This window comes from Trichosurus vulpecula, chromosome 8 (assembly GCF_011100635.1).
Source record: "Trichosurus vulpecula isolate mTriVul1 chromosome 8, mTriVul1.pri, whole genome shotgun sequence".
In the NCBI taxonomy this organism is placed as follows: domain Eukaryota; kingdom Metazoa; phylum Chordata; class Mammalia; order Diprotodontia; family Phalangeridae; genus Trichosurus; species Trichosurus vulpecula.
The window spans coordinates 92,994,033-93,055,218 of NC_050580.1; the positions used below are offsets into that span (position 1 = coordinate 92,994,033).

The 61,186-nt window shown below is 37.5% G+C and overlaps 1 protein-coding gene and 1 pseudogene across 10 annotated transcripts; one reads left to right on the top strand and one right to left on the bottom strand.

The window, feature by feature from the left end:
* Window positions 1-5,270: 5,270 nt before the first annotated feature.
* On the bottom strand, window positions 5,271-5,579 carry LOC118829307 (annotated as a pseudogene).
* A 9,704-nt stretch (window positions 5,580-15,283) lies between these two features.
* TIAL1 (TIA1 cytotoxic granule associated RNA binding protein like 1) lies at window positions 15,284-36,089 on the top strand. 10 transcript variants are annotated; one of them, XM_036736315.1, is made up of 14 exons: window positions 15,750-15,786; window positions 16,940-17,044; window positions 18,403-18,463; window positions 22,584-22,680; window positions 25,610-25,759; window positions 25,996-26,050; window positions 26,197-26,284; window positions 28,167-28,242; window positions 29,506-29,614; window positions 30,130-30,225; window positions 30,374-30,458; window positions 30,794-30,917; window positions 31,239-31,378; window positions 33,174-36,089. In XM_036736315.1, exons 3-14 carry the CDS (start codon window positions 18,423-18,425, stop codon window positions 33,289-33,291), a joined length of 1,179 nt encoding a protein of 392 aa, XP_036592210.1. In that variant the 5' UTR covers window positions 15,750-15,786; window positions 16,940-17,044; window positions 18,403-18,422; the 3' UTR covers window positions 33,292-36,089. The 10 variants fall into 10 exon arrangements, with proteins under 10 accessions (XP_036592211.1, XP_036592213.1, XP_036592216.1 ...); XM_036736317.1 differs by having other exon boundaries at window positions 15,770-15,786; window positions 25,661-25,759; XM_036736322.1 differs by lacking the exons at window positions 15,750-15,786; window positions 18,403-18,463 and adding exons at window positions 27,325-27,393; window positions 27,636-27,703.
* Window positions 36,090-61,186: the final 25,097 nt, after the last annotated feature.

Consider the following 61,186-nt stretch of genomic DNA (forward strand, 5'->3'; position numbering starts at 1 on the left):
ATTATATAACCTTAGAAGACCTGCAGTGAAGGAAAACTTATCAACTTCCATTCCACTTTTGGATAATTCTAATTACTAAGATAGGCAGCTAGGTGGCACAGCGGATCAAGCACTGGACTGGAAATCAGAAAGATATCTTCCTGAATTCAAATCTGGCCTTACTACTCTTGTAACCTTGGGTAAGTCACTTAACCCTGCAGGCCTCAGTTCCTCCTCTATAAAACAAACTGGAGAAGGAAATGGCAAACCCCTCCATTATCTTTGCCAAGAAAACTCCAAATGGGGTCAGACAAGACTGAAATGACTGAACAACAACAATTATTAGAAAGTGTTTCCTTAAATCAAATCTAAATTCACCTCTTTGAAACATCTAACAATTGCTACTAATTGTATTCCCTGGAGTAAATAACAAGCACTTATTAAATGCATACTCCTAGGTGCCAAGGACTGCACTAGGTACTGGTGACACAGATTAAAAAAGCCCCAAGGAGCTTATATCCTATAAGGGGAAAAGCATGCACATATACAATAAGTATGCACAGATTTAAATACAAGGTAGTCTGGGGCAGAGGAACAAGCTTACATGCTTGCATGTGTGCATGGTTGTGTGTGTGTGTGTGTGTGTGTGTGTGTGTGTAAAGGTTTCATAGTGTAGGAAGGTGAAATGGGCTGAATCTTAAAGGAGGTAAAGGATTCGATGAGGCAGAAAGAAGGAGGAATTCCATTCTAGGTGCAAAGGATAATTAATGCAAAAACACAGAAACAGGAAATGGAGTGTGTCACATGTAAAGAACAAGAAGGCCAGTGTGGGAAGGTAGAATGTGACAATGAGAGTAATGTATATATAACAAAGTGAGAAAGACAGGGTTGATAGCAAGTTGAGAAGAGTTTTAAAAACCAAATAGTTTATTTTTTTCCAGAGGCAACAGAGAGCTTCTGGAATTGTATTCAGTAGGCAGTAACAAGGTCAGACCCTGACTTAAGGAAAATCACTTTGGCAGCTGTGTCTAGGATGGATTGGAGGGGAAGAGACCTCAGGGAGGGAAACAAACCAACCAGAAGGCCACTGCAATAGTCCAGCAGAGGTGATAACGGCCTGAACTAAAGTGTTAAATGTGTGATTAGTGAGGAGACAGATGTTGGGGAAAGAGAAATGACAGGATCTGGCAAAGCAAAAGAAGCCTAACCCCTCCTTCCACATCAGAGCCCTTCAAATCTTTGAAGACAACTATCATGTATCCTTTATCATGCATCTTCTTAACCTCAGTCTTCTCAACACTGAGTTCTTTAACTGATCTTTGGTATGATATCAAGGTCTTTCACCATCCTAGATGCCCGTCTCTTGACTTTCTTTAGCTTCTCAATGTCCTTCCTAAAATACGATGCTGAAGAGAATACAACAAAGGCAGAGTGATGCAGTACTATCATCTCTGTGGTCCTGGATATTATGTTTCTCATTAGCGACAAGGATGCATTAGTTTTCTTGGCTGTCATATCATATTATTCAGATACTGAACTTGTAAGTTTACTAAAACTTGAGATCGTTTTCAGACAAACTGCCATGTAGCCTTTCCTCCTCCATCTTGTGCTTGTGAAATTGACTTTTTGATCCCAACTTTAAGATTTTAAGTTTATTTCTCTCAAATTTCATCATATGTATACACACACATATGTGTATGTACACACACACTTCTCTCCCCTTCTCACTAATTACACAGCCATCCTCTTAGTTCAGGTCCTAATCACCTCTCACCTGGACTATTGCAGTAGCCTCCTAGTTGGTTTCTCTGCCTTAAGTTTCTTCCCACTCCAATCCAATGTGCTGACCTGTCAAGATCTTTATCACAGTGTTTTAGCTATTTCTCTTAATTTTATGCCACCTGAAAGTTTAACAAACATGTAATCCTTTAACCAAGTCCCTGTTAAAACACTGAATAACACAGGGCCAGGCACAGATCACTGGAGCACTCCAACAGAAAACTTCCAAGATGACAAACCCACTAATCTTTAGTTCTAATTGTTCACCTAATCCTGAATCCATCTAACTGGATTACTGTCTAGCGCATACCTTTCCATCTTTTCTATAAGAATAGCAAGACAGTCTTTGTCAAATATTATGTTAAAATTTAGGTAAGCTATATCTACAGCATCATCCCCCAGATCTAGTAACTATCAACAGAAGAAAATGAAGTCAATTTGCTATGACCAATTCTCGAGGCTTTTTGTGACCCATCTGTTCTAGATGTTCACGAACTATACACATTCTAGAATTGTGCCTAGAATCTAAGTCAAATATGCTGGCTTTTACCTCCTGCATTTCTACTTTGCAGATTCTATTCCCATCTCTTTTTTGAAAATTGGGACATCTGCCTTTCAATTTTGCTGTACTTCTCCTATACTATAAGATCTTTCAAAGATTATGAACCATGGCCTAACAATCTCTTATGCCTACTCTTTCAATACCCAAGTATAATTCAGTTGAGCTAGGTGATCTTTTAGTATCTCAGGCAGCAAACACTATAACAGCCAGGAAACATATGGTGATACCTAACTCTGACTAGGATCACAGGATTTTAGACTGAGAAAGGATCTTAACTAAGGGTCATCTTGACCAATTCCCTCACTTTATATATTAAGAAATTAAATTTCAAGGTTAAGTAATGACTTACTCAAAGTCACATGGCTGAGATCTGAACCCCTAGGTATTCTTCCAGATTCTAAGTACCTTCTACTGGGTCAGGCTGCCTTAGCGTAGGAGTTTAAAGCTGAAAGTGACCTTAGAGATATAATTAATTGCATGATTTATTTTCCCCAAACCTACTACTCTGAACCTCAAGAATTTATCTGTAAAATGATGGATTCAAACAATTTATATCATCTGTGGCACTTTTTCTGAGTAGAACCAGTAAATTTGGATTTGGAAGGAATATCAGTGGCCATCTAGTCCAACCCATACCTGAATAAGAATTCTCTCTACAATACACCTAAAGAGCAAAGCTTGCATATCTTTCTTGTGACAGGCACTTTTTTCAGTTATTCAAATAGTTCTCCTTTACCAAAATTGGGGTATTTAAAGGATCTGTGGGTTTAAAGGCATGTTTTAAAGAAAGATCCAATTAACCTTCTAATCCAGTTCAACTACATTATCAGTGTTTATAGTTTTTAAGTGGGTGTCTACCCTATCACAGGGAGACATAAAGAAGATGAACATGATGTAGTCCAGCAAATACATCCATTTGCATTTAGCATGGAAAAATTACAGTTTCTTGCCATCAATGTGAACAATTCAGAGTGCAACCTTGGAAATTAAATTCTGGAAATGATTTCTTCATCCTGGAAACAGTTTCAGTTACACTCACTGAAAATTTACATCAGATAAGAAAAACACACCAAGCCCTAGCATGTATAAATCAAGTGTTGCTGTACTACGTGGTGCTGTCATGACATGACAATAGGAGCTAGCTGGGAGCTGAGACAAAGTGCCCTTTCCCATCACTAAAATCTTCAACATGAAAAAACTCTCAGAGACTTCCAATTGTACTAGGGATTTCCCCCACTCCCTTTTCCCAGTTTTGACCTTAGAAAACTGAATGTATAAGGTTTCCAGTATAGGTATGGAAAAGGCCCTCAATCAGGGATCTAAATAATTTTTCTAACGCACAGTTCTAATCACAAGCTCTTCACTGTACAAAAATCTTCAATGGTTTTCCCTTGTCTATAAATCAAGGTCTGTACTACTTAGTTTGGAATGTAAGATCCTCCATAATCTGACTCAATGTACTTCTCCAGTTTTATCTCATACTATGGCATTAAATTTGGGGTCAAGCCTCTATTTCTAAGTTCAAATCCAATCTCTGACCATAGGCAAGTCACTTAAACTAAATCTCAATTAATCTTCAGGAGGGCAATAATACCTGTAATACTGCCCTCACAGGGGTTTTTGAGGATCAAATGAGGCAATTCATATAAGGTGCTTTATAAACCCTAAGGTGCTATCTAAACATCAACTATTATAATTTAATTTTTGCATCATTTAAACTATACTACTCAGTATCCCTAAACCTGTTCATACAGTTCTTTCTGCATAGAATCCTTCCCTTTCTCATTTCTGTCTGTTTGCATCCTACCTATCTTTTATCCTACCCAAGTCACATACTACCACTTTTGTGGAGCCTACCCTGATGATGAGAGGGCACAGCATATGCTTAGAAAGAATTTTAGATGAAGGCTAGGTGTTTGAATCTTGCCTCTGCTCCTTACTACCTACATAACCTTGCACAAGTGACTTCAACCTTCTTAGCCTTAAGGAGCTGGATTTTTAATGTCCCTTCTGGTTCTGAAACCTATGATGACAAATCACTGTTGTAGAACATACTTTCATTACATGCTAATTTGTATTACATTTTATCTACGTACATCCTTTATGAAGAAAATAAGGGGGCTGATCAGGATGTATCCCTGTATCCTTTCCATTAAATCATGCTAGCTTTGATCAAGAGGGTGGTTTCAGAAAAGAAACTGAAACCAACTGAGGAGTCTACTTTGATGAGTCTATCTGTTTTTGTTTGGAACCTTGGGTCCGTCATACCCCTTCCCATAGAGGCCACTGGTATCTGTTAGGAGGATAAAAGTCACAAAAGTAACCTTTTCATCAATCCTCCATGGCTTCTGACATTGTTAACCACCTCCTCCTGGATACTCTCCTTCATGACACTAGATAGACCTGTCTCCTAGAATCCTTCACTTAGCTCCTACACAAGGCCTACACTGATTCGCAATCCCCTCCCCCCTGCCTTACTAGTGCTCCCTAATCCCAATTACTTTGTATCTATCCATTTATTTATTTATTTATTCATTCATTCATTTATTTATTTTGCACATGTTGGCATTTATTATTTAAGTTCAAGAACACGTTATGAAAGGGGTGGGTGTGGGAGGGCCTAGGGGAGAGGGAGGGAGGAGACAGGGAGACGAGAGTCTCTCATCTGTGTCTGCTCTAGATGGGGTTGATCCTGATTTCTGAGCCTTGGTCCAGGGCATACAAGGAAGCACTCGATAAGATGAGGTTGGGGGGTACAGGTTTAGGAAAACATGGTGGGGGTGGGGTGGTCAGAGTTACCCATCCAACCAGAGGTGGGGGCTGGGATTCTCCTTGGATCAGCAGCACTGCTCCTTTTTAGGAATTGAAGCATAGTGATAAGTTCCATCCCACTTATTTCAGCTCTTATAAAACATTCTTGTATTAAAAGTTTTTGTGCTCAAGAATGCTTTCATCGCCTCTCTAACTTCTTGTACTTTGCTTCTAGTTTCTTTGAATATGCATCCAACTTGTAAGCTGCCTGCTCAAGAGCTGCTACTTGCTACTCAATTAGAGTGACCTGATCCAGATAAGGCTGAAGTGCTGCATATTTCTGGTTTAAGTCCTTTAGGTTTCTACTTATGTTTACTGCAATATCTTTCATTTCTAGATACTTCAAGCTAGTCAGTTTGTTCATATTTTCCAGAAGTTTATAGTCTTCACTGGTAGCTGTCAGCTCACCCGTCAGGTACGTGGCCATTTTGGAGAACATGTCCTGGCACAGCCCCGTGATGTTGTGGCCTCCTCCATGGTATTGTCTAGGCCGGGGAAGGGAGGTGAGAGAAAGGATGAAGGGAAGGGTGGGATGGGGAAGAAGGGGGAAAGGGAGGGGGATGGAGGGGAAGGGAGAGGGGCAAGAGTGGAGAGGAAGGGAGAAAAGGGGACTTTGTATTTATTTATCTGTGTAGATATAGTTCTTGTGCCAGACCTCCAATGGAATGTGATCTCTTTGATGGCAAGGGCTATTTTTTGTCTTTATAGCCACAGTGTCTGGCACATAGTGGGTATTAATACATGCTTGGTGACTGAATTACCACTAAGAGATCCTCTCTATCTGTTACTATCTGCCAGAAGTTCCCACCACCTCCATCCTCACCTGGTTTCAGTTTCTTTTTTGGAACCACCTTCCTGATGAAAGCTAACATGATTTAATGGAAAGGGTACAAGGCTTTTAGTCTGAGAAGGTAAATTCTAGCCCTAACTCTGCCACCAACTAGCTATGTGACCTTGGGCAAGTCACTTTGAAAATGATAACAAAGGGCATTCATATCGTGTACTGACCAAAAGAAGAAAATTCTTACCCAAATCCTTGTATTCTCAAATAAATGTTGGAAACTGATATGGTGTTTTTAATGAAAATGACACTAAAGATGCTTTATCACCTGCTCTGCTGTTGTACTCTAAAGACCATGGTGATTTTCCATCTGACTTGGAGTGGAAACTTGTATGTTTTGTCTCCCCCAGTCAGAAGATAAGTTCTTTGAGAACAGGGGCTATCCGAGAGTTACTTCCAGATTCTCTATTTAAGGAAAGGGCCCAGAGCAGATAATTCATCATTTCCCAAAAGATTGCAGGACTTCTTCATGTCCTCCATACTGGGTACCCCCTCAACTTTAGAGTTTCTTTTTATCTGTTGTCTTCCACCATTAGATTGTGGGCTTGAGGGTGGAGGCTGTCTTTGGTTTTTCTTTGAATATCTAGCACTTAACAAAGTACCGGGAACATAATTGGTAATTACTAAATGTTTATTGACTGAAGGCAGGGGCTGTCTTACTTCTCTACTTGTAACCCACAGTACTCAGTACATTGTCTTACACATAAGTTTTTTCATTCATTCATTTATAGCCCTTTACAAACATTATCTCATTTGATCTTCACAATAATTCTGAGATATCATCATTCCCATTTTGCAGATAAAAAAACAAGGCTCAGAGAAGTCAAATGATTTGTCTATGGTCAATATATTAAGGACTTCTGTGGGAAGGGCTGTTATGAAATCTTACATGGTTACGAAACTAGTAAGCATCAGAAAGGTAGGATCTGGATGTACATCTCTCTTGATTCTGTGCTTAATGTGCTTTCTACTAGATCATACTGGATCTGTGGGTCTCAATTCCTAACTTTAACCCAATTCTATTGTAACATCTTTAATGGCCCTTTATGGCTCTAATATTCTATAACACAGGTCTGCAGAATTCAGCAAGGTATCTGATTTTGGTAAAGAAGGCAACTACACTAATTTCCAACTGCACATATTGGAAATGAAATGTCAAAGGACATTAGAGACCATACATCTAGTTCTAAACCTCAACCTACAGATGAGGAAGAAGAGGCCCAGAGATGGAAAGTGACTTTGCTCAAGTTACAGACAGTGACAGGTTCAACAAGCATTAAACATCTACCATTTGCAAAGTACTATAGATACAAAGCTGAAAAATAAAATAAAAAATTTCTGCCATAAAATAGTAATGGACATATTCATAGACCTTATAAATAAAAATATGAATTATTTTAATAACTCAAGCTTTATTTTCATCATTAACAAGTCTAACTTGATCCATATTATAAATAAAGAGTGCAGATTTTCAAAACTCAAACATCACAATTAAGTACCACATGGACTATAACATTTACATGCAATGGAGAAGATTAAAAGGAGCTTGTTCCTTTGCATTTTCAAATCAAGTCAGAAACTGAACAGAATTTTCAAGTAGATTTATTAGTTATTTGCTCAGTTTTTTAATGACAGTACAAAAAAACCATAACCTCTTCAATCTTCCAACTGGCTACTAGGTACTTTCAAGTAAGTACCTTGCTAGTAGAAGGCATCTCAAAACTTGGCAAGTCTAATTGAAGAGGAAGTGCCCAAAGGCAACATAAGAACAGTGATCAACAAGAAATTGAATTAACCAAGACCTGTTGTAGACCTTGTTCCACATTACCTCCTAATCTACTCCTAATCATCTTCGAAGAATTTCAGTTTGGGAAGCAGAAAGATAGGAATAGACTTCCAGTTCAAGGATGAACAATGACTGGCTTGGTCTCCCTATATCAAAAAGTTAGATTTTCTGTAAGAACACAACTATCCTAGCCTTCACCTTCAGTTGGCCAGGAACCTCCTGGTACAGACAAGGTTTTCTAAGAAGTTAGGCCACAAAATATCTATCCAGCTCCTGCTATGGTCCCAGCACTATACTAGTAGGTACTGTGCTGAATACAAAAGTATTATGGCCTGGTCCCTGGCTTACAATATCACTTGGGAGACAACACACATACACTTTAAAAATGAAGAACAGGGCTACACATTATGCATAGACAACACAAAGTACCCAGGCTAAGGGAATTATGTACCCCAACAATATGGCAATGTAGATGAAACCTGTCCTTCACACCTCCCCACCTCCCTTTTTTCATCCCCTTCCCATCTCTCTCTCTTTTTTTTTTGTTTACTGTGTGGGGAAAGCACTTTTCACAAGTTAATTCACTATACAAAAGCTAGGCCAAGCTGTTACTTATATGTCCCTTAGACTGAAAATTCTATTTTTATGAATTTATCCATTTTAATGCAATTCTACTGCAACAAAGTAATCCCGGTATCTTGTGAATTAAGCCCCAAAGGGCCCTTTCTATAGCTGGTACTTGGGAGTCAAAAGGAAAAAACATTTCATTTCACCATCAACCTTCATAGAAAGTCAGGAAAATGGAATTCTAGTTCCATGTTTACTCTGAATTTGTGAATACTGCTTTACTTCTCTGGACTTCAGGTTTTGATTTTTAAAGCATTTTTGAAGTCTTTTGTCTTCCTATCACAGTCATTTTCCACTTTATCTTGTAACAACAAGAACAAAGCAAAAAACATTCCATACAAACTTTGTCTGACAATATATACAATTTCTGCTCAAACTCTCTGCCATGAGAGGGAAACAGTCTGTTTCAGTGGGCCTCAGTTTCCCCATCTGTAAAATGAGGAGGTTGAATTATATGATCTCTAAGGTCCCTTCCTGGTTACAGAACAATATTTACCTCAGCAATAACTGACCTAAACAATTAAACATACTTTAGTACTTCCAGGACTCATGATTTCATCAGTGTGTTCCTAATGCAGGTTATATAATACCCCTACACCTCTGTAGGTACTCTTTGTGAATTGCTGAGCCTGAGAAATTCAACATTTTGGAGATGAGTCTTTTCTAGCTTAGCTCTGTCTTTGAATAACTGGCATAGTCATTGGTTGGGTCTGTACTTGAAGGCCTTTCCAGTTTGGTAAAACCTAGTATAGCCTTTGAGAACATAAAGTCACCTCTACTCAGAGCAAGGCACTGGAGTAGGATATTTTATATAGCAATATGATATTTTATATTTGCTGTTGTTTGGTTGTTCAATTGTGTCTGATTCTTTGTGACTCCATTTGGCATTTTATTGGCAAAGATACTGGAGTGCTTTACCATTTCCTTCTTCAGCACATGTGGACAACTAGGTGGTGCAGTGGATAGATAGAGCACTGGGCTTGGAATCAGGAAGACTCATCTTCTTGAATTCAAATCCAGCCTCAGACACTGCTGTGTGACCCTGGGCAAGTCATTTAACCCTTTTTACCTCAGTTCCTTATCTGTAAAATGAGTTGAAGATTTTTGTTGTTATTGAATCACACAGGACACAGCTAATAAGTGACTGAGGCCTGATTTGAACTCAGGAGGAAAAGACTTCCTGACTCCATGCCTGGCACTATATCCATTATGTCACCTAGCTGCTCATCATTTTACATGGCAATCAATATGTTAAAAAGCTATTTTATATATCCCTAGATCTTTATGATAACCTTGTGAGATCAGCAGAACAGATACTACCTCTGTTTTACAGATGCAAAAACTGAAGTCTGGCAGATAACTTTCAAGGCTAACTGGTAGCTGAGCCTCAGGGTCCCTAATTATCTCCAGAGAAAGGTGCTAAAACTCCCTCTAATGGTACAGTTACAATTTTCTGAGGACACAAAGTTTTTTAGGTTTTTCTAAAGAGAGAGCCTTTTTCAATAATATTACCAACTTCAAATTCTCATGTTAATCTAACTACATTTTAGGAAGAGAATAATCTGAAATCACCAATAATCTGCAGTAACACTAAAACATATTAAATGAATGAAAAACAGCATTTGACAGAACCACCTACTTTTTACAAATATAAGGTACAATAAGCAGCCATACAACTCCACCTAGGTTGTGTTTTACCTGAAATTAAAACACACCCATACATACTTACCCAAGCATATTTTGTGTTTAGAAAAAAAGGCAAAACAATGGAAGTCAGCCCCTACTTCCACAAGCAAAAATGTTTTTGTGAAAAAAAAATCCATAAGGTTACATCTTGTGGCAACTTCTGGGATATCTATCAATCAGTAGCTGACATCCATGTAACACTTTGCATACACTAACCATACTTCATCCTTACAACAACTTTATGAGTTAGGTAGTGCAGGAACCATGCCCATTTTACAGATAAAGAAAATCAGGTTTAGAGGTTTAATGATTGTGAAAAGTTATACTGCCAGGAGGTGGAAGGATTAAGATTCTGAGGATCATTTAATACCATTTTATATCATTTTTGTAATTTCAATAACACCCAGAGCCTTTTCAACTAGAAGAAGAGCTGAACCCAAGCTTCTTTGTTCTCTGAGTTTACCCAGAAAATGCCTCTTCTTATGTCAACAAGCCCAGATGGGGCTGATTTAAGAGCATTCTTTCCTCCTCTGTCCATGGCCATTAAGGGTGAGAACCCTGACCCCAGACACTATCTTGAATTATGTGACTTTTTCTTATCTTAATATTTTATGGGCATATACTATGTTATGGAATGTTAATAGTAAATTAAACACAGAGATCCTGGGTTGTAATTCCAATTGACACTTTGTCAACTATCCTGACTTATTGTATTTACAACCTATTCCATTAAGGAAAATCCTTGTCTTGTATCATGGTTAAACATACATGGGGATCATAAAAGTGAAGTAATACAGATATGCTGAGTCTGTTAAAGAAAAATGTATTTAAACCTCCTCATTTCCTTTGTTCAGGCATGTATGTCTGTCCGCTATGCTTAAGGGAATAAATGAATAAGTAATATGAATTTTCATATCACCTAGCTTGTTTGCCTCCTTTAACCAAACTTTCACGTTAACAATTCAAACACAAGTCTCCTAACTCCATTTCCAGCATTCCTTCCACCCCACCATCCTGGTGTGAAAGAAGGTTCCTACTGTCAAGTAACTTACTTAAGAAGTTAAATAATAAGGCAAAAGACAAATAGCTTCCTAAAACAAGTCACAAAGCAGTCTAACCCTAGGACTACAAAATACCATTTCTCCCCCTAAACCCATTAAATTCACATCCTAAAAAGGTACCCTTTGAGCATAAGATAATGGTCCTCTTTGAAAGAATGAAAAAATTTAAGTGCTTACTATGTACCCCCACTGGGCTAAGCATGGAGATACAAATATAGACGTCAGTTCTTGACCTTGGGGAACTTACATACACGTCCATGGGGACACCAGGCAAAAGTATTCCAGTTTGAAATCACTGGGATTGTTTAGGGAGTCGATTTATACACCCTTTCTAGCAGCAGCAATGACAGCACTGATTTATGGTTACAAAACTAGAAGAGGAGGAGGGGCAGATATGGAAACAGACACATAGAGAGGCCCAAGAGGCATTCATCAATTGGGACAAAGTGCTATGCTTACTATGTTTTTTCATAGAGCTGGAAGAGACCGCATGATCTTTTCATTCTATAGAGGGGTAAACTGAGCCCTAGAGAGATAAAGTGAATTGTCAACAGCTAATAAATGGCAGAGCCAGTACTCAAATCTACATCTAATTTTCTTTTGTGTCTTCTGACTTTAGAGGTCACACATAGACCATGCATTTGAGAACTGAATAGTTCCCACAAAACATCAATTTTTCCTATCATATAATAATTTCAGATACTAGTTTCTGAAAACAATATAGAGGTTAAGGTACAATAGGTCATTTTCCAGTAATACTTAGTTCCTTCTTATTTTCTATGTATAATTTGTTGGTTGGTTATGTACCAGTTGCTCACACTGAATTGGTTTTGCTTCAAACGGAGACTTATTTCAATAATTTAAATTGCATTCGAGTTGTTAAATGGTTGAGGGCTAATTTTCTTATCTCTGAGTTCCATCTATTTGGTATTATAGAAAGAGCCTTATCCTGGGAGACAGAGGATCTCAGTTTGAAATGAGTTTCTGCTATCTGGTACCTGCATTACCTGTACCAAGGTTTAGCCTGTTTAGTTCCTACCTCTGTAAAATGAGGGGGTTGGATTGGAAGAAATTCCAATTTTAGACCTTTGATCTTATTCATACCATGTTGAACTAGATGATCTCTAAGTCTTTTCTAGTTCTAAATCCTCCTATCCAAAAAAAAAACCATAAGGATCTTTAAGCTGGCACTTAGAGTGATTAGGAATATGAAAAGTTCCTACAATGTAGACAGCATGACAGACACTAACAGAGAAACAAATTTTCTAGAGTGGGGGAACCAATTTGATCATGAACTAGAGTTCTCCAGTGGCTTACAATAGTCGGCTCTTGGTGTTTGTTGTCTGCAAGCACAATCTAAAGTTGCGTGTACTTTCACAAATTAGTGACTTAGAGGAAGATGTGGTTCCCTACTGCCAACCAAATAAAGTCCAAATTGCTTATCTTGACATTGGAGACCCTCTACAACCTGGCACCCCCCTACCTTTCTGGTCTTAATTCCCTTCCAACTATACTATTAGCCAAAGAAAGACAACGTATTGTCCTCATACTTACCTTGGGCTCTCTTCCATTTGTGCCTTTGCTCAAGCTATTTCTCACACCTGAAATGCTGTCCTTCCTCTCTTCCTGCTGAAATTCCTCCTATCCTTAAAGCCCAACTGAAATGTCAACTTCTCCAAAGAGTCTTCTTTGATAATACCGATTGTTCTTGACCTTTCTCCCTAGGACTTCATATAGAACTCTGTTCTTACCTTTCTTATGCCCTTAGCATATGTATTAGTTATTTGTAGAAAAAACATTGATGATCATCTTCACTTAAGTCCTCATTATGACATGAAGGCATTCTAAAAGCTATACCAAACTCTGGCAAGCCCTACCAAGCTAAAAAGGTTTTGAATACAGGTGATGAACTTTATCTGTCATCCAAAGACCCACCTAGCTAAGTCTGAAGAGACTAATCAACAAGTTGGCCACAGGATAGTTTTTTTGGCCCTGGCAGCTCTTGAAGACCACTTACTAAATCACTGAGGGGTTGTGAGCTGAACTGGTGAAAAGATTATCTATACTGACAAAATTCACAGATCCTGCCTTATTCCTCCACTAATCTCCAAGTTCTGCAGGGGCAAATATTGCCTTAACTAATTTTTATGCCACTTACAAAGTACTTAATATTTGAATCTGACTCTGAATATTAAAAAAGTCAAATTTTGACACACTTAAATATGCTCAAAGTATTATTTTAAAGTGTGAGGAACTTAATTATATTCGTATCATTCATCCTCACTGCATAACACATAAACTCCTTACCTTGCTAGTAGAGGCAAAATCCTCTATAAGCTAACACTATCCTGCCTTTTCTGCATTCTCATACTTGCAAGGATGGAAGAAAGGAATAAGCATTTATTAAGCACCTACTTCATTCCAGGCACTGTGCTAAGTGCTTTACAAATATTCCCTCAGTGGATTCTCACAACAACCCTAGGAGGCAGGTGCTATTATTACAGAAGAGGAATCTGAAGCAGAGTTAAGTGATTTGTCCAGGGTCACACAGCTAGAAGTGCCTGAGGCTGGATTTGAGCTCAGGTCTTCCTGACTCCAGGCCCAAGCAAGACTGTAACAGAGATTTTGTTTTTCTTTCTTTGTTTCTGTGTGTGTGTCTATGAAGGGGGATTAGAAAGAAGGAATAAGCATTTTTAAGCAACTACTCTGTGCCAGGCACTGTGCTAAGTGCTTCACAAATATTACTTCATTTGATCCTCACAACAACCCTGTGATGTAGGTACTATTATCACCCCTATTTTACAGATGAGAAATCTGAGGCAGACAGAGGTTAAGTGACTTGGCCAGGGTCACACAGCTAGGTAGTATCTGAGGCTGGATTCGAATAAAGTTTTTCCTGACTCCATGGCCCCGGGTTTCTATCCACTGCCCAAGTCTGTAACAGGGGTCTTGTTTTTCTTTCTCAATATGAGTAGGACTGGGGGTCTGGGGAAGGAGAGAAGGAATACTTTCGTTGACTGGGAAAAATTTATTTTTATAAACAAACTTTAAATAAATGAAATGAAAGGGCTGGACTAGATGGCCTCGGAGGTGCATTCATTTACGACCCTGAGCGTCATTCAAGGCCTTCCACAGTTTGGTTGCAGCTGACTTACCTCAAACCATCCCCCCCGAAGTTCTCTCGGGTGGGCCCTCTCCAGGCCTTTCTTCAGGCTCTTCCTTGGCCGCGGAATGGCCCTTCCCCTACCTGCCACCTCCGACTAAGTCCTCTCTCTTCCAGGCCCAGCTCCCCAGCCTCTTCCCCGCACCCCCGCTGGAGCTCCTCTCTGCGCACTCCGGTCTCTCGTAGCATTGTGCTTTGGTCTTCTTCCTTTACACTTGTCTCTCTCTGTGTCTCTCTGTATCTCTGTCTCTCTGTCTCTCTCTCTCTCTCTCTCTCTGGCATCACCGTTACGCCTGTGCTTCATCCCCCTTCAGGAGAAGGGAAGGTCCTCGAAGGTAGGGCCCGGGTGGCCTGTCTCGGTACCATCGACCCGGGTAGTGGGGGTGGGAGGTCCTTGCAAGAAGCGGGCGCTTAAAAAGTGTCTGATGAATTCAACGGGATCTAACTAACGACTCCGGGTCCCTCGACATATTTCCCTTCTTCTTCGACGACCAAGCATACGACCAGAAGACCGAGCTGCCGCAGAGCGAAGTAAGGCCGCTCAACGGCTTTAGAAACTCCATGGAGATGAGGGGAGGAGAAAGAGGAAACTCCGCCCCAGATCCCACCTACTGGATGCCCCGCCCTTGAGGGCGCTGGGCCAAAGCAAGCCTTCAAGAAGCCTAAGTGCCACACGGCCTTCTGGGATCTGTAGTTTACTTTCTGAACAATTCGTCTCCTGGTTTATTTCCCCGCCTTTCCACGTCGCGTCCTCCAAGGACTCCTAGTTCCTGTCGGACGCTTGCCCGGACGTGGGACTACCCTGCCCAGAAACCCCTTCTTCACGTCGCTCCACGGCGATTGTGTGGATCAGAGACTCAGGACTGCAATTCCCATAAATCCCCGGGAAGAGCGTGTTCTTTTGCCCGTCTCCAGGACCACAATTCCCAGAGATCTCAGCTACCTTGTTATATGCCCTTTTCGTCGCTTCCGTCTTGGGCGGGCCGCGCTGGGACCAGCCGGCGAGTCCAGCGGAAGCAGTGTACCAGGTGTAACTGAGCACGGAGCTTCTTCAGCCGCCCGACCTTCTCTCTCTCCCCAGACATCACCCCCTCTGCCCCGGCGCGCTGCCCTCGGTGTCTTAGGTTAAAGCAGCGAGCGGGCGGGCCGCGCTTGCGCACTGCCCAGCTTCCTGCCTGGCTGGTGGCGGCGGCCATTTTGTCCATCCTCCTTTTCCTCCTCCTCCTCCTCTTCCTCCTCCTGCTCCTCCTGCTTTGAGCGCAGCGTCGGGAGCGGGCTGGGGGGAGAGCGAGAGTCCAAGAACAGGGTTCGGCGCCTTCTCCTCCGTCCCCAGCCAGAGCCCGTCGCCCCCCTCCCCCCCTCCTCCCCCACCCCGCCCCCTTCCCTCCCCCGATCCTGCCCTCTCCCCCCCGCCCCACCCCCCGCCCCCTGGTCCCGGGATCTCTCCGTCTCACCCACCGCGATGGAGGACGACGGGCAGCCCCGGACCCTGTGAGTACTCGAGCAGGCAGGGATGCCTGATGCCGCGAGGCTGGGCCCCGGGGGCCGGAGGGGCGGGGGGCGGGGGGGCAAGGCCGGGCCAGGGCCAGGGCCGGGGCGGCGGCCTCTAGCTGAGGCGGACACGTACACATTCTTCCTCCTCCGCCGCCGCCTCCTGTCTTCTCCCGGGCAGAGACCTCCTCCCCACTCCCACCCCATCCCACAGCCTGCCGCCCCTTCCCCTTATCTGCATCCCTTGTCCCAGCATCCGAGAGCCTGAGGCTGTCAAAAGACTCACCGCCCCTTGTTTTCATCCCCGGTTCAGGGTCGGGGGGTCCAAGGAGTAAAAGACTCAAAACGGGAGCGGGGGTAGGGGAGGGGGCTTGGTGATGGATGCAGGGTTAGGGTGGGGAGCCGGGAGGAAAAGGGGTGGGAGGGTCCCCGAGCGGGGTGAAGGAGGATAGCTAGCGGAGCATCTGTCTCATTACCTTCCATCCCTGCACCCCAAATTCTGAACCTTGTGTGTCAATCACTGCGCCTTCTCCCTCCGCTCTTTATTTCTGCCTTACATACAGCCTCTCCCTCTGCTGACCTCTTTCGACTGGAGTATTCACCTCATTTCTGTGCACTTGTCACCCAAGCATCTTCCTTTCCTTTTTTTTTTTCTGCAATTCACTTGGAAAGCCGCCTCTTCCAAATGGATAGCCACTTGTTGAACTCTTCTTGCCCTTCTCACTGGTCCGTGTGTTATCCCGAAGCTTTCTGAGTTGGATGGAAAGGGTGTCTTTTCTGAGCTTTTAATTTGATGTCTCTGGAGTTTTATTTTGCTTTTGCCATGTAAACCCTAGCAGATGAATGACTCTCTTCTTTAAATGACTTAATTTTATTGTTTTCTTTCTGAAGTGATGACTCAGCTTTTGTATTCCTTTTCCTGTAGTGGTGGCACTCCTTTCTTTCTCCCTTCTGCTACCGTTTGTATCAGTTTATTCTGAATATATGTAAGGGGGAATGTAGTTGTTATCTTTTATTTTGTTGGATAACTTTTATTTTCTTAGTGTTCTGCTTTGCACCTACTGTCTTGAGCATTTGGAGTTAGATTCCTACTCTTGTACTTAATGTTTGCTTTTCATGATTTGGAGTTTACTTTACTTGTCCCTGTTAATAGACCAAATGATCTTGTGGGAAAATTGCTTTCTTTGGAGTGGGTTTAAGATGGTTGCACGAGCAAGTTGAACATTTGGCTTCCTATTGGTTTACCCTAACCAGAAAAGTAAGTGGCCCAGTAATATACTTTAGTTTGAAAATTATTTCCCTTTTTCTATTTATTTTCTTGGGAACATTGTATTACTTAATCCTTTCCATTCCTGTTTCACCATCTTTTCAGGAGAGGTATTTTCCATCTTAGATTTTCAGAATGAGGGCCCACTTAAGCATTCAGAATATTTGAATGAAAGGCCCCCTTTGGTGGAAACTTTGTATTAATATTTTGTATTGTCTTTTCAGTTTGGTCTTCTCTTTTCAGAAATAGGAGAACTGGAGCAGTCTTTAAATTTGTTATTTACTAATGAAGCCAAGTTCTAGTGTTTAGTTGGTGATGTGTACTTTGACTTGAGGTATTTGGAAGAACTAGGTTTAACCCCTAGCTAGGATTTCTTTAACACGGTAGAGGTTACATTGTGTCTAAAATCTGAAATGTTATTTACATCATAACAGGTTCTGAAGAAGTAGCACTTTCTTATTTGACACACTTGCCAGTTACTATTTAGACCAAAAATTGTTTCCCTCTAGAAACAGAGTACTATTACTGAGATTTTCATTCATCCCACATAGTACATTGACAACATCACATTTTTGCTTCCACAAGTCTCATCAGGCTTTATCCAACAGACCAAATATGCTAACCTCTTTTATGTCACCTGTTTCTACCCCTGCCTTCTATACCTTTTCATCTCATGCTTTGACACTTACCTAAACATGGATTTATCTGTTTACAGGTATGTACAAATGTGTTGTGTGTATATACATAAGCAAATCCTGTAAACTCTATCCCTACCTTTTGTTCATTAATGCTTCATTGTCCTCTCCCTTTTTCTTTTTTTGACTCTGCTGTGGTAAGCTCTCTTCAGACTTCATCCATACGCCCTCCTTTGTATTACACCTTGTACACTGTCTTTTATGTAATATCTACTCAGTGTGTTATGTTGATTGCATTCCTTTCATCAAATTAGTACAGCGAGCAAAAAATCCTAGTTCTCATTATAAACAGAAATAGTCACCCTATTTCAAATAGGATGCACTCCATTTTTCTATTTAGTATCATGGAAATCACTAATAAAAATTTAAGTAAATTCAGATTTATGATGTATCAGAAAAAAAAGAATGACTTTGAATTCTTTTTTCTTGAAATATACCTTCTGGGTTTTTCCTTAAAAATATGCTCGGAGGCACAAGTTTGAAGATGTTAAAAGGATTAATGTTAGGTACTTTGTTTGCCTTAATTACTTCGAGCATGTGATCTATGGAATACATTTTCAAGCAGTTAGTATGCTTTTAATCATGTACTCTAACCAAGACTTGTCTATTATCTTGACATGCCTGTGTGTTACTAGTGAGGTTTTTTCCCTACAGACACACACAAGCTAAGACATATGGTTCTATCTTCAGAAAACAATGTGGTGTTAGCTAATAGGTAGGTTTTTAAATATTAATTACCTACAGTATTATTTATTTATTTTATAGTGCTTAAAGTGGTATAGGATTGCTTTTTTGAGAATAGTGTTATATTTGCCATACTCTACTTGAAATGCCTATTTTTTTGATGTTTGTTGTTTTCATCTGACATTAATTTTTATTTAATAGACAGTAGGTAACTTCCCACATAGAATACAAGGAAACTGCCTTATAGCTGGTATGGAAACATGATAGACACCTGCCTTGTAAGACTACATCGTCCAGGCTAATACTGAATGTAGCTTTTTTCAGGGAAGAGGGGAAATATGTTTTAACATGTTATATGCCTGCTGAATCTATGTGGAATAAGTCTCTTTATTATGATAGGGAAGGTCCTACTATATTAGCTTATTTTACTATTTGCCTAAGGTTCCAGATTCTAAAGGAATTATGGATTTAGAAAAATATCTTGTTAATTGAATCAGAGTGACAATGAAAAGTAGAAAGCTTTAATTTGACTCTTTCACATGACTGGGAATTAGTTAACAGTCTGAAAAATCTAAATTCAGTATTATTAATACCCCATTATAGAACCTCATGATGTCAAAGATTTGGTTATATTGTCAAATCAATTCCCCCATTATATGTATTGTGTATCCTAGTCACTGTATCAAATCCCATAATGTAGTATGTCTGCTTTGCTGACTGCAGCATTCCCACCCAAATAAAATAGTTGTGTCTGGCCTGTGGAAGCAACTTTGAATAAGTGGCTTGTCAGGGATCTACTTAAGGATGCTCTTTTTGACCTCCGGGGATTTGGTAAGAACAAAATAGGTTTGTTTTTCTTTTGTTGTTTGGTCCTTTGTCTTTCCATCCCCTCTGCATCCAGTGGCTAACAACACTGATCACTCTATTCCCATAAAATAATGTTTTAAAATAGGTACCATCAGCCTTAGAGGCATAGTCCATAGGTGGTAGTTTGGTAATGTGGAGTGTTACTGTTAAACAACTTTGCGTCAGCTTTTGAACTGGATTTTAACACTGATGTTAGAGATGAAAAATATCTTTTTCAGTTTAATACTTTCAATTTCTACAGTTCCTGCCCTTAGAAGAGAAAATAGTGCTCTAAGGTATGCCCTTCCTTTTTCTTGAAGTCTAATTGTCAGGCGTACCCTTTTACTAACTTTGTTTTGGAATTCCTGTACACTGATTTCCCTTCAAATGCAAGGATTTGCAGTGTAGAATCTTTCTAATATTTTAGATTTTTCAGGTAATGAAAAAAATTTTTTTTCAATGAACATTTCATATAACCAGCATAAGGGGGCTGGGGAAGCACTGACAGCTGTATTTTGCAGGGTAGAAGAAAAGGGTAACTTACCTTTCCCGTTATACAATGTATTTTTTTAAGTACAAGTGATCTGGAGAGCTGGCTATTGCAAATGTCTTAGACTGGTTTTGTAATATTGTCTAGGAAAAATTTAGTACGTGATGGTGTAAAACCAAATAGTATATAGTATAGGTGGTTTTTTTAGTAGTAACACAAGAAAAATATATAACCTACTTTTTTTAAAAGCACCATATAATATGTGACTTATGCAACTCTTTAAAGGTTATACCATTATAGATAAAAGAACTGGTGATCAGATTTTGGCAGAAATTTAGGAGACTATATTAGGACCCTTTTAACCTTAGAATGATAGTGTTACGGGAGTGATCTTAGTGGTGACTTTTTTGAAACTAAAAGGTCACTACTAACATTTATGTGCAGTGTAAAAACAAGGCTATTAATTTTTCTCCATAAAATGAGTCATTTGATGGGAGAAAAAGTAAAACTGAGAAATCTGATATAGATCTCAATCATCAGTTGTCTACATTATAAATTCTATTCGATTCTGAGATAATAAGAATTGATCTAAAAATCGTTCTTTAGTGATATCTATCATTGCTAGAAATGGAAACAGTTATCTAATTGTTCATTTAGGGAATTCTTTAAAACCTGTTATTTATATACATATATGTATGTGTGTGTATTTATGTACGTATGTATATACATATATATCTTTACACATATATTGAGACATAAAGTCTACATCTTGGAATTAAGTGGTCTGAAAAAGGAATAGATCTAGAACAAGTTTATTTTATGATTATAGCCTCTTGAAGCTAGTTGACTAATTATATTTTCTGTAAATATTTCTTAAATTAGAAAGTTTTATATAGTTTTTCAAAATTTTTAATACTTTAACATAGTTTTTAATACATATGCCTCTATGTTGATTATTAAATTGTCTCAAATGAAAATAATTGAACCTATTTACTTTTAATCATTATAAGGATGTAGTCTTGTATTTTAACTAAAAAATTCAACTAGTTTATTTAGTTAAATAAAGCATAGTTTCCCACAAGGTTCAGTTGTGGGATAGCCCAGGTAACTTTGCACAGAAGAAAGCTATGGCCACCAGCTACATCACTCAACTACATCACAGATAAATATTGGTAGTTCCAAGTAAATTAATATGGATGATTCATAAGTCCATTACAACTGCTGGAAAGAAGCAATGCAATATATGGTCTTCTGTTTGATCAGTGATGCTGTGTGTGGAGGCTAGTGTATGGGACATCAGCAAAGTTCGTTTCTGATTTTATGTTTGAGGAATCAGTTTTGGAAGAAACTTTGGATGAAATTCTTTACTGTTAGAAACAGTATGTCATTTAAGTATTAGGGGATTTTTTTGGTTGCCTTTTCTGAACATGTATATCAATAGTTTCTACTGTAAACATTTTAATACAACTAAAAATTGTGTTATTATCTCCATCAGATTTTTATAATTTTTACCTTATCTTGTCCTATGTCATTTTCCCTTTTGGATTTCTACATTTCAGAGAAATTTAGATGGTTTAAAATTATCTAATTATTATGCATGTAGGACTTATTTTTGTCCAGAAACTTGTCTGGTTTTCCAAATGTTATATCTTATAGTGATAATGAAATTTATAGAGTTTCTTCCAGAAAGCTAAATAAAGCATGTTAATATTTTATTTATATTGTTTTGTTTATATGATTGAAGGATACTGTTTACATTTAAGTTCTTTGTTTTTTATGGAAGAGTGGCCATCTTTACACACAGTAAGTGAATTCTAGAAGGCTTATAAATTCTGGAGATAGAGCACTTTTTAAAATCCATAACAGAGGGCATATTCGGTTTACCTTTTTGTTTCTCTGAATTTTCTAGGATCTTCCCTCTCCCTTAATTACTTCTCCCTCCCTCCCCTGTGTCCCCAGGAAAGTTATATATTTGATTTTTAGGAAAGTTACCATCAAAATTCACTCTCTTCAAAACTATACTTTTATAAGGATTCTGATACAAAGTATAACTAGGTAAATAAGGTGAAGTGACTATATAAAGATGTATAATATAGCATAGTAACTTTTTTTGACTTAGTTTACCTCATATGAATTTTAATCTAGTTAAGTACAAAATTAAACCAATAAAAATGTAAAATTTCTTTTCCAAATTCACTATTTCATTTTCCCATCCCCATAAGTCTCCAGTGACATTGGCCATACTTAAAAAAAGATGTGTGCACATATGTTTATATGTCTATGTATATATTTATATACTTATATTGGAATTCTCCCAAAATACTGTTTAGGGATTAAACTAGACCCACCTTATAACTTGTTCCCTTTTTGCCCTATTAACATCTTAATTCTTGGAGGTTGATGTTTATATTACAAGTAACTCTTTTGAGTTATTTTAGAGACTATTTGGCGGCTATTATCTATAATACAAATCTTAGTTTGAAAGGTTTGCCTTTTTTCCCCTCAAATATTCTATGGAAATAAAAAGCCTGTTCTGCAGATGGAAAAGAATTGAAATAATTATACTTATATTAACTATAAGGCCACAACTTAAAGTTGCTCTTAAAGTTCCCAAAAACTACCTCAGTGGCAGAAAATTTTGTGGTGCTTATAAAAAAATAAATGGTCATATTTTATTTGTAGGATAAGGCCCAACATTAAGAAACTGAGAAATTTTATCAAGATAATGAAATATCTTAAATTACCTAAAAACTTGTCAGTGGCAAGTAAGAAGATAACATTTGTGAAAATATTATTTTTTCCCCCTCTTGTATAGCTATGTAGGAAATCTCTCCAGGGATGTGACAGAAGTCCTTATTCTTCAGTTATTCAGTCAAATTGGACCATGTAAAAGCTGTAAAATGATAACAGAGGTAAGATCTTCCCAATAAAATGTGACCTCAACTACATAGCATTTTAATTTAAAAAATGCAGTGATGCATGTATTGATAGATAAGGATTTTTGCTGTAAGCTCTTGGAATAAGAGCTCTGTCAGAGGGAGCTTGAAGTTTGGCCAGGTCGGTGCTATTACTAAGATGCTTTTGTCAAACTGTGTTCAAAGAGGTTTCATTTAAAATCGCCCTTCATGCTAAATAGTTGTCTTCAGAAGATGGTAAATGTAAAAAGGTGCTTTTGATATTGCATCTGTTCATGTTGAAAACCTGAGTGAAGTTATTTGAAAGTAAAAATGTTACTAATTAAGTGAAAATATTAAGTTAAGGAGTCCTAGTGCATGTAATCACATGAAATTGTAATATACTTAGTACTATGCAATGCATCTTAGGAGTGTTTAGTAACTACAATTAATAATGACCAGCTTGGTATACAGCTACGCTTTTAAAGTAGAAATCTATTCTTATATTTAAAAGAAATTACCAGGAAGATGTCTGGAACAAAGTCTATAAACAGTATTTCCTTCATTCTTTTTTATCTTTTTGTTATATCCTTTTAAAATTAGCCTATGTTCTCCTCTATATTAATTTGGATTGATATATGTTAAGTCGTATAATCCTAAACTTCCTTTTGTCTTCTAAATTTGGAATTCCTATCATCTAACAATAATTGATGACATCACTAACAAGTATAAAGGAAACAATTCACTATTGTTGTTTCAAGTGATACTTAGTGAGATGCCCTTTAAAGTTGTAGAGCTGCAGAAGTGGAAGTAAAAGTGTTTCACTTTTGAAGCAATTTTATTTTAAATCTTGAAGAATCTTGTTTTTCTTTTGAAATCTTGAGTTACTTTTGAAAAGACTCTGTACATCACAAAATAGACTTGGACCATTTTTCCTTATGTTACTAGGCATAATATATCAAATGTTTTTATAGCTTAAATACAGTAAATTTATTTCAAATGTCAGTTCTTAGAGTGCATATCTTAGAGCACCTGTCACACTGTAAGTACTAAACAAACGTGAAATTAGCCAGCTATTTGCAAGTAGGCTAATGCTTTTAGCTTTCAAATGCCTACAGCAATTATTTTTAGCTAACAAGTAATAAAGACTTTGTTCTTCTTTTTCCAAAACTGTTTTCAGAAATGCACTACTATGTATTTTTCTACGGTTAACAATCTGCTAGATAACTCCAGTACTGCTTAGTAGTAGGAATGAAAGAGTATATATACTAGCAGATTTAGGAAAGAGTGGGAGGACTGCTATGTACCCATAGAGTTTTAGCTCCATATCTCTATTGCTAGCCTTCTCTTTTATAAATGTTATTAATATTGGTTAATTAGCTCACTTAAATTTGTTTCAAGACTTGAATTCTTTTCTGTCAGTTTCCATAAGTGAGAATAATGTTGACACTATTCCAACAATAGGATTTTGTGTGATAGCCCAGGGATTTTTGCCAGAGCTAATGATCACACTTCTCTGTTTCTGATTAAATGTAGTCTGATTGTTTTGTCACTATTGTTTTAAGAGTCCCATTTATGGATCACTTTACTGAAATTTTTCCAGGCACAAGAAAATGGTTTTGGCTAAAAGATTCTTATTTTGCTGGTATTTTAGCCCCCTTCAGTCCACTTTGAAATATATACACTAATTCTCTCAATAGCATTGGTAATGATAAGGGAAGGTTTTGAATCATATGCTTATTATATGTACTGTACAATTATGAATTAACTTGAAGTCTAATTTTACAAAATTGTTTCTGTAACAATTTTTTTCACAATGTGTAATTGTAGACATGTCCTTAAACATTTGTTTGTTTGCATTTTCAGAAAACACTTGAAATTTGATCGCTGAGATCAAATTCAAAGTTAATAGATACTCCTCAACTTCTTTTGGAGAGGATCTCTGAGCTAGATTTGTAAAATTCTAGGAAGGCTCAATCTTAGAGAATTTGTTTGAGTAGGTACTAGAAGTCTCTGACTTTGTTTCTTTTTCTTAATTTTCTTTTTTGTAAGAGGAAATTATTATGTAACCCAGTCTACCAGTACTATAGGAAATCTCCTATAGTACTGATGAAAGTCAGAAAGGAAAAGACTTGCTTTGTGATTTTTTTTTTCCTGTATTTTTTTTGTATTCATGAAACTCCAAAAGATGCAAGAGTGTAATGCATGAGTACAGCTCATCCATTTCAGATGTACATAGGAGAGAGAAGCACTGGTAATTAGTGATCCTCACTCTTTGGTCTAACTTTTGGAGTTGGAAGAGCTCTTAGAGATGATCTAGTCCAACCCCCTCATTTTACAGATGAGGAAACTGAGAAGTAGGGAAATAAAATGACTTGCCCAAAGACACCAGGGAGTTAGTGGTGGAGCTGGGACTAGATCTGGAGTCTCCCTGACTCCACCCTCTTCCATTTTTCAGCATTGCCTTACTGCTTCTGATGATGTATATGGCATCATTTCAGATTTGGTGAACTTAATTTTAGGTTTTGAACATCATTGGCAAAGTAGTCTTTAAAAAAGTTCTTTTATAGAAATTGGCTTTTACATTTTTCTCATTAATTACTTTATGGTTGATTACCTGTCAATCCTTGGTATAGTATTTTTAATGAACACCACTGATAAATGTTGAAGCACTTTGGTATGTACTAATAATTTTAATAAAGAATACTTTGATATAAAATTAAATTGTTAGTTATAAAATGACTAGGCCGTATTCTGATAATTTAAATTTAATATAGGCATGCTATTATAGTCCTTTTTATAGTTCTATAAGAATACCATACTATTTTCCTTATTATGTGTAAGTTATAAGGTTTATCTTTTAACGTGTTAGGCTTCATTAGCTATTTGCAATCTCTCTTAAAATTCCTAGCTGTCAGTAATGTTTTTTCCTGGATTTTCTTCTCAGCAACCCGATAGCAGAAGGGTCAACTCTTCTGTTGGATTTTCTGTTTTGCAGCATACAAGCAATGACCCATATTGCTTTGTGGAATTTTATGAACACAGAGATGCAGCTGCTGCATTAGCGGCTATGAATGGGAGAAAAATTTTGGGAAAGGTAAGTTTGAAGAACATTTTGTACATTTTAAAAAGTAACTCCACACACACATCTTTGCATGCTAACCACTGTGTTATTTTTTGGTGACTTTTCAAACACAAAGAGCTCCTAAGTTATAATGTGTTTTTGCTTTATTCAGTCTGATACTTCATTTTAAAAAAATCCTTCCAAATTAAAAGTAAGTTAGTGACCACAGTGAAATGACTAATTGTTTTAAATGCAATCTTTATTTTTAGGAGGTCAAAGTAAACTGGGCAACAACACCAAGTAGCCAGAAAAAAGATACCTCTAGTAAGTATATTGTAGCTATTACTGTACACCTCAGGGATCAATATGGTAACATTTTTATGAATCTCAATTTAATCATGTTTTCTCCAAGCCTGAGGTCTACTAATTAAGTTCCTGAGTGTTTTTATCATAAAATGCTTCGATTCCAGATCACTTCCATGTATTTGTTGGAGATTTGAGTCCAGAAATAACAACAGAAGATATCAAATCAGCATTTGCTCCTTTTGGTAAAATATCGTAAGTATTATTATCAATATCTCACTCAGTAGTGCCAGGAAAGTTTAAGATTGACTTGTTTCAGAATTAAAGTTTTTTTCCCCCCAGTTAGCATTGTTTTGTATTATGTTATTTAAACTGCAAATATGGTATTTTAGTGTTCTTGAATCTTGTTTTCAACCAATTCTGTGCACAATATATGTTTATAAATGAAATTGTTCTGTATGTCGACTTTGAAGAAATACGTTTAGTAGATTATAAGTAAATGTCAACCTAAGGTCCAAGTTTTTGTAAATGTTTTGAAAATGTGTTAGATAAAGATAAACAAAAGGAACTGTGATTTAGGCTGTGTATAAATGCTTTGGGGGGCAGAGGGAGGGGAATAATAAGGTAAAAATCTTAGAATGTTTTGTGTTATGAATTTAGTATAGTGAACTTGGAGAGATTATTCTTGTTTAAATGTAAAATACATTGTTTTTATGATTTAGTCAGTAATAATTTTGTTAGTATTAAAATGTCTGAGTCAAAGGTATTGTTATATATGAATAGATATTCTTGTTGGTGATGCATGATTATGCCAGAAATGGGAAAATGCTATTGATCTTTCTCTAATACATATTGTAAAGTTCACAATATATTCTGTGATCAAATGTATTAGAAAATTAAAATTTTTGCAAGTGCTAACAGTCTATCTTGCCTTGCTCTTTAAAAGCAGGATATTTTGTAGATTTATTTTCTACAGATTTAAATTAATGAACATTTAATACTGCTTTACAAGAATATAATTCAGCTAAGAACAACAATGTTCATTTCTCTATAGTTTTTGTTGTTCTGTATATTTAATTTTAATGGACCAATATATTTAATTGTTAATCTTCTATTTTTGGTGTTTGCTTTGCTTTTAAATCTCTTAAGTGTGGTAAGTAATACTATTTTTAAAAATCAGTATTAAAAGAATAATACAGGTTGCTGTTTCTCAATCTTTATTTATACCTGAGACCTGCAGTTTTTCTAAAGTCCAAGTCACAATTAAAAGTAATAGCATTCTGGTTATTTTGCAGAATTGCTCATAAGAATGGACAGGATCTTGAAGGCTAACTGCAAGGAACTGTGCACACTGGAACTCAGTTGTAGATTTTTTTTCTCATTTTCTATTTATTCTTATTATACATTATTTATATATACATATTTTAGTATTTACATTTTAACATTCTATATTCAGTGCAGTTCTATATTTCCAATCATTTTAACTTACTCACTAAAAATTTCTGTGTAAATTTGTTGTTTTCGTACTGGTGTGCTTAGCATTGTTGTTAGTTTTTTATTCTCCTTTCTTAAATTTCTGAAAATGTCAATTTTTCAAAATTTACAGCTGCCCAAACTCCAAAATGATGGTAGAGAATTGACCAAGAAAAATAAAGAAATCTGTTAACAGGCCATGTATGCCTTTTTAATTCCTATTTTTTTCCTCTTTTTCAATTTTTTAATATTTCATATATTTTGTATCACTAGGCAGAAGACATTTAACTATTTAGAGATTGCATGGTAAAGTAGTTAGCATTGTTAAAGTAATTTATAGAACAGTAAACCTTAGAGGACCATAGTCAATAGAATATTAGAAAAGGAAACTATTGTTCCCTTTAATCTTCAAATTTGAGCATTTAGTTTTAGAAAGAATAGGCTGTATTTGATAGGTTGCATGTTTATTACATGTTTTTGTCCTACTGCTTTTTTCTAACAGGTAAAGAAGCAATAGGGAGAGTTCAGGAATGGCTATAGTTAATTAGGGTTAACTGGAAATTTGTATAAAAATGTGCTCACAATACAGTGTGTGTGGTTCCTTTTAGTTTTTATTTTGAAAGTCATTATTATTTCCCTCATTTAGCTGTGCTTCTTTTCACAGGGATGCTCGGGTAGTTAAAGATATGGCAACTGGAAAATCAAAAGGCTATGGTTTTGTATCGTTTTATAACAAACTGGTAAGTAACTTGTAACTCCAGATTTTGTTCTGAAACCTGAATATTCCAGATATTTAATCCACTAGCTTAAATATTTATTGTGTATGGTAGTTTTTTTGTTTTTTTAACATACTATCCTCATTCTTTGTTCATGAACTTGAATATAGGAACATGATATTAGTTGGTAGACATAAGGAAGATTTTTTTAAAATGTTAGTGTAGGTAAAGTGGCTACATTGTATGATAGTTTTAGGACAGAAATTTGGCTACAGTAATCACTATTGAAATAATAACCACACTTGAGTAGTGCTAGTTATGCCCTGACATTAGGATAATAAAAAAACTGAACCTTTTCATATTTTCTTGGATAGTGTTGCTCTCTCTGCTTTATAAATAACAATAATTTATTCTTTCTGCTTCCTATCTATTATCTCTTTTTGTAACTGGGAATTTAAGGCTATACAAGAATATTTCAATGAAAATTAAAACAGACTGTGTGTGGTCTTTTTATTAGAAAAAAAAAATCAGATAGCCTAATGTCTAAATATTTTGTTGACCATAAAATATAAATTGAGACACTTAGACCAAAAACTGGCAACAGTTTTTTAGAAACATTTTTTAAAAATTTTTAAGCTTTTGCTTCAGGAACTTAGAATCTTTGCATTTCATTAAAGCACTGAAATTTTGAATATGCAAACCCAGTGACTAATGACAGGTTTTTTTAAGCACTTTAATTTTGCTACATAAGTCATGAGTGATTAAATGTCATAAATGCATTGAATGTTATAATGTAGTTCTCTGTTAAGATGGGTTTAATCTCTAGGTGTCCTGAAATCAAAGTTACATTAAAAACCTGTTTTTAAATATGCAGTTTTATTCACAGAAACATCCAACTTTAAGTTTATGATAGGGGAAAGGTTGTTAGTCTAATGACACTTTAAAAATTTCTTAGACCAGGGTTTGTTTTGTTTTGTTTTGTTTTTTACTTTAAGAATAAACTATTCCTTGATTACCAGCTCAGTGTTTTTAAATTGGTAAGTAAAAAAATTTTTTGAGTCCCTTGAGTTGAAATTAACCTCTTGATGTTAATCCATTTACCAGACAGTTGCTATGACTTATTTAGGATATCTGTGAATTAAAGCTTATTGAAGTGATTTCTTGAATTCTTGCAACTCCAAAATTCCAGTTCCTTATAATAGACCATATTTACTGGTAATTATTTTGTCTGGTAATTGTTTTAAATTTCTCAGCCTTTTATTACTATTTTTCTTTCTGGATTTACAGGATGCAGAAAATGCAATTGTACATATGGGAGGTCAGTGGCTAGGAGGTCGTCAAATCCGGACCAATTGGGCAACACGTAAACCACCAGCTCCTAAAAGTACACAAGAAAGTAAGACAATTACTGTTGTTAAGATCATAGGGATCACGGTATATACTATGAAGAATTTAATTGGGGTCTGATTTATGGATCTATTGTAGAATTATGTCTATATAGCATGGACAGTTTAACTGGGGTCTGATTTATAGCTTCAGCACAGAATCATGTCTTAGTGTTCTCAGTAATACCAACCAACTATAATAATTTTATCCTCAGAATTCTAGATTTTGTCCTAAATTTACTGTCTGTTGAGAATAATGGGGTTTGTTTTGAGCACATATTCTTTGAAGTAATGTAAAAATAATTAGATTAGAATTAATAGATGAGGTGATATAATTACATAGAGAAAAAGAATCATACCTTCCTCTCTTGTCTCTTTTTGTAGAATTACTGTGTTCGTTCTTGCATGCTGATATAACAGTTCAAAATAATACTGTGTCTAAACGATTTATACTTCTCAAAAGCTGAATTTTGTAGGACTTTACAACTAATAAAACCCAAACTTCCTATCTTCTTTCTGCAAAAAGATAGCACAAAACAGTTGAGATTTGAAGATGTGGTAAATCAGTCAAGTCCAAAAAATTGTACTGTATACTGTGGAGGAATTGCTTCTGGGTTAACAGGTAGGATCTGTTTTCTTATCTTATTCTAGTGGGTTTTTCTGTACCATTGACATCATTTCATGGTGTGACACCATTTCATGGTACAAATCTGCTTTAAATGTTATGGGGGTTTTTGTCTTTTTTGTTTGGTTTGGTTTGGTTCTTGTAGATCAGCTCATGAGACAGACATTTTCACCGTTTGGACAAATTATGGAAATAAGAGTTTTTCCTGAAAAAGGTTATTCATTTGTCAGGTAAGGTTGCCACATATAGTCATTTTTGTTGCTTTAAAAGTGTTGATTCATTCCTTTGAATTATTTTTGGTTGGCACCATAATATCAACATGCCATATGCTAGCATTCTTTTGCAATGCAAATCTTTTTATAAGCCCATAGGATTTACCTCTTAGAAGATAGGAGCCATATCTGTAAGCTGTCATTTTGCATGCATGCTTCATTGTGCAAAGTTTTAAAAAAAACCACACACATCCAAAATGAAGTCTACAACAAACAACAACAACAAAAAAAAAACCCTTGCAACTGTGTGCTTTAAAATAAAAGTTTTAACATATTGTTTTTTCATCTCCTAGATTTTCAACACACGAAAGTGCAGCCCATGCCATTGTTTCAGTAAATGGTACAACAATTGAAGGACACGTAGTTAAGTGTTATTGGGGTAAAGAATCTCCTGATATGACTAAAAACTTCCAACAGGTAATTGGATTCATGAATTTCACACTGTTTCATGTATTAGTTAAAATATATCCCAGAAGGAGTTTTATAACTTTTTGATGAAAAACCTAAAACATAGTAACACTTTTAAATGTCTTTACACATTATTAAGAAGAGAATAAACTTGAAGTTGTGCTAGTTTCTCTTCACAGGTGTGTCACCTTTAAATATTTGCATAACAACAGTGCCCTACACCGTGAGGGTCTTCAGTCAATATGTTCTTTCTCTTGTCCTCTGTCTTCTCACAAAATCCTGAATAAGATTTATTTCTTACATGTCATCTAAGATATTTATTTTTCCTAGGTTGACTATAGTCAGTGGGGCCAGTGGAGCCAGGTGTATGGAAATCCACAACAGTATGGACAATATATGGCAAATGGATGGCAAGTGCCATCCTATGGAATGTATGGGCAAGCATGGAATCAGCAAGGATTTGGAGTTGAGTAAGTTATCTCTTCATATTTTATAATAATCTCCATGGAGTCTATGCTGACTTTTCTGAGTTGCTGGTTGGTTAGGTAGTAGTGAAAGTGAAGACATTAAACCTTTTATAGGAATGTGTTTGATAAGGAGATTTTTTTTATCTTCATTGCCTAACACAGTCTTTTCTATAATCCATAAGTGGTGATTGATTTGGCAGATTTCCTTTTTCCTAGTTACACTTGCTACATTTTAAAATAGTGCCAAATAAAAGCCGTTCATAAGAAGTTGAAAATCCTCAGATTTATTTTATACTATTATTCACTGTTTACAGGACTGTAAGAAAGGCTTGACGTAAATGTCACCAATGTTTTTACTTTGTGGTGGTTTTCACACTATTCTTAAGCTGCTTCTGAATTCTTCTGAATCCTTAAGGAATACAGTTTAGTCATGTAAGGAAGAACCTTTCATAGGTGTAGTTAGCTTTGAGTCTTATTAATAGTATTTTTTTTCCAATTACATGTAAAGATAATTTTTACTATTCATTTTTGTAAAATTTTGAGTTCCAAATTTTTCTCCCTCCCTCCTTTCCATTCTCCCCTCCCCAAGACAGCAAGCAGTCTGATATAGGGTGTACATGTACAATCATGTTAAACATATTTCCACGTTAGTCATGTTGTGAAAGAAGAATGAGAATAAAAGGGAAAAACCACAAGAAAGAAAAAAAAAGTGAAAATAATATTCTTCGATCTGCATTCAGACTCCATAGTTCTTTCTCTGGATGTGGTTAGCATTTCCCATCATAAGTCTTTTGGAATTGTCTTGGATCATTGTATTACTGAGAAGAGCTAATTCTACTCTAGTTAATCATTGCACAATGTTAGCTTTGAGTCTTACTAGCTTTGGTTGTGTATGTAATGTGGTATATAGTTAGCTTGGTGTGTATCCTCATAAATTCAAGTGATTTCGCTTGTATGATATCATCTATAAGCTATAATGTAGCATGATGCCTTTATTTTATTGGATATTTTTGCATGTTGATTTCTCAAATTTGTGTAGTTCTGAAATGAGATTTTACTTTGTATATGGAATAAATAGAAAAAATTATCTGATACCAAATAGAATATGTAGCATTTATTATTGCTTTTTTGCTCTCATGAGTTAGTCCCTGATACTACCATGAGCATCTTTCACAGAATCTCAGAATTTGAAGGAACCTCAGAGGCAAGCTAGTCCCAAACTGTATTTGGATAGGAATACCTTCCCCATCTCTCTCACCTCAAAGCCAACAAGTAGCTGTTTTGCAATTTTTTAACCTTCAAGGCAGTGGAGGCTACCATCTCCTGAGGCCTTGAAGCAGCCTGTTCCCCTTTTGGGTACTAAGTAGCTAGGAAGTTTTTGAGTCTCAGACAACCCTAAGCCTTCCTTTTAAAATCTCCTATAGGCTTTACACTGTGTATGCAGTACTCTGAGGTTGTATAGTACAAGATACCTAAAGCAGTAAATGTACTATATGATTATATGTGACTTTCTAGTGTACATGAAATTTCACCATTTTAAATGTTTTTTTTTTTTTTTTGTAGATTAGTGGGGCATGCAACCCAAATTTTTTTTTCCTTTGGTTCTATTGCCTTTTTTGATCTTTCTGTTTTGAATGACTATAAACCTATGTAGAGCAAATGTACTTTTTTATTAGCATCTCCTTTAAAATTTTGCTATAAATATGTGCTCTGCACAACTTTTTTGTTACCAAAGAACTGTTAGATTCTGTATCTTCACTGTAGATAAATTCTAAATGAGACATTTCTTTGTTTATAGCCAATCTCCATCTGCAGCCTGGATGGGTGGATTTGGTGCTCAGCCTGCCCAAGGACAAGCTGCTCCTGTAATACCTAACCAAGCTGGATATGGCATGGCAAGTTACCAAACACAGTGAGCTGGGACTCTTTAAACAAAAGGGTAATTCATGATAGGCTTCAGTTTCCAGTGACACTCTGTGAAGACGGGAACGTAGACATCGGGAAATGGAAATATTTATTTTTAAAATGGAAATGTTTGGAACTTTTAGCACAGCTTTGCTTTGGTGAAGGACACATGTCTTCTAGTTCTGCCTTTTTAAGTTTTTGTTCATGATGGATATGAACATGATTTTTCTTTGTGTACAAAAACAAAAATAAAGTCAATAAAGACAAGTCTGACTACAAATTTTGATATAGTAGCAGCAGAGAAATGGGTTATGAATTTTGCTTCTTATATCACCCTTCCATTTTCTTCTGTCTTCACTGTTTTGTATCACTGTTCTGAAAGGAAAAATTGGGGATCTGGAAGTACAGTGGATCACTTATCAGTTCTATGTGAATCTTGAATCCTTTTTTCTTAATGGTGGACCAAATATTATTTCGGCCAAGACATTTGTCATTCAGAAGAAATACATACTCTGGAAGTAACTAAAGAGCATTAAATTTTCTGAATGCCCAAAGAAACTGACATTTGACATAGAAATGTTGCAGTCTAAAAGAACACTACTGTCTGATTTATTTGAACAAATATTTGTGGTCCACATTTAGGCACATATCAGAAGTGTTTTTCTTATTAAAATTATAGTATATTGCATTTAATTTTGGAAGCAAATTTTTAGCAAAAATGTTTATATGGAAGTCAGGCAGTCATACTTGGGCTTTTGCATAAAGATTGAAAACTATACATTGTAAATATTTAATAACTACAGTGTTTTAAAAGCATGTTCAAACATAGAATTAGCAATCCGTTTGAAGTAATACTTAATATATGCTACTGCTTAGAAGTGGTAGATTTATAAGAATGTGCAAGACTGATGTTTCCAAAGTTGGTTATTATGTGAAGTTATGTGAATTACTACTCAGAGACAGCCTTAATCTTCATTTCCTAAATTTTTAGTGCATTCATGCATTTAAATATATCATTAAATTTTTATTTTATTTTATTTTGCTTTATATTATTTGGTATGTAAATACCTTGGTTTAGAGCCTTGTAAATGTATTTTAGGGTTCCTGTAAGTTGCATAGTGAGTATTTTGAAAATTTTAGGGGAGTTTTTTAAGTATGAAAATATTTTACCGAAGAATTTTTTAAATAAGATTGTTAAAAACATCCTATTTTAGACTACTCAATGTGCCATTTGGAAAATGGAGATACAATTGGAGCAAGTATGCTGAGTTATGACTATTATTTTTAAAGTTTGTGTCTTAATAGGTGGTTTGCATGTGATAGACCTGTACAGAAGTGGGGTTGTTTGTGTACTGTGTATAAATGGATAAATCATGAAGATGTTTTAAATTGATGATTATTTCTGAATAATTTTCTAGATAAATTGACTAAAACTGCCTCAAATTTGTAGCTGAACAGGAATGTATACTACTAGGCAATTCTGTCTATATTATATATGACAGCTAGGGGGTGCAAATGTTTCAGCTGTGTATTTGAATACACTTGAGACAGAAGCCCTAAAATTAGAAAATAATGCTTAACAGTCAAGTAAGTTACAACTTGCACTGACAAATTGCTATTTTTAAAAGTTAAAGTTTCAGAGCATATAAGATATAGTTTAATATAGGCAATTTTATAAGTAAAAGTTGCTCTAAGTGGATTTTTTCCCTTTCCCTTTAGTTATACATTTAACCCAGTCTAGTCTGTTTCTCCTTATAAATTCATAGGACCTCAAGTTTTGTCCAAGTTGTGACTCATGTCCAAGTTGATAAAATTCTTTCATTTCAATTAGAAATGGAGAGCTAGAAAAGAGCTGTACTAGTCAGCAGTTATGCTTTTCTGTTACAAAACTTACCCAGTTAAGGTAAATATCCTGCGGGATAGTATTTTTTTAAAAAAAGTTGTTTTATATATTAAATGGAGAATGTCCAAGTGAGAATCATTTGTTTCCTGTAGTTAGGAATTTAAATAATTAACTGAATTTTAAGAACTGAACTTTTTATTATACAGATTAAAAAAAAGGCTTATTAAATCACCTTGTTTTAATCTATCAGCTAGATTTTAATACTTTTTTCTTCTAAATAATTACTTCTGAGTTTAGGTATCCAAATAAATTTAAAGCAACAATTTAGATATTTAACCATGTTAGTTAGCTATTGTCATCAGTATGCACTGATAACCATATACTAGGATTTTTTAAAAAATCATTTAGCATACAGCTTCATTACTATAAATGGGCACATTGCTGAAGTGTCCTTGGCCTTAATCTAGAAGGATGAAAAACAAGATTTCATAATCAGCTAATGAAAATGATTTAAGTCATTTTTATTTTATGAAGTTTTTTCAAGTGACATAACATTTTTTCCTTCTTCCCTGTCCCTTCAAATCAAGCCTTCAAACTAATACAAGTTGAAGTGTTTAACTGATTTGTTTCTTAACATAAGAGTTTTTACTCCCTTCATCCTAATTCAAGCTAAGAATTGTTTCCTTTCTTTAGTGTTCATAAAAGCATCAATGAAGATTGCCTTTGACCCTCAAAAAAGCCTCAGGGCAAACTTTTGTGGAGGTTTATTACAGTGATATGTTTTTACTCTGCTATTCTCTTTGCTCTGGTAATTTATTTACTAGTACTGACTCCCTATATACCACCATGACTTTATTTCTACAACCATTGGCAGTTAGTGGCTGAATGATTAGCCTACTTATGCCAAAGCTGTAAATCACAGTTGAAAAAAGTCTTTAAATAAAGACTAGACTGTATGACAAGTGACTTATTCTGTATTGTCATTTGTAATTCTTCCTATTTCTACTCTCAAAACTAAATATTTCATTATTCTTTATATGTTGTTAGGATATATATATATATAAAAATATGTATATTGTGTAAGTATATATGTATAATTTATTTCTAGATACCATATATGTTTCATGAAGCAAAACTATAATTGTCAGTAAACTAAAATTTAATCTCTGGGTGAAAGAGGTTTTGCATCCTCCCTTGAAATGACTTTTTCAGTTTAAAAAACAAGCAGAATGAGATGTCATTATTTAGACTCCAAAAATTTAGAAGTCAAGATAATTGGACCACGTCTGAAACAAAATTTATTCTTGTAGTATCTGGAGAAAAAAAGGTTAGTTTGGCAACTGAGGAACAATACTTTTTTTCAGGAAATGTCTTCACTACTTATATGTTCATGTACTTTAATAGCACTTGCTAGTTAATGTTTACAAATAAATCTTACCAAACAATTCAAGCAGCCTCAGGGAGGACCTCTACTTGAAAACATTTTGTTAGATTTTTTTTCATTTTCCAGTGTACTAGAAAGTAACTAAAACCTTTAAAAATATATTGTAACTTTAAACTTTTTACCAATTGGGACTGCTTTTTACTCTAATTAGTCTGAATCAGTAAATTTGCTTAAGTATGAAGCATTCTGCTATATCACTATTGAAAATGTGTCATCTATCACATTGTGAATATTAAATAGGTTACAGTAAATACTTTAAAAGTGCATTAGCATGTAAATGACAATTATTTCTACATAATTTCCTAAATGTCATTTAAGAAATTTAGCATGCCAGTATAATATTAAAATGCCTTAATATTATGAAGTAGGAGCATTTCTTACTCATAATTTAATATTAGTGAAAACTATAAAGTCCAGACAGGTAGCATCCCATTTGATTTGAGAACTGCTATTTTGAATACATACAGTGGTGGTATATTAATTCTTTTTAAAAAAAAAATTGTATTATCAGTGTGCTGGATTAAGAATTTTCTCAATGCTGTTCTAGATGGCCTACCATACTTTAGGTCTATGTGTATGGAACTGGTAGCATAGGAAGAGGAATATTTGACTTAATTTGGTTTTTAAAAGAAATGCCAATTAAAAGTTAAAACATTGACACTTTTGTAAAGTTGGAAATTAGGTATGTTGGGTGTAGAGAGAAAAGTGTACTGTATTCGCTCAACCTTCACAGTCTATCTTTAAACAAGAATGTGAAAAGGAAACTTAACAAAAGGTGTTTACTAGTCAATTTTTCTTCTTAGTATTCCAGTAATTTTTCCAGACTTGTGCCAAGATTTGATACTAAGTAAAATGCATTCAGATTGTTGCAACTTTCACAATTTAATAGTCATTTGGCATGAGATTTTCTTGTGGGGAAATGGTTCCCAACTGATTACCTTGAAGTCAGCTTGTTAAATTTACTAAACCTGAATAAAACTGAAGTGCTGGTGGACAGCTGTTAGAGGAAAGTAAAAGTAATTGTACATTTACAGAGAATCTGTCAAGACTAAGCTGACTATAGCTCTTGCAGCTGTGTTTAGGTTGCCTTGGACCTCATGCATGGGATTGTCTGCCTTATTCTTGTGCACAGGCAACAGTTTTGCAGAGGTGTTGTTTATCATTCTACAGAATAGAATATTGTGTACAGTTCTTTATTTTCAGCAATAGAGTTGATATGTGTAGTAATACCTATCCCTGGAAAATAACAGTTATATTTTGTTTTTGAACTGTCTTCATGCCTTAGATTTATTTGGCCCTTTGAAGACGACTTTGTATAAAAAGAAGACCATGTTGTAGGCAATTACTAACTACAACTAGACATATACTTTGAAATTGATAGCAAATTATCCAAATTTCCAAGTTTGACTGTAAAATGGCCAATCATTTTAATTAATATTTATGGTTGTCTTTTTGATTGTTTCTCTATCAATATAGAGAAGCAGAAAGGTGTTAGGATAGAGAATTGACATTAAAGTCTGGAAGATTTAAGTTCTAGTCTCACCTGTGACACATACTGACCCCACTGCCATGGTGTTCCAGGAATCTTTAAAAGAATAAAAGTTGAAGAGCAGTTGTTGACCTGCATTAGCAAAGGGAATCTGCTCACTGGGGTGACCTCTCCATCTGTAGGGAATCTTTATGAACTTTATGCAAGGCAAACTCCATGATAGGTGAACAGCCTCGGCAAACATACATCTTGTTTTGTGCCTTACTATAGTAATTGAAGGGTCATTGAACCATTCTCTGTGGTTGCAGTTATCAAAGAATCTTCTAAGTCTGTAAGACTGTTTTGCTGTCCCAAGTCACATGCATATTTTTTTTTAAAGTAATCACTAAACAAGAGAATCTGGTATTTTCTATACTTTTCAGTCAAGTGTATGACTTGATGTGGTCAGAGTTAGAAGATTGTTTACAAAAGTCTGTTCCTTTCTTGTGTTTTTCTCTAGGCTACCTTCAGTTCAGATGTAGTTCATAATTGTAAAAATGGTGATGTAGGTACATGATGTTTTCTCCATGATCTTTTTTTTTGGTGGTAGTAATATAATTTTTCCTTTTATCCTTTTGATATCTTTTCCATGAGATTCTGTAAAATGAACCCTCTAATGCTTTTCGGGATTGTGTTGCTTCCAGATTTCTTCTTGACCTTAAATATTTCTGCTCTTTTTTGACCTGCCAGGTTCTTCCATGAGTGCTCCTGGCATGATATGTCCCAGGTGAATATCATGCTAAGGATTCTGTCAACATGGTTTTTTTTTAAATATTACTGGTTTCCTTTGTAATTTTATGTGTTTATTTTATGCATTTAAAAACTTCAGAAGGAGTCCACCTGGCAGTCTGCTGAAAAGGTCGATGACACAAAGGTTAAGAACCTGTGCTCTAGACCTTTTCTTCCATTTCTAATTTTGGCTATTTTATGAGGCAATACTATTATTCTCCTTAACATTGTTTTACAGATGAGTTTGTATTCCAAATATTTGTACCCTTTGGTTGCGTTGCCTCTGCTTGGTAAGATTAAATGCCAATTGCATCAAGCCCCCAAACTTTACAGGGTCATAGAGGTGCGACTAGCAATCCAAGTAAGAAAAACTAAATGTATGTATGAAAAAAGTTTAATGCCCAGATTACATTTAGTTGCTGACCAGCCTGTTAAATTAATGCGTCTTTACATGTGTATATGCATGTGCAAAAATAGATAATGAATCTGGCTCAAAATTGAATAGGAGTAAGAGTGAGCTGGATTGCATTTGGGAATTTAGTTCTTTTAATGATCTTAAGCTGCTCCTGGTGCAGATACCTGGTTATGGTGGTGACTCAAAGGGCAAAGGAGAAATGCATAATAGACCCAGGTAGACTGCAGCATGTTTTCAAAGTTTTAAGCAAGAAATGTTATAAAACAGTGGTGTCAAACTAAAATAGACATGGGAGCCACTAATTCATTCATAAGGATCCCTATGGGCTACAAAACATTATTTACATTTTACCATATTTATATTTGTTAAATATTTCCCGATTATTTTTTAATCTGGATTGGGCTAAACTCAGTGTTATAGGCCACTAGTGTTTGACTCCTTTAGTGAAAAGAATGCCATTGATAAAATTTGTGATTGGGAAAGGATCAGTTATGTTGAGCATGGGATGTTTCACTGGTATCCATGAAATGTGAAAAAGATTTGAAGGCCTCTAAAACGGCCCTGTGGAGGATCTACAAGAAAATATGAAAAACAATTACACAGGATGAAAAAACGTGGATATATGGTGATCTGTGCCAGAAAATGAGATGACCCATGATGAGATCCCAGATCCTTTGAAATGGAGTATGTGAGGATTTCAATAATTTTAACATTTTAATATCTAACACTTTAACATGCTGGAAACAAACCTTAATATGTATATTTAGTACTAACTTAATGTATAGATATGTTGATTTTAAGACCCAAACTGTTAAGATTGTAACCTAATTCCTTGTACCTTGATTGGAATTTATTTAGAATGCATCATAATTAACCTCATGTGAGTGGAGATGGAAGATGTGATGGATAAAGAAAACATGTTCCTGGATTTTCAGGATACTGGTCCTGTCTCTGGCAGCTCCTTAATAATCCTTTGCAGGCTCATCATCCTTGACCATTCCCTCTAGATGGATATATTGGAGGGCCCTCCATATCCTCGTCTGTCTACTGGAGATCTCAAATGAGATATTCTGTAAATATTTCAACTTATGCCCAAAATAGAACTCATCTCCCTCCCATCTAAAACCTCTCACAACACCACCCCCTTTCTAGTTTTTCTCGAAGGTACCTCCTTTTTTCCAGTCATATTCACAACCTGAGTCATCTTCCACCTCTCTCATCTAATCAGTTGCCAAGACCATTCTACTACCTCTATATATTACTCAATCCCCTTATATTAATTCATAGCCACCCTTTCCCAACCAGGTCAGGCCCTCCTTATCTTTCATCTAGACTACTACAGTAGTTCCCCATTTAATAACTCCTCCTCTGGTCTTTCCTAACACCAGTTTAAGCTCTGTTTACCTCAGTTGATATTCCTAAAGCACAGTTCTGACCACGACACTTCCCTGTTTAAGAAACTAGTGGCTCCTTTGTGTCTTTAGGGCAAACTCCTATTTAGCTTTTAAAGCTCTTTGCAATGTGTCTCTACCCTACCTTTCCAGGTGTATTATAAGATATTCTTCAGGTACTTGTCTAGCCAAACTGGCCTTTCTGTTCCCTGCATAAGACATTCCATCTCATCTCTGCATTTCTGTACGTTATTTCTTGTGCTTGGAATGCACTCCCTGTTCATCTCTGCTTCATAGAATCCTTGACTTCCTTCAAATGGCAGCTCAGGTGCCATGTCCTATAGGAAACCTATCTCCATACTTTGCATATGTTTTTATTTTATGTATTTGGTTTCCCCCACAAACTATAAGCTTCATAAGGGCAGAGACGTGTGTGTGTGTGTGTGTGTGTGTGTAAAATATTTATACATATATATCCCTAATGTAGTAGACATTTGATAAGCGCTTATTGAATGAAATGTTGCATGCCTTGGCAGAGAGGTTAGGCCATCTTGGGGGAGATATGGGGTGGTGGAGATAACAGAATGATAAGTGTAAAAACATACATACAAACGTGATTGTATTAGATGATGATAACACTACTTACTTCCTCTCCCAGTAATAAATATTATCCTCTTAATTATTAATCCTAATGTTCCCTCTTAAATATCTTTTAGTACACTTCCTTTAGTAAAATGCAGTTTATCTGCCTATTGAGGTATTGTATGCAAATATTATATTTCATAGGTTACTCTTTTCAGGGAAATAATTGAGGTCTTTGTCTTCATTCAATTTCAAATAGAAAAGTCATTGCTTATAGCAATGACAAATGTAAAACATGACCAGGGTTATTGTAAGGATCAACTGAGAAAATGCATGTAGAGTGATTTGCAAACTTTAGATGGCTGTGTGATTTGGGCCACTATGAGGATGAAGTTGAGGTTTGCTTTCCTGAGTTGTTTGTGGGAAAGAGTGAGGTGATACATTTTATTTCAAAGGAATTCCAGTCAGTCCAAGAATGCAGCTGATGCTGATGGTTTTGTAAAATAGATCTTTCATTGTACAAGTATGACTTTGTGGGGAGCAACTAACTAATTTGTTGAATTTGAATCCTTATTCTTTTATTGTAAAAGACATACATTTAAGAGTTTGTAGTTTACCTGTACATAGCAGTTGCCCGAATGTTGACTGGGCTTTGTGCTTGGTGTCAGAAACACGAGTAAGATTTACCTGTGTTATTGATCCCATTCTATCTTCTCTCCTCTAGCAGATTGCCTCCTCTGTCCTCTTCTCTCACATCTTCAATCTCTCCCTCTCTACCAGTTGTTTTCCTACTATCTAAAACATGTCCATTTCCCCACCATCTTTAGAAAGCTCTCACTTCATCCATCTCTGCTAACTTTTGTTCCATATCCTGCCTTTGTGGCTAAACTTGAGAAGGCTCTCTACAACAGATGCTTCTCCTTACTCTCTTCTTTCTCTCTTCTTGACTCTACCATCTGGCTTAGAACCTCATCATTCCACCAAAACTGCTCTCTCCAGAGATACCAGTGATTTCTTAATTGTCAAATCCAGTGTTGTTTCTCAGTTCTTATCCTTCTTGACATCTCTGCAGACTTTGATACTGTTAATCACTCTCTTCTCTTTGATACTCTTTTGGAGACACTGCTCTCTCCTGGCTCTGCTACCTGTGTTATTATTCCTCACTCTCTTTTGCTGGATCTTTGTCAAATTGTCTGATAAAAATTAGAAGCTATTTGGGTCACACTCACTAACTCATAGGTGTCCCACAGGGCCCTGTCCTGGGATTCAATTATCTCTAGGCTGAAGATTCTCAAATCTGCCTGTAGTGCCTTAGCTGCTCTGCTGACTTCCCATGTCTCATCTCCAATTGCCTGTTGGCTCAAACTGAATGTCTTGTGGAAGACTCAACATGTCCCAAACTGACCTCATTTTCTCCATCCACCTCCCCCTTCCAAACTTCCCTACATTTCTGTACTCTCAGGCCCACAAGGTCTTAATCTAATTGTCCTCTCACTTTTCACTTCCCACCCCTACATATCCAAACTTCTGCCAGAACCTGTCGATTTTGACATTTCAACATGTCTTGACTATACACCCCTTCTCTAATACCACCACCCTGGTGGAGGCCCTTTATGCCTGCCTGGGCTCCTCATCCCTAGACTGTGACAAGAGCCTGCTGGTTGGTTGACCTGCTGCAAGTCTTTCCCCACTCCATTCCACCCTCCACCAACCATGTCACCCTGCCCCCACAAACATTCAGTAAACTCCAGTGGTTCTTTATCTACTCCAGGTTCAAATATAAAACCCCCTGGCATTCAAAGCCCTTCATGAGTTGGGCAGCCCCTCACAACCTTTCCAGTCTTCTCATGTTCTTGTTCTTCTTCTTCTCATCATTGTTCTTCCTAGAATGAGGTAGACTGTATCTCAGCTTGGAACATTTTCATTGTCTGCCCTCCATGCTTGTAATATTCACTCTCATTTCCTCTCTTGGCTTACCTGGCTTTAACTCAAATCCTACCTTCCTGTAGAGATCTTTGTCAATCCCTCTTAATTCTAGTGTCACCCCTCTTGATTATTTCCTATTTATTCTGTATATAGCTTGTTTGTACATAGTTGCTTACATGTCTCCTTCATTAGATTGTGAGCTCCTTGAGGGCAAGGACTATCTTTTGCCTCTTTCTGTATTCCTGGTGCTTTGCACAGTGCTTGGCCCTGAATAGGTGCTTAATAACTGCATATTGACTGACTAAAATATACTTCAAAATTACACGGATCTGTAATTTCTGTTTGAGTGGGTAATCCCTTTCATTGAAACACATCATAGTCTCCCCCTGCTTTGATAGTTGTGTTCTCTGTGAGTTGCTTTGGGCAAAACAATTTATTGTGCCATGGCCAACCTGGTGATGAATCTCTGACCTCAGCCGTACTTGTTCTCATATGGCAAATATAGTGTGTTCCCAGGCCTGGATTCTAGACCTTTTCAGCCTGGGTGTACCCAGGATCATCTCAGTGCCAAAATGGGGCACTGAAGTCATAACTGCAGAAATTAAAATATATTTGCATGTTTCCATAGGTACAAATAGCTTTTAAAGCCTCTTTAAATGATTAGCTGACAAAGTACACAGGATTAGAATTCAGTACATTGTTCGTGACAGGGGACACTGTTTTCGAATCAATTTTGTTTTGTCTTATTTTTAGGAGGGAAATGATCTGCATTGAGGATTAAGTGGCCTATTGAGGGCCTTAAACCGTACATAGCTGTGCTTATAAGAGTTAACATGTAAATAGGAAATAGTGTGCACTGATTCTTTCTGAGCTATATTTGTTGCACCTTTAGGCCTCCTAAAGTAAAGAGCCATTGAGCACCTCTCTCTGAGGCCTCTGTTGGTGGCAGCCTTGGGACTCTTGAGTACTTTGGGGAGAAAGTATGTTAGCTTTCTGTTACTTCTCAGCTTCTTAGAGAAGCAGATTATATTTGCTATTGTTCCCAGGGTAGGTACCCTAGTGCCCATCCCCTTTTTCAGTGTGGCTCAGTCAAATAAGCATTGCACTAGAAATCTGGGACCCTGGGTTCCAGTTCTGGCTCTGTTATTTCCTAGCATTTAATCATAATAATTTGATTTAAAACCACAGTGTCAGCATGGAATGGTGGACAGGGCATTGAACTCAGAGGGAAGACACCTCAGTTCAAATTCCACCTTAGAGCTACTAGCTGTATGATCCTAGGCACTTCATTTCACTGTGCCTCAGTTTCTTCATCTGTAAAACTGAAGGGGTTGAACTTGTTCTTCCTCCCAGCTTCAAATTTGTGAACCTATAAAATAGGGATATCGTTTGTATAACCTACCTCTTAGGACTGACTGTTGACAGGGGAAACACTTGGTAAATCTTCAAGCACTCAGGAAGGAAGAGAAATAGGCTAGAAGACACCAAGGAAACATGAAAAAGAAGTCAGCTAGTCATGCATGTATGTAACAAGAGTGAGAGATAATGTGCATGGTGGCCTTCATTTGGTAACAGGATTAGGTTAGCCATGCTTCATTTCCCTTCATGCGGTGCTTCCGAAACTCCTAGCCTTCACTCCTGTGCCACCACATCCTCAAATGAGTGTCTTCTCCCACCTCACTCAGGCTTTCCAGTTCCTTTTTAGGTGTTGCTTCTTCCATTCAAATGCAAGCTCTTTGGGGTCTGAGACCATATTCCTTTTTGCTTGTATTTATATCCTTAGCACAGTGCCTGGCACAAAGTAAATGATTAATATATGCTTCTTACCTTGCCTGCCTGTATGGGCAACTGAGTATTGTACTAGTGTCTATGAAACATTGGAAGGCTTCCTACATGTTCCATAGAACTTTATGAAGTATGTACAAAAGGTCCTAGTCAGAAATCAAACAGGATAAGCTTGGGGGGAAGGGAATAAGCATTTATATTGCCCCATTTGATCCTCACAATCCTGTACAGATGGCTTGCCATCTGTAGCAGTGGAGGGAATCCTCATGATGATAAAATCATGGATCCTCGGGAGTAAGAATTATTTTCTCTTCACTCTCAAGTAGTTGACTTAAATTGACATTGGCACTCTAATTGGATGCTACTACGCTGCTGCTCCACTATGTGTTTTGTGAATTCCTCAGAGGGAAGGGGTTTTTGTTTGTTTGGTTTGGTTTTTTTAAATAGTAAGAATGCTCTGAGGGTGGTGGTGTATTATTGGGCAGATTAAGTAACCAGGTAAAGGCTGGATATCAGGGAACAGAAAGGACAATTTGTAACGAGAAACTCACAATAAGTAGTAGGGACCTTCTGTGCAAAGATCTTAAATAATTGGGCAGAAAAAGTAAATAATTTCATCTGACTTTAGGTATTAAGTTTGTGACATGGGACTTTCTCATGAAAATGTGTCGCTGGCACATAATCTACTTTGACAATGGATAGCCATTTAGTTATTTTCTTACACTTATGATTTCAAATTATCCTTGACTAGAAAACATTTGTAATTAAGAACTAAGGTGATATTCTTGGATTTCCAGACCGAAATGCAGAAGTGGGGGAGGGAGAGTTGTAGTGTGACCTACCTCGGTAGGACTGTTGGGAGGGAAAGAGCTGGTGTGGCCACAGGGGATTTCTCTCTATCTTCAGGAGCAGTAATGATGAAGAGCAAGAGGAGACATGGCAGAGGTGACATCTGCTTGCCAGTTGGCCTGTGAGGGAATTTATGGACCTCCAACTCTTAGCTACTTTTTTTTTTTTGCCCTTCTGTTTTCTTTCTTCAGCACAGGTCAGTGGCTAGAGTTTTTGTAGAAGCACATGGCCTAGTTGCCAGTGGTTATACATGGCCAGATTCTGACAAGGCAGGGACTTTCCCAGCCAGCCTTGGATAGTTACCAGGGAGACTAGGGTCCTGGGGGAGGGTGGTGGGAAAGAGGTCTGGATCCTGCCACTCTTGCTATTTTCATGACTTGCCCAGATAGTGTAGGGCTGAGGTGAATGGGAAGGGTTGGTTAAATAGCCTTTACCTTCCAGGGACAGTTTAGTGAACTAAGGCTTTATGTTTCTATATTTGTTTGTGGACTCTTATGAGTCCTTGGTACCTTCTGCATTTTTTTCTGTGGTGAGTGAAATAAACTAATGAATTTTTAAAATTTTATTAAGTATTTATTTGCCTTGCACTGTACTGTGTGTGGGATACATATATTTAAAAAGAAATCCTTCTTACCCTCAGGGAGCCTATATTCTAATAGGGGAAGACCACACATAGGGGAGCAGTGTCCAGGAAAGGGTGTTTTGTTCTGATATGGGGAGGGGAGGTAGATGGTAAGATCAGTTGGGACTTTGATGGGATGGAATACTAAGCTGAAGTCTGGTGTCTAGGGTCAGCCAGTAGATACAGTGGGCTAAGTGGGTTAGTTTGCTTACACTCAGTTACCAGTCAACTAGTTTAGACTCTAGGAGCTCCAGAGAGGAGTGGATTAATTTCTCCAGGGACAGAGAGCTGGATTTTGGAAGACCCAGATATATGAAGATACAGCCCTCAGGTTTGATGTGTAGGGTGCTAATCCAGATGGGTAGGAACAGATCAGCAATGCCAGGCAGATGATGAAATGACCTGATTGGGTTGTTGGATAAAATGTGAAGCAGTTCCAGACCTGATGACGATACTGTACTTTTAGGACCTACTCAGGCCAACACCTGAAGAGTCCTTTCCTGATTCCTCCTGATTCCTTCCTGATTTCCTGTAAATTTTTAAGGTTTTTGTCTTCCCTCCCCCACCTCTGCCCTATCGCTATTCTTCATCCTCTCTTTATAGCTGTAAACATGGGTATTCCTTCCAGAGTGCAAGCTGCTGAAGGGCTGGACTATCTTGGTTTCTTATTTGAATGTATCCCCAATTTCTAGCACAGTGCCTGTCACCTAGAGGGCATTTAATAAATGCTTGTTGATTGATCCATAATCAGTCTGGGTCATACAGAGTCAAGGGGCTGCAGAATTTAGCAGGTGATGATTTTTGTTAGTTTTTATCTTCAAAACATCTGTAAATCAACTTAGCCTGTAATGTCAAGTGTGGTATGCTTGCAACTGGAAAATTTACTGCTGTTTTTTTTCAAGATGAGAGGAATTCCTGGTGATACTGGAAAGAAAAACCAAACAAACATTTATCTATTTGGAGGTGGGGAGAGAAGAGGTGACTGTGTATTCCAATTAGAGAATCTTGCAACTAGAAATTCTTCCTAAAAGTAAATTTTACTTAATGCCTAAAAGTCATGTGGAAACATGTCCTGAATACAAAACACATGTAGCCTAGTGTTTCAAAAATGAGACCTCAAATATGTTATGAGTTCATAGAAATATATGGGAATTATCTCTATCTCTTATCTAAGATAAATGCAGTCTGACTTTTAATTAGGGCCAGGCTCATGTGTGGAATCTTTTGCCCTTATCCACAGAACTCTTCTGTGATACTGCTAACTACATACTACTGTTCTTTTCCTAAGGGTATCTCTTTTAAGGAGGCATGCCTTTGGTACTTAGGGGTGATGAATACCAGGTGTCAATGTGGAATAAATAACTGCTTTCAAGAGGTGTAAGCTTCGTAGATTTCCTCAGAAATGATGTAGATGCTGTTCTAATAGCTCTCTTTATTGTCTCAGATGGCTGCAAACTTGTTTTTGTTTATTTAGAGTGAGACTTTTTACTCTTCCCCCTCCCCCAGTCTTTTGTGTCTGCAAACTTAATGTGTTACAGCATTTCTTTTCTTTAAGATGCAAAAGTTCTCTGCCAAAACAAGAATAATAAAACTTCAACTAACAATTTTTTAGCAATCAAGATATAAGTAAAGTAATATTGAACTTTGGAGCCAAAGAAGATTGCCTCAAATGTCCTTAAAAGTTAATGGTGCAGGAGTTATTTCCTGCTGTATAAATTTAAGAACTAATCAAATATGTAATTGCAAGTTTCATTCATGTTTTAATATTTTAAAATTTTTTTAAATTCTGAATTTAAACACCAAAAAGGAGCATTTTAATACATAGCAGAACACAAAAAGATCGTATGTAATACCACAAATCTCCATTTCATAACCATCCTCTAAAAAAAAAAAGGTATATAGAATTCGATGTTATTTTCAAAACTGTGCTTCCTTCTGAACTTTCTTTTGTTCTCCTCTGTACATTTAAAAACTTGTTCCAATAATTCTTTTGGGGGGGGGGGCGCAGATCACTGTTACTAATTTCTTTCCACCCCCAACTACCATTAAAGAGGGAGAGAACACCAAACCTTGTAGCAAATCAGTAGCATGGTCAAGCGAAAGTAATCTGTGCAATGGTGGTGTCCAAAAATCATTTGTCTCCTCCATCTTAAGTTCATCAGAAAATGGGTAACAATGTTTCTTCATACTGATAGATGTCTAGTCTAATGACCATTAAATAGTTGTCTTTCAAAGTTATTTTTCTTTACAATGTTGTTGTCCTTGGTTTTTTTATCACTTTGCATAATACCTAGGATTCTACGAGATATTTTCTGTTGTAATTTCTTACTTTGCAATAATAGTCCATCGTATTCACACACTGCAAATTTGTCCAGCAGTTTCTCAGTTGATTCTTAGATTCCAATTCTTTTATTTTCTCCCCAACTCCTTTTAATCTCCCTTTCAGCTTCAGAAGGTTTGCTTACAACTAGTCCTTCTCCTCATCCTGACAAATGAGAGTTATGCAGAAGTGGAGTGGACTGTTCCCTGTACATCCCTTTGTCTCTCCTCTGGGCCTTCTCACAGGCTATTTCCCATACCTGGAATGTTCTCCCTCATCAGTGTGGCATGGCAGAAAAAGCACTAGCCCTGGAATCAGAGGACCCAGGCTCAAATTCTCTTCTGATACCTATGTTTGGTGTGCCTTGGGCATTACAATTCTCAACTCTTAAGATTATTTAAAAATTGTAGTTTTCTACTGTCACATGAAACCATTAAGGCACCATGTAAAAAAAAAGTCTCAAATTAACCAGATGCACAAATGGTTTTGTTTGTCCTTTACCTTTGAAAAGAACCAATGACATCACAGGTGATGTATTGACATGTATGTGAATTGAATTTAAGTGAGGCAGAATTGCACAAAGTTGTCAGCCTCACTCTCCCAGAGTCATTGAAGTCCAGGGGCAAGATAAAAGTCAGGATAACTGGTGATGTCCACGGATGCATTGGATGCCTGACCAAGCTCTTAAGTGTTCCCCAACACCTGCTGTTGATGCCTTCATGGCTCTTGGAACCAATTATCTCTGTCTGCCCATTCAGCTAGGAGAAGTCTTCACATACTTGGGGTAGACATTCCCCTACCTCACTGATGAGGGCGAGCCCCATCAGTTTCTCGCAACCTGGTTTAGACCATTTGCCACGCACCAGGGTATGGCTGCGGGGCATGCTATAGCATCTTGGAGCCCACAGGTGAGAATTGGGTGAATCAGGTGGACGCAAAAAGTGGATGAACAGCCCCGAAAAGGCTCGGCAAGCCCTCGTACCAGTGGTGCTAGTCCTCCTGAACACCCCACATACCTCAGATGCACAAATATACTACTGTGCAAATCCAGATTTTTTTGCGTCTCAGGGTTGAATAACAGCCCTACAACACTGGGGAGAAACAGTGGGTCAAAGGGAAAAACAAAGCAATAATTCCTAAGGCTTAGATTTGATATGTATTCCTGCTAGGATGGTACAAAAATGTAACACTCATTTATAAACTCATTCTGGCTGGCCTTAGGGCAGAAATTCTAGAAAAGTCAGCTCTTTTAGATGCTGGAAATCTGACCTTTAGATATCCTATTGATATCTGATTCTCTATGGAAATTAAACTGTAAAACAGATGTGCCAATGAGCCAAAGAATTATATAGCCATATTTCCAGGTTAATTCTCTATGGAGAAGTTAACTTTAAGTCTTACCTTTCACAATAAGTGACTCGTATTGGGGATTACATCTATGATATGTATAAGGTGTGCTAAAATGTAAATGGGGCAGCTAAGTAGCCCAGTGGATAGAGTACCCTGCCTGGAGTCTGGAAGATTCATTTTCCTGAATTCAACTCTGGCCTCAGACGCTAGCTGTGTGACCCTGGGCAAGTCACTTAACCCTATTTACTTCAGTACTTCATCTGTAAAGTGAGCCGGAGAAGGAAGTGGCAAACTACTCCAATATCTTTGCCAATAAAATCCCAAATGAGATCAAGAAGAGTCAGGCATGACTGAGAAATGACTGAACAACAAAAATATAAATGAACAGAACACTTGAATATAAGGTCAAATCAGTAATGGTTCAACAACCTAAACAGTGCTCGTATTTGTCTGATGTCAGATTCAAACTTCCCCAATAAAGTTTCTGTTCAAAGAAGGCTTATTCCAGTTTCATGAGGTTAACATGAGGTATTTGCCAGGGTGAATTTATACTTTGTGAATACTGATGCAGCAAATGCTAGGTATCTGCTAATAGTCCATTTAGAAGCATTCGCTTGGACAACGGATGGACCAGATTCATCGTATTCCTTGGTGAGCAATTTCTGTGGAAGTTAGAGAAGTCAGAATAAAGCCACCAAGCTACATTGAGTAGTTACATTTAGGGGGAGCTGTGATCTTCATTTTCACTGTGTTTAGGTGCCAGGGATGTGATTTCTGTCTGTGTTCTGTAAGCAATTATACTATCTTGGGGTGTGTGTGTGTGTGTGTGTGTGTACATATACATGCATATACACACATACGTATATGTATATATACGTATGTGTGTATTTCCTACCTAGGAAGAATGGCTGGAAGAAAGCCTCTGAACTTCTGAACTCTTCATTGCCAGTGGCGATCACCGGGCCATTGAGAAGCTTCTAGCTCTTTTCCATGGAGAAGAACCAGCAGTAGCCAATCTTCTGCTCAAAGTCCAGGATAACATAACACAGATTTTTCTTGATATCATGAACAATTTCCCTTTCAGCAATGGTAGTGGAGCTGCACCCTCTTTCTGTTCATGTCTTCATGATGTAGTCTGTCTAGTCATGGCCAGCCAAGTCCATAGGAGTGATTGCATAACCCTCATATGTGGGCTTATGGTGGGCCCACCAGAATGAGTGATAGGTACATGATCACCAGGATCCATAATGGCCAGAGACATATAGAAAGAACCCAACTTGAATAGCAACATACATGGCTGGGGTGTCAAATGTCTTCAACATGATCTTAGTCATCTCTCCTTTTGGCCTTGTGGATTAAGGGAATAGTTAGACTGTGGACCAGAGTGTAGCAGGCTACACTTCCCCCTCAGGGTTCTAGAGGTACCCCTGAGAGGTTGGGTGCATCTTTCTCTAATTCTATCAGCGTAAGCTCTCATTCTGGTGTGTCTTTCCTAATGTTAACTATCATTGGTTAGTGCCCCAGCTTCATTTAACCAATTAATATTAATTAACTTCTACAAATGGATATTTAATATACAGATATAGCAAGAATGAAAGTTAATATAAGCATTCCCTCAACATCTGTGACTCATACTCTCCCTTATGCCACCTTGGTCTCTGAGGACAGTTAATTCAGACTTAAAGTAATTTCCACATAGCATTTGTCCCACAAGTTCATTTATGAATTTGGCATAGTTGATGGATGAGTTTTGGTAGCTCCTTTTCTGCCTTTAACCTGTGCCAGGTCAAACTGGTCACTCTGGACTTCTTTAGCTTCAGGTAAGTTTCCAGCTTACAGATGTCTGGTGGCTCACCATTCTAACCTTACAAACCTTAGAAGATCAAAGCCAAAATCAAAGCCTTCCAAAGAAGGAAGAATAGATATGATAGAAGCCATGCACTCAAAGGCCACATAGTGGCCACCCAGGTGGAGAGGTAAAGTGAAGGATAAAAAGAGAGAATATCCAAAATAGCCTACACGGGGTTCTAATAGGGGCAGCTTGGTGGTGCAGTGATAGAGTCCTAGGGCTAGAGTCAGGAAGACTCCAGTTCAAACCTAGCCTCAGGCATTTATTAGCCAGGTGACCCTAAGCAAGTCCTCTGTCAGCCTCAGTTTCCTGAACTGCAAAATGGGGATGATAGTGTTGCAGATCAAGGTGTGTTACGGGGTCATCTTGAAATAATTCACAGACTCAGACCATCTCCAACCCAAGCAAAGGCATTTACTGAGGTTTACATTCTCTCAGTGGGCTAGGCTCCTTAGAGGAGGTAGCAGCTTAGCAAAGCAAGAAAGGGATTTTTATAATCACATTACAGAATATATGAATACCAAAATATAGGAGGGGTTCGCTAATATGAAGAGAGGTTCTCATTTTGGTGGAATTGTGGATGTGGTTACCCAGAATATATACAGAAAAACCCACGGTGGGGTGGATACATTAATAGTATGGTAGTGATATTATAAGTCAACATCAAAAGTTCACTTAAAGGACAGTATTTGCTATTATTTTGCAGGCACCTAGGGAAAACCTCTTCTGTGATTTAGTGGTCAAGCATCCTGTTGGGGCTGCCTTCTGATTAGCTGGCTCTTGTGGTCCTGTCTAAGACTAGATGGATGATGTAGTTAAGATCATGGGCACACCTGCTATTCTAGTAAGGCAGTGAGGCATATGAGGAAGTTGGGATATTGGGGCTAGGAGCAGAGGCTAGACTCCATCTATAGCACCTGCCTCCCAGGATTGTTGTGAGGATCAAATGAGACAATATTTCTAAAGCACTTAGCACAGTGCCTGACACATAGGTTCTTACTAAATATTTGTTTCTTTCCTTTCTTACCACTAAGTGAACAAGGGGTGACTTTTGACAATTTGTTTAAACTCCTTGAACCTTAGCATCCTAATATATAAAATGAAGGTGATGGACTTTAGAGTCCCTTTCTGCTTTAGATACATTATCATATGACCGTATTTCCACCTGTTGGAACTCCTAGCTCTAGCAGAGACCAGATCAGGAGCCACTTCCTACATGAGATTTTTCTGATCCCTGCTCCCTCCAATTGTTGGTGTTCCCCCACTGGAATTATTTGTTATATATTTTGCATCTGGTTATATGTTTTCATGTTATCTTCCCACCGTAGAATGGAATCTCCTCAATAGCAGAGACTGCTTTATTTTTGTCTTTATAGCTGGAGCATCTAGCACAATGCTTGGCACATAGTAGGTACTCAATAAATGCTTGTTAAATTAAATTAATCTTGAATGTGTAATGTAAACTTTTAGAATAGCTTTATCTTCAAGGTAGTGCTTTTTTGCATGAGAAACCTTACTTCCCCTTACCATCTGTGAAGTTTGAATGCTTGACCTTCTTTCTGCAAAGTAGAAACCTTCCATTACAGGAAGGCTAACATTTGGACCTTTTAACACATAAAATAGGTATTTATAGCTAGACTCCAAACATGGGCTTTGACTCAAAAAAAAAATCCAACAGAAAAAAACCTGTTTATATTAAACCATGATGGTTTTCTCTATTGTGACATTTACTGCCCATTTAGATAAAAGACAGGAAAAGGTATTTGTAGAAGTAACATTTTCCTTTTCCTTTATATGAGAATGATGTTAACTAGTTATTCCTCAGCTTCACTGTATCCAAGAGCAATGAGGCCCCTCCTACATCTAACATTCCACTGTTCTTGTTGCAGTGGTTAGACACTAGAGTAGCCCAAATTAGGTTTCTTCAAGACTGGGTAGGGTGGAGCTGGCTACCATTTTAAAAATAAACTCTCTTAACTTACTTTTTTACACTCCTCTGCCTGTTTCCTTATTTCCTCTTTTAGGATTACTTGTAATTAGGTATGTGGATCAGCTTTCTGGAGAAAGTATGCTACATAAATTTACTTGTTATCGTTATAAAGAATGTAATTATCTCTTTTGGAACTGTGATAGGGTGCCAGTTTTTAAAATTCCTGCACTTGGAAAAAGGAGAATTCCAGGTCCTCTGAGAGGCTAGCAATGTGGGGATTTAGGCATTGTACTTCCTGTCCATTTGTATCTTTGTATGTTCACTTATCACTAGTCCAACTACTTAAGATTCATCCTTGGCAGGACAACCAAAGGAAAACTGGGGTCATCTCAGTGTGGGTCCTTCAGCACCAAAACATGGGGGGAAAGGCTGATCTCATCCTTCCTCTTAAGGATGATATGGAGGTAAGGCTTCAGGCATCTGCAGGCTACCATGTAGCAATCTCGTTATCCTTTGCATTGCGGTCACCTAAACCTGCCTTTGAATTGTTCCAACCACATTTTAAGTATCATGGTCTACTCCTTTCCTAGTTGGAGCTGAATAAGAGTAAACATCAGTGATAAGGGAAGTTTGCAGGATGCTTCTGAGTTCTGAAATTGAGTCAGCTTGGCATAATAGATAGTGTTGTCTTTGGAGTTAGGCAGACTTGAATTCAAAGCCTGCTTCTGCCTCTTAGTAGCTGTGGGATTACAGCCAAATCATTTAACCTTTCTCAGCCTCAGTTTCTTCATCTATAAAATGGGAAAAATAACCACAACTATCTCACAAGGATGTTGTGAGACTTAATGAGATAATGTATGTAAAGTGCTACATGGTAGCTATTATTATTACTAAAATTGTTCATATGCTTTTCCCTATCCTAACCCCATAACCAAGGGCTAAGGTGGCACAGGATGAAGGAAAGAATGGTGTCTGGGTATATTTTAATTTCCTCAATTAAAAAATCATGTCTTTTGGGGCTTGATCTTTATCTTCCAGCTCTAATGATGTCCAACTCCTTTTCCTATACCTCTATAGTAAAAATAACATGCCATACTTGGGAAGAGTACTTTGAAATACAATAAACAAACGACTTTTTAAGTGAAAAAGAAACAGAGAAGAATGGGAACTAGTAGCTGAAGGACAATGTCAAATTAGGGAAATTCAATTAAATAAACATTTATTGGTATTGTTCAGTCAGGTCCAACTCTTTATGACCTCATTTAGGGTTTTCTAGGCAAAGATACTGGAGTGGTTTGCCATTTCCTTCTGCAGTTCCTTTTATATATGAGGAAACTGAGGCAAACAAGGCTAAGTGACTTGCCCAGGGTCACATAGTAAGTGTCTGAGGACAAATTGGAACTCAGGAAGATGAGTCTTCCTGACTCCAGGGCCTGCCCTCTTATCCACTGTGCCACCTAGCTGCCCTTAAGTACCCATTCCAGGCACCAGTGCTAAGTGTTGGGGATACAATTAAGGAAAAGGTCAGTCCCTGCCCTCAAGGAACTTACAATTTAATGGTGAAAGACAACAATAAGAGGAATCAGGAAATAGGGTATCCCATTTGGGGGCATCATGTTCAGTGGAATTGAAACCAGGCAGGGCAGCAGATGCAGAATGAAGTGACCCAAAGTCCAATTTCTGCCTCTATAAAGGAAGGCATTTGGAGGAGTTTGGTACTCCATCCTCCAGTCTTCCAGTCATGGGGGAGAGGAGGCTGAGGGAGGTGAGGTCAATCAAGGTCTGAGTTAGCAGCTTGGTGGTGAGTTTAAAAGTGATGAATTTATCCTGGGAGGGGCATCTTGTCCCGAGGAGTTGAAACCAGGCAGGACAGCAGATGCATAGTTGAGTGACATTTAAACAAAAGAATAGGGAAAGAGAAAATTAAAAAGGAGTGTATTATAGTTAGTTGTCTCATTTCACCCCAGTCAAAAGGAAGCAGCTTGAGGGCAGGGACCATTTCTTGTTCAGTTTTGAATCTCCTCTTCCCCTCCCCACCTTGAGCCCCCCAGCACCTAACACTACACTTAATAAATATTGATTCATTTGAAAGAAGAATGAAATAAGGGGAGGGTGTGGTCCAGAAAAGCAGATATAAAGGAAAGTTTTCCCTAGTAAGAATGAATCAGTAAGAAATTCAGATGGGGGGGAGGGGAGAAGGCATAGAGAGAGAACAGCTTAGAGAGATAGCAATTAGTGTAACTAAAAATAAATGTCAATTTAGAGACAAAGACAAATAGACAAAGAAGGGGGTAAGAAATGGCAGAAAAGCAAATCCCTCATGAAACAAACAAACAAAAAAACCCCTAAGCAAATGGAAGAGAAAAGAAAGAAGAGAGGAAATGAAGAATGAAGATAAAACAGACCTATAAGCACTGACAATTATTTAGATTATTATGAGATAAGGGCCACTGGTTAAAAACTCCACCAATATTAACACTACTAAAGAAGGAAAAACCTACTGGAGAAGTTCCACATAGTTACTTCTTGGGAAAGAGAAGAAGAGTTTGGATGTTCCTAATGAAATCCTAGGCAGGATACTTAGGTTTGAGTACTTTCTTTGGGGACTCGGGAATTTGGAACTACCAATTCCAGTGAGATTTCCTAGAGCTCAACTTTCAAAATAATTTAAAAATGGGTCCCAAATATTTGAAATCCATCCCAAATCACAGACATACTTTGCATGATGTCAGCCCCCAACATCATTAATAAATTATAACCAAATCCTCCTATCATCACGGATTCCTCAGGTATCATCATTGAGACAACTGTCCATTGATAACATTTCAATTGTCCTGGTTAACATAATTTTGGCTAATGTTATGATTCTCCTCTATAACCAACTAATGACAATAGGTAGGGTATTCCTGTAAAAATAAGACCAGAGAAAATTAGCAGTAAATAAAATAAATTTGCATTTCTTTTTCTTTCAAATGGTGGGGGGAGGGGAGTGATAAGAGGGCAAAGAGGGATAGGGAGAAAGTAGCAAAAAAAAAAAAAGGAAAGAAAAGAGGGCCATTGAAACTTGTTTTAAATGAAAAGAACAGAGAGAAAGCTACAGGTTGATCTTATACTATTTAAAAAGAAAATGCAAGCTGTATAGGAGACCTGCAATTTCATGTGGAATCGATTTTTTCTGTTATATATATCCACACACATAAATTTTCCTCGTTTATTAAGTTCGGAATAAAAGAAAAAAGTTTAAAAGATGAATTTGTGTTTGAGAGGCAATATGGTATAATTGGGGTCAGTTAGGTGGTGTAGAGGATAGAGTGCCAGGCCTGGAGTCAGGAAGACTCAACTTTCCAAGGTCAAATCTGGCCTCAAATACTTACTAGCTGTGCAACCTTGGGCAAATCACTTAACTCCATTTGCCTCAGTTTCCTCATTTGTAAAATGAACTGGAAAAGGAAATGGCAAACCACTTCAGTATGAAATGAATGAACAAAAACAGTGGTGCAATAGGAAGAATAAAGGACCTGAGATCAGAAAATTGAATCCTAACTAATCCCAGCACCAAGACTTATTAACTAGGTGACCATGTGCATGCCACTTAACCTCTTTGGGCCTCAGTTTTCCCTTCTAGAAAATGGGGTTAATAATAATGGACATGTACTAGTGCTTTTCCCCATCTGGAAAAGGGAGTTAATAATGGCTGACATGTATATAGTACTTTAAGGTTTACAAAGCACTTTATGTACCTGATCTCAATTGATAATAAAATTTGCTCTGCTGCCCTTACAAGGCTCTGTATTGAAGAAAGTACATTCCATATGACTTATTACTATAAGTAAGATACATGGTCACTAGCACCATCAAATTAAATTACAGCTCTTTAACAAACATATTGATGACAGTAACCTTTACTTTTTTTCCCTTTGCTCCTACTCCCCCAAATGTCTAAACAAACCTTTAGGAGAAACCTTTGGATCCTGATCCTAACAAGAAAAAAAAAAGATACTTCAAGCATTCCTACATCAGCTGTTCAGTTTCTTGCTCACCCACACCAGCCCTGCAGAGTAATTGATGTCAGGGTTGTGACTTAGCGTCCTCCTGAAATTCTGACATGGAGAGATAAAACCAAAGACCAGCATGTCTCATGGTTGTTAAAAATAGCCACGGGAGAGAGGAAATAGGGACTGTGGCTGCCTGGTCCAGTATCAAGCTTGTTGGAGGCACTGAGAAAGCTCATTTATTCACTGTTCTCAAGTAGAAGCAGCATCTGTCTTGCCCCCTCACCCCTTTTAGGAACATTTTAGTTAAAAAGCCTCAAACATCAAGTTAATATATATATCAGTGTGAGCTGGGTGTTACTCTGGTTTTTTTTTTCAAGAGTGTAAACTAGCAAAAATTTATTCCTGAACATTTGATAGTTCAAAGACATATGGCCTTAGAATTTAAGCACTCAGAGGGGAGAGAATAAGCATTTATATAGTGCCTACTATATGCCAAAGACTACTAAGTGTGAGTGTGTGTGTGTGTGTGTGTGTGTGTGTGTGTACATTTAGGCTTATTCATATTGTGGTTTTTTTGTTTTGTTTTGTTTTACAAACATCATTTTGTTTGATCCTCACAGCACCCTTCCATGGTAGGTAGCCAGTTAGAGGTTAAGTGACTCACACAGGGTCACACAATTAACAAACATAGGAAGCTGGATCTGAACTCAGATAATCCTGATTTCAGGCCCAGCACTCTACCCATGGTGCCACTAGCTTCCTCCTAGTGGGATACATATTCTGTACAGCTTCTTACATGCTGTGCAAGTGAAATATTCTTAATACATCATTCCTTAGCTCAAAAGAATTTAATAGCTCCCCTTTCACTATTGAACAAATTCTAAACACTGTATGCTGCATTTAAGGCCCTTTACAACCTGGCCCTAACTTGGTACAGGTTATAGAGATCTGGACTTGGAGGCAGGAAGACCTGGATTCAAATCCTGCCTTGGCTACACTAGCTATGACCCTGGGCAAGTCACTTAGCCTCTCTGTGTCTGTTGTCTCGTCTATGAAATGGGTGGGGAGGATGTACTAGCTGGCCTCTAAGGCCCCTTCTGACTCTAAATCTGTGATGCTCTGACCTTTGTAAACCTCTCACAGTACATATCAGACAAACTTACCATCACCTGGGCACATGGCTTGTTGCCATTCCAAGCGCTACTCTTTCTGTTTGGATTGTTTGGTTTCCCCTGCCCTCCCAATCCCCTGTATCTAAATAACCCCCATCTCTCAATGCCAGGTTCGAATGCAAACTCCTTTATGAAGTCTTCCCTGACATACTCCCTCCTACTTACAAGTTAAATATGATGTCTCCCTCCTTTAATTTCCAAAACACTTTGCACTATATGAATTGAATGGCATCATCATCATTATCATTATTATTAATTAGATTGTAAGCTCCTGAGGACAGGGACTGTTATTTTGTACAGCGTTTAGCATATAGTGGATGTTTAGTAAACATTTGTTGGTTGAATGGATACACTATCATTTAAAGACAATATACACAGTACAGGCATGGCTCCTGTGATTTCATTGGTAGAAGGAACTCCAGCATAAGGAAGCTTCCTCTACCAATACAGGTTTGAACCCTTCCTATAACTTAGGTTTCAGACAGCTGTCCAGAGCACTGAGAAATTAAATGAATTGCTTACAGTCATAGAGCCAGTATATATTAAAGATGGAACAAGAAGGGAGGTCTTCCTCTCTTTGAGACACTGTGGATGTAAAAGGTACACTATATAAAAGCTGTTCATAATTATAATCTGGTCTATCTAAGACATGAGGGGAAGGAGGGAGGAATATATTGCATGAAAATTTGACATAAGAACAAAAGATTAGTAAGAACAAGACATTTTTTAAAAACCATTTAAAAATCATTACATAAAATAGAGTGAGGAGCAACAGACAAGAGCCAGGAGACCTGGGTTCTCTGTTAACTAAACTCCGGCAACTGAAATGTCAGTGATACACTAAACAAATCTTTTAACCTACCTGGGTCACAGCGTCTTCATCTGTGAAATGGGGATGGTAACACCTGTTCTTTTCTCACAGATTGCTGTGTGGATCTGATAAAAGGATGCACATTCAGTGCTTTGCAAATTCCCCAATTCTACAGGAATGTAAAATTACTGCTTCTCATGGCTTGCCTATAGTTGTGGAGTGGAGACTAGGAGGGAAGAAGAAAGGGGAGAGGTGGAAAAGGAAAATGGCAATACTGCATCTGAGAACAAGAACTTTTGAGAAGAATGGTGACCAATTAGAGAGCCAGCACACCAATCAGGAAGACCCAGGCTCATCTCCCACCCTGGACACATATTGGTACTTGGAACCTGGATAAGTTACTGAACATTCCAGTGCCTCCAGGCAAAACTCCTTCGTTTCCAATAAATAAAAATTGATTCAGCTCTTATATAAGAGGCACTGTGCTGAAACACTGGGAATACAAAGATAAAACGGACTTAATGATTTGCAAAGCAAGTTACAAAAATAGTCTCATTGATTCTCTCAAGCTCCGTTTTACAAAAGGAGAAATTGAGGCTAAGTGATTTGCCAAGGGTCACACAGCTAGAAAGTGTGTGAGGTAGGTTTTGAACTCACATTTTCTGCACCCCAAGTGTGGGATTCTATTCAATGTGTTTTGCTGAGCAGCTATCAGCTGCGTTGGTACAGGGAGTTTCCAAGCCGCGAGGTCAATACACAGATCCCAGCCCCCCGCCCCCCCGCAAAGTGGAGTAAGGCGACAGAGAGAAGAGAGCATCTATAACAGATCCTAATAAACACTACCGAAATGGGAAGATCCATAGAAATTTTGATCTGGAAGAGATCTTGAAGATCATCTTGTTCAATTCTTTCATTTTATGGAGTAAACCAAAATCTCCCGCCCTCCCTATCCAGCCTCCCCCTCCCGCGCCCCCGAAGTCAAAAGACTCAGATCAGTTCGTAGATCTGTTGGGACCGGAACTCACATCTCTTAGCTTAACAATCAGTTCAGCTATCTGATTGTAACAGCACTCCAAATAGAGTGCCTTCCTAATTTTTATTCTCGTATACACAACCTGGGGTTTAAAATAGTTAAGAAGTTCCTTATCTCGGGCCAATCGAAACAGAGAGGGGATTCACAGGTGTCAAGACTTCCCAGCTGTCCTCACTCATTCCTCCTCAGGACACCCTCCGGGAGACTCAAAGAGGACGGGGGAGGGAGAACGGTACTCTATTTCAGTGTAGCTTGGCAGCAGCAGCAGCAGCAGCAGCAGTAACTGCTGCTCTAGGCTCAACATCTGGAGCTCTGTTTCCTTCAGTGCCCAC

Coding starts and splice junctions, on each gene's coding strand:
- TIAL1 (XM_036736315.1), top strand. CDS start 18,423: ATGGTTCTATCTTCAGAAAACAATGTGGTGTTAGCTAATAG. Junction 26,285..28,166: donor GCTCCTTTTGGTAAAATATC/GTAAGTATTATT, acceptor TTCTTTTCACAG/GGATGCTCGGGTAGTTAAAG. Junction 31,379..33,173: donor CAGCAAGGATTTGGAGTTGA/GTAAGTTATCTC, acceptor CTTTGTTTATAG/CCAATCTCCATCTGCAGCCT.